This window comes from Schistocerca americana, chromosome 1 (genome assembly GCF_021461395.2).
Source record: "Schistocerca americana isolate TAMUIC-IGC-003095 chromosome 1, iqSchAmer2.1, whole genome shotgun sequence".
In the NCBI taxonomy this organism is placed as follows: domain Eukaryota; kingdom Metazoa; phylum Arthropoda; class Insecta; order Orthoptera; family Acrididae; genus Schistocerca; species Schistocerca americana.
The window spans coordinates 460,791,214-460,863,302 of NC_060119.1; the positions used below are offsets into that span (position 1 = coordinate 460,791,214).

The 72,089-nt window shown below is 39.4% G+C and overlaps 1 protein-coding gene across 2 annotated transcripts; it reads right to left on the bottom strand.

Moving 5' to 3' along the window:
* Positions 1-24,961: 24,961 nt before the first annotated feature.
* LOC124603247 (THO complex subunit 4) lies at positions 24,962-44,089 on the bottom strand. 2 transcript variants are annotated; one of them, XM_047136384.1, is made up of 6 exons: positions 43,784-44,089; positions 43,550-43,702; positions 42,641-42,788; positions 42,445-42,564; positions 42,338-42,361; positions 24,962-26,125 (listed from the first exon to the last, which is right to left on the bottom strand). In XM_047136384.1, exons 1-6 carry the CDS (start codon positions 43,973-43,975, stop codon positions 26,019-26,021), a joined length of 744 nt encoding a protein of 247 aa, XP_046992340.1. In that variant the 5' UTR covers positions 43,976-44,089; the 3' UTR covers positions 24,962-26,018. The 2 variants fall into 2 exon arrangements, with proteins under 2 accessions (XP_046992340.1, XP_046992339.1); XM_047136383.1 differs by lacking the exon at positions 42,338-42,361 and having other exon boundaries at positions 42,412-42,564; positions 43,784-44,087.
* Between the last annotated feature and the right edge of the window lie 28,000 nt (positions 44,090-72,089).

Below are 72,089 nucleotides of genomic sequence, written 5' to 3' on the forward strand. Positions count from 1 at the left end.
AATAGGGACTAGGGTAGTAGTGACGTAAATGTGAAAGCTGTAGGACCCAGCCAAGACATGTTTAAACCAAGTGAAAGTGTAGTCAGCAAAGAAACAGTTTTAACTGCTGATTCTGGCAAAATTGGGTGCAGTTACTTGTCAGTTAATGGAAACACAAACTGAGAACAATGATAAAATGGACAGGGTACAATGCCAAATAGACCAACTTAGTAATCAGGTTTCAGAACTGAAAAATGGGTTGTCAGAGGGATTAAAAAATGTGAATGGAAAAGTTGAGGCCTTAGAAAATAAATTTATTGTTTTGGAAAATGAGCTAGTTGCACAATCTGCACAACAGGAGAAGAACATCAATGATATCAGAGTTCAACAGAAGGTAGTGGAGGAAAAAATGGAACACAACTTTAGTAGTTTAGATCAAAAAATTTTAAATATTGAAAACAGTATGCTAACTAAAGTAAATGTTTTAGATCAAAAAATTTCAGTAGTTCAGAAGATTTGCTTTCACAGCAATCCATATTCAGCAATGGTTTTGCATGGTTCTACATTCCAATCAAAAGTTTTCCATCAGACAATTTACAGCCAGTGGATTTTCTGCACAATTGTAGAGATAGTTTTGTGTCGGGCATGAGTGATGACCAAAAGATTAAATTTGTTAAAGGATATCTTGAAGATGAAGCTCTTTCTTGGTAAATTTAAATTTAAGTCAGTGGGAAACATATCAAAGTTTCCAAAAAAGTTTTTTAAATAAATTTCGGTTGGAAGCTGAACAACGAAGAATTAAAAGTGAATTTTTGAATGGCCCAAACTATAGGAATAGGGATGGTACATTAGAGTTTTGTAAGAATCAACTTAAGAAATTAGCACACCTTGACAGACCATTTGACAAAATGACATTGATTGATGCATTGAAAAGGAGATTACTAGAGAGGTTGCAGTGGGATTTAGTACATGGATCTGACGACTGCCTTGAACAATTTTTACGATATGGTAATTTTTATCAGGGTCAAATGGTAATAGAGACAGAAACACTGAACGTCAGCAGAATAGGAACAATGGGGATAACTATGGGCAATTTAATAGGAAAAACAATCATAGAGGTTCCTACTAGAGAAACGGCAGTCTGCCTCTGCAGTTTTGGGAGGATGGAACACAACAAGTACAGGACCCCCAATTTACACTTACAATTAGACAATAGTAAAAGTATTAATAATGTGGCACAAATATCAGAAGTTGAACAAATGGAACATCAGATATCTCACATATGTTTTGGCCAAAAGTTTTGGAATATTATGTTTAATTATAGTGGTGTAGGTACCAATCACAAACCAGAATGTGAGAGTAATGAGAATTTTGATGTAGTATATACTAATGATTTCTTCTTTTGGTCAGAAAACAGTGTTACTGAAGTGTGTAAAACAGGTGATGACTGCATTGGATCTGAATTAGGTGGTATTTTTTATGTAGATGTGAATGAGAACTGTGAAATGACTGAAATTGGTATGTCTGAGACTGGTAGCTTATTGCAGATGAATGTAGGTGAGGTAGGTGACTTTAATGGAGATGAGACTTGTGTTGTTAATGATGTTATTGCTGAAGTAATTTTGGAAGAATATGATGGTGGTGATGATGATGATGGGGATTACAGAAGCATCCAATTCCACCCGTCTGCTTTGACCCATAACGTCACCAATATGGCAGAAATGGCCATTCTTGACGTCTCCAATATGGCGCCTATGACATCATTGCATAACTGCAACAACAAACACGAAAATACATATAAAACCAGCAAACACATCTCCCTCCAAAAATATAGTCAAACTAACGGGACCAGCATGGGAAATTGGGGGTTTTGAGTGGGAACAAACTAAATATAAGCACATATAGACACATACAATGATCCCAAACCACACAAAACAATGACATAAAAACACCACAAAATTCCCAAATTCCGCTACACTTATAATATCAACAGGAATCGGTCATTTCCCTCCACCTACATAGCTCAGCCACAATTGTTGATACCACAAAATAAAAACCAACTACTCCAAAAATTATAATCACACCTAAAACAACAAAAATTGGAATCAGACGCTTCCCTTGAACTATATAGGTCAACAGCAGCTCACGATATCAAAACGCACATAGCTACGAAGACAAATTGGAATCGGACACTTCCCTTGACCTATATAGGCCAACAGCAGCTCACATTCATTGAAACTGAAGGTGATCTTTTACATGACATGTCTAATAACAGAGATGATGATTCAGATTTTGGGTGTCCTTACATTAAGATTAAGAGGGATCATTGGGAAGGGAACTGTTTGATTGATACAGTTTATGGCATATCTGAACAATTTAGAGATGAGATCCAGTATAGTAAGAATTTTGTGGAAATGCCCATTGTAGGAGTAAAGATAATAGGAGCTACTGGTAAGCAAATAAAGTATGTAAAATGTCAAGTACTGTTAACATTTAGTATAGATGACAAGATCTTTGAACATGGATGTATAATGACACTTTTGTATATGATGTATTATATTTCAGACTAAAATGTATAAAAAGAAATTAATTTGTTACACTCTATATGTGTGGTTAAAATTCTTCTTCTTTTGGAAATGTTTGAAACTACAAAATGTGTGGGATACTTTAAATTCATATTATTAAGTGCACAACCTGATGATAATTATTAAATTTATTTCTGGACTCATTTATAAAATAATGACATAACTTGGTGATGATTCTTCTTTTGTCAAGAAAGTTTGTAAACTCTTTTGCTTTGTAAACTCTTCGGAATACTGTGAGTACCACAGAATGTAAGTAGTAGTGGGTATGCCCCTGATGGAAGTAGATGTTTTTCAAGTTTATCAACAACAATGTAATTATCGGTTTTTTTGAAAGTGGAAAATGTATAGACAGTGTGATATTTAATAATGTAACAGAGAATAAAATTCAAGAAATATACAGGCAAATCTTCATCAGTTATTTAGTCATCAGGAGCCCACAACATTAAATCAAATTTTTAGCCGCAAGAATGTAATCCTAAACACAAAAAGTGGAGCCAACAACACAAAGAGAAAATGAAAATAAGTAAAAAGTTTTTCTTTTGTATATCTTACACCTCTCAAAAATAATGAAGAGACTAAGAGAATTTTAATAGTGATGTGTGGGAGGGTAAGATTACAGGCAGTACGTAGAGGATTTTAGTATATTCCTACAGTCATCATTTAAAAGTTGTTCTTGAAACTTTGTTAATAGAGTTCTTGGGACAGTTTACATCTATCTTCAAGAATCTTTCAGTTTAGTTCCTTCAGTATCTCTGTAACTCTCCCACACATCAAACAAACCTGCCGTCATTCATGCTATCCTTCTCTGTATACATTCAATATTCCCTGTTATTTCTATTTGGAACGGGTCCCACACACTTGAGCAAAGGTCCAGAACTGGTCACGAAGTGATTTGTAAGCAGCCTCCTTTGTAGACTGATTGCACTTCTCCAGTATTCTACCAATAAACCAAAGTCTATCACCTGCTTTACCCATGACTGAACCTATATGACAATTCCATTTCATATCCCTTCAAAGAGTTGGCTGATTGCAATGATAATATCATAGGATACTATGCCTTTTTTTTTCATTTTGTGAAGTGTGTAATTTTACATTTCTGAACATTTAAAGCAAGCTGCCAATCTTTGCACCACTTTGAAACCTTATCAAGATCTGACTGATTATTTCTACAGCTTCTTTCAGATATTACTTCGTTATAGATAAATGCATCATCTGCTAAAAGTCTGAGGTCTAATATACAACATGAACATGATCCTCTAGGATCATAATCAATTTTCTTATACATGGAATCGCTAACATATCTTATCAACATATACTCTATGAGGTAATAATACTGCTGTACCACTATGTCAGGATCCTCTCACAGGTTTCATAGTGCATCAGTTTTTGTGGTTTTAAGTTATTGCTTTGAAGAGCAGCTTTCAAAAGAGCACAGCAAGTTTTTCTTCTTGTTTCTTCTGCAGCATCCATAGGGAAGGTGTCGTATGGCTTCAACACCACTCACAAAACTTATTGAAGTTGGTGTTCTAGATGTAGGTGAAAAATTGTTCTTTTTCTGCCACAGACAGCATCACATTGATCAAATTCTTCTTTGTGAAGTTGACAATGGAGTGTTGTGCAGATACCCTCTGTGGCACTGACTGCTCAAGTGATCAGACAATCAAATTTTGATGTCTGTCAAGAACTTGCATCCTTAAGAAGCCCATAAAACTTGGACGAAGTCACTCTGTCAACCCATTCCCACCATAAAGGTGAGAGATGTACTGCAACCTTCAGATGTAGGTGGACCAATTCTTCTGTAATGCCATAGACCTTTGTCTCATACAGCAAATCCTCTCTCTGACTCTATCACAACTAGCCTTCTCCATAATTGTTCATGTAGCAGTAATCTTAATAAAATGCATCAATATCGTCATGGTTGCAACATCTCAAAATATGTTCAAGGACCTCAAAAGTTTTGCTCTCATATTACAGAAGGCTGCAATTTTCTTTTTTAAAAAAAAAAAAAAAAAAAAAAAAAAAAAACCTTGTCAGTGTGGTATGACTTATATAGGCCATAATAACATGCACACCAAACATTCTCTCTGCACTTGCCTTTTGCAACCAAGCAAATCCACAATTGGCAAATATTGTATCTCCACCATATGTTCAATGGAGAATGATAATACAATAATTTTGATCACAGCAACATCACTATTGGACCCCATTATTAAAGAGTTTGTGGAAATACACAACACAAAAATCTGGTGAACCATGACAGTGACTACCAGATGGATAATGTTTGGAATCCTATCATCTCCACGATATGCTGAAATTGAAGATGACACAGCATGCCGATGGCCACAGTGAGTGACAATACAAGACAAATGAGTTCTACAGTTCCACTAGAGAGGGTGCTGCTACCGAGTAGTGTGGTCCATCTGTCAAAATGATTTTGGCACATGTGCATTACACTTACAGCATACAGCATATTGCAGAATGGAGGACACCTTAATCAGTTCTTGATCACTCACCTGAAGACGAATGGCATGTGTCCAGTCAAAATATTGTGGTGCGTAGTTGACAAAGATTGGCAAGGCTGATATTTCTTTCAACACTCAATTCACCAGAAAATTTTTAAAATTTGTATCAGATGCCTTACAGGTAGGATGGTCTCACATGTCTGGAGTTTTGAAAAGATATGTGGTAAGAGAGAAAAATTCTTGAGTGCTTTAAGCTTTTCATTGAGATTTCAGGACCATGACATAATGCCAACACTTGCCAGAGTGATACATTTCAGTAAGACTGCCACTGCATCGAAAATTACAGAGGAGGATGGTCATGTTATGGTCAAAGGTTGGATACCATGTCAGAAGAACTGTTGCACTTAAAATGAAGGTTGCAACATATCTCTTGCTTGAATCATAGGATTGAGCTGATAGAGTGACTTCAGAAAAGTTTTATTGAATGCATTAGGAAGTAAGTTCTTGGCAGATGTTAAAATTTGACTCTCTTGGCACCAGAGCAGTTGTCCAACAGCAGATAACATGCCATGCTCTTTTGAAATCTCATTATCAACACACTAGCTAAACCTCTGAGGAGGGTTGCACTATGAATTCTCCAAAAGGATGCTGACATAGTGGTGCTGAAGGCTGATAAAGATAATTCAGTGATTTTGTTACCTCTTAGCATGTATGTTGACAAGATATATAATCTGCTAAGGGATTCAATCTTTAGGAAGACTGATTACAGTTCTAACAGCACAAGTGCAATGGAAGACTTCTGCACTCCTGAATTCTACCTCATTATATTTTAAAAGAAACAGTCAAGAGGTTGCTTACTGCCAAGACTTTCTAAAATTCATAAAGAAGGTTCACATTTATGACCAATAGTGTGCTATATTGGTTCTTCCCACATATAGTTTATCCAATGTCTTGTTTCCTTGCTGAGATCATTGATGGGCAAATGCTCACATCATTTCCGAAACTCAGCTGATTTTATCAACAGACTGAGGTGTCTGCTTCTAAGTAGTTTGGTCTGTTTAGTCCGCTTTAACGTAGTATTTCTTCTTACAAAGGTTCCTCTCTCAGATTCTTTGGCACTAATTGGTAAAAAGTTTCAGGTGGACATCACTGCTTTATTTTGGCATGCTCTTTCCTCAACCCGTTTTCTGTTCAATCATGAATATTTTGAGCAGAAAACACTGTTTCCATGCTGACCTCTCTTTCTACCCAGGTAGCCAACTTTTAAGTGGAGGACTTTCAGGAGATAAAACTTGAATCAGTGACCCCTAAGCCAACTGCATTTTGGAGGTATGTGGATGATGCTTTCAGAGTGTAGTCTCGTGGAGAAGATAAATTAATGAAGTTCTTACATCACCTTAACTGCATTCAAAAGAAATCCAGTCCACTATGTAACCAGAGAAAGAAAGTTTTCTGTCTTTCTTGGATGTTTTGGTTAAATGGATGAATGACGACCCTCTGGGCCATTCATTTTAACCTAAGCCCACTGATACCAACTTGTATTTACAATCACTGGTTTGTCATCATGTGTAGTAAACTATGAGTGTGCTTAAAGTACTTGTACACAGAGCTTACAGTCTCAAATGCAGATAGTTTGCCTAAAGAGCTTGCTCATCTATAGACGGGGTTCAGTGAATATGGGTATTCTTCCTGGGAGATTAACAGGGCACTAGCAATTAAAACCAAGAGTGCATCCTTGGACAAAGAGAAGAGTACACTGGGAAAATCTCTAGCCTTTCTTCCCTTAGTTGCAATGTTTTATAATTTTCAGGTGAAAGCAGTTTTCTGCCCATCATCTAAGATTGCTGAACTGCTAGGATCAGTTAAGGACAATTTGTTATTGTGAGAGGCTGGAATTTACAAATACCTAGCCAGTGTGGTATGGCTTATAAGGGCAAGAAACCATGCACTGTGGAAGAACGCTGCACCGAACACCAATATTGCACCGAACATCAAAGCTGTACAGAACATAAATGCTGCATTCGCATTTCAAAACCAGGCAAGTCTGTTATTGCCAAACATTATATACATCCACTGGACATTCAATGGAGTATGATAAAACAATAATTTTGGTCACAGAAACGTCTTCCTGGAATTCCATTATTTAAGAATCGATGGAAATAAGAAAGCTGGAAAATCTGATTAACTGTGATGGTAGTTACCAGTTTGATGATACATTGCTATCATCTCCATGATTTGCTCAAATTGAAGAACCATGGACCTTGCCATTGGTGGGGAGGCGATACAGATAGCCATACCGTAGGTGCAACCACAACGGAGGGGTATCTATTGAGAGGCCAGACTAACATGTGGTTCCTGAAGAGGGGCAGCAACCTTATCAGTAGTTGCAGGGGCAACAGTCAGGATGATGGACTGACCTGGCCTTGTAACACTAACCAAAATGGCCTTCCTGTATTGGTACTGCGAACGGCTGAAAGCAAAGGGAAACTACAGCTGTAATATTTCCCAAGGGCATGCAGCTTTACTGTATGGTTAAATGATGATGTTGTCCTCTTGGGTAAAATATTCCGGAGGTAAAATAGTCCCCCAGTCCGATCTCCGGACGGGGACTACTCAGAAGGACATTGTTATCAGGAGAAAGAAAACTGGCGTTCTACGGATCAGAGCGTGGAATGTCAGATCCCTTAATCGGGCAGGTATGTTAGAAAATTTAAAAAGGGAAAGGGATAGGTTAAACTTAGATATAGTGGGAATTAGTGAAGTTCAGTGGCAGGAGGAACAAGACTTCTGGTCAGATGAATACAAAGTTATAAATACAAAATCAAATAGGGGTAATGCAGGAGTAGGTTTAATAATGAACAGGAAAATAGTAATGCGGGTAAGCTACTACAAACAGCATAGTGAATGCATTATTGTGGCCAAGATAGATATGAAGCCCACGCCTACCACAGTAGTGCAAGTTTATATGACAACTAGCTCTGCAGATAATGAAGAGATTGATGAAATGTATGATGAGGCAAAAGAAATTATTCAGATAGTGAAGGGAGACAAAAATTTAATAGTCAAGGGGGCCTGGAACACGACAGTAGGAAAAGGAAGAGAAGGAAACGTAGGAGGTGAATATGGAATGGTAGTAAGGAATGAAATAGGAAGCCGCCTGGTAGAATTTTGCACAGAGCATAAATTACTCATAGCTAACACTTGGTTTAAGAATCATGAAAGAAGATTGTATACATGGAAGAAGCCTGGAGATACTAGAAGGTATCAGATAGATTATGTAATGGTAAGACAGAGATACAGGAACCAGGTTTTAAATTGTAAGACATTTCCAGGGGCAGATGTGGTCTCTGACCACAATCTATTGGTTATGAACTGTATATTAAAACTGAAGAAACTGCAAAAAGGTGGGAATTTGAGGAGATGGGACCTGGATAAACTGAAAGAACCAGAGGTTGTAGAAAGTTTCAGGGAGAGCATTAGGGAACGACTGACAAGAATGGGGGAAAGAAATATAGTAGAAGAAGAATGGGTAGCTTTGAGAGACGAAATAGTGAAGGCAGCAGAGGCTCACATTGATAAAAAGACGAGGGCTAATAAAATCTTTGGGTAACAGAAGAGATATTGAAATTATTTGATGAAAGGAGAAAATACAAAAATGCAGTAAATGAGGCAGACAAAAAGGAATACAAACAACTCAAAAATGAGATCGACAGGAAGTGCAAAAATGGTTAAGCAGGGATGGCTAGAGGACAAATGTAAGGATGTAGAGGCGCATATCATTAGGGGTAAGATAGATACGGCCTACAGGAAAATTAAAAACACTGTTGTAGAAAAGAGAACCACTTGCATGAACATCAAAAGTTCAGATGGAAACCAGTTCTAAGCAAAGAAGGGAAAGCAGAAAGGTTGAAGGAGTATATAGAGGGTCTATACAAGGGCGATGTACTTGAGGACATTATGGAAATGGAAGAGAATGTAGATGAAGATGAAATGGGATATATGATACTGCGTGAAAAGTGTGACAGAGCACTTAAAGACCTAAGTCGAAACAAGGCCCCAGGAGTAGACAACATTCCATTAGAACTACTGAAAGCCTTGGGAGAGCCAGGCCTATCAAAACTGTACCACCTAGTGAGCAAGATGTATGAGACAGGCGAAATAACCTCTGACTTCAAAAGAATATAATAATTCCAATCCCAAAGAAAGCAGGTGTTGACAAATGTTAAAATTACTGAACTCTCAGTTTAATAAGCTATGGCTGCAAAATACTAACATGAATTCTCTACAGACGAATGGAAAAACTGATAGAAGCCGACCTCGTGGAAGATCAGTTTGGATTCCGTATAAATTTCGGAACACATGAGGTGATACTGACTTTAGATTATCTTAGAAAATACATTAAGGAAAGGCAAACCTACGTTTCTAGCATTTGTAGACTTAGAGAAAGCTTTGACAATGTTGACTGGAACACTCTCTTTCACATTCTGAAGGTGGCAGGGGTAAAATACAGGGATCGAAAGGCTATTTACAATTTGTACAGAAACCAGAAGGCAGTTATAAGAGTCGAGGGGCATGAAAGGGAAGCAGTGGTTGAGAAGGGAGTGAGACAGGGTTGTAGCTTCTCCCCGATGTTATTCAATCTGTATATTGAGCAAGCAGTAAAGGAAACAAAAGAAAAATTTGGAGTAGGAATTAAAATCCATGGAGAAGACATAAAAACATTGAGGTTAGCCAATGAAATTGTAATTTTGTCAGAGACAGCAAAGGACTTGGAAGAGCAATTGAACGGAATGGACCGTGTCTTTAAAGGAGGATATAAGGTGAATATCAACAAAAGCGAAACAAGGATAATGGAATATAGTCAAATTAAATCGGGTGGTGCTGCGGGAATTAGATTAGGAAATGAGACGCTTAAAGTAGTAAATGAGTTTTGCTATTTGGGGAGCGAAATAACTGATGATGGTCAAAGTAGAGAGGATATAAAATGTAGACTGGCAATGGCAAGGAAAGCGTTCCTGAAGAAGAGAAATTTGTTAACATCGAGTATAGATTAAAATGTCAGGAAGTCGTTTCTGAAAGTATTTGTATGGAGTGTAGCCATGTATTGAAGCGAAAAGTGGACGATAAATAGTTTGGACAAGAAGAGAATAGAAGCTTTCAAAATGTGGTGCTACAGAAGAATGCTGAAGATTAGATGGCTAGATTACATAACTAGTGGGGAGGTATTGAATAGAATAGGAGAGAAGAGAAATTTGTGGCACAACTTGACTAAAAGAAGGGATTGGTTGGTAGTGAATTTCTCATGCATCAGGGGATCACCAATTTGATACTGGAGGGCAGCGTGGAGGGTAAAACTCGTAGAGGGAGACCAAGAGATGAATACACTAAACTGATTCAGAAGTATGTAGGTTGCAGTAGGTACTGGGAGATGAAAAAGCTTGCACAGGATTGAGTAGCATGGAGAGCTGCATCAAACCAGTCTCTGGACTGAAGACCACAACAACTACAACAACGAAGATAATACAGTGTGTCAATGGCCATGGTGTCAGCAACATTAAGGACAGCTGAATTCTGCAGTTCCACCATGATGGTGCTGCCGCCATGTAGTATGGTCCATCAGTCAAAATGATTTTTATGCATGCACGGAGTACTCCCAGCATGCTATATATATCACAAAATAAAGACTGTCTTCAACAGTCTTCGATGGCTTGACTGAAGATGATTGGCAGGTGTCCAATCAAAATATCATGGAGTGTAGTTGACAATGACTGGCTCCAAGGCCACACAGAACAATTTAGTTTACAAGTTGAACATATACGAGACATTAATGACCATGCATTTATTAAGATTCATTTAATTTTTTACATCAGTCAGTGAATGGAAATAAGCTGGAATGGCATCTACAAGCAGAAGCTTCCAAACTAACATATACGAACAGCTTACAGTAGGAACAAAAGTAAGAGGCTTTTACTTTCTACAATAATCAAGAGAAGAAATAACCTGGCAGTTCCTTTGACATAATGTGAGGTACGACAATGACAAATAATTTATACGTAAATTAGTTTAATAGTGAAACAGAACAAATAACTGTCAACATAGTTGGCTAATAATAATCATTATTAAATTGTTCGCATACCTTGTAGTTTTTAGGAGGCCATTAATGCAATACAAGTCTCCCATGCCTTCTTTTTCCAGTTTCCCACCATCTCAAAAAGTCTCACCCTCTGTCCACAGAGGAGCATTCCCCTCAGGACTGGAGCAACTGAATTATATTCACCACCTGCATTTCGACTACCTCGTCATGCCCTGAAGTGAGACACGTCCTGCCCACTATCCTTCCCACCCCTCCCAAAGTGGTATTCCGCTGTCCACCAAACCTACACAATATATTCATTCATCCCTACACAACACCTGCTCCCAACCCCTTACCCCATGGCTCATACCCCTGTAATAGAACTAGAGGCAAGACCTGTCCAATACATCCTCCCACCACCAACTACTCCAGTCCAGTCACAAACATCACCTATCCCATCAATGGCAGGGCTACCTGTGCAACCAGTCATGTGACCTACAAGCTAAGCTGCAACCACTACGCTGCTTTCTATGTGGGCATGACAACCGACAAGCTGTCTGTCTACATGAACAGCCACCAACAAACTGTGGCCAAGAAACAAGTGGACCACCCTGTTGCTTAGCACGCAGCCAAACTTTCCCTGCTTGCCCGTAACCCTTCTGGACTCAACCTTTGTTAGTCATTGTCCTCTCCCATCCAGCCCCTTCTCTGTTCCCATTCCAGCATTACACAGCTCTCATTTCTCCACCAAACCCAGTCTTTTTACTTCTCTCCTTTTCTGCTGTCCCCACCCCCTCCCCACCTTTCTGCTTTCTCTGTCTAACCTCCTGACTGCACACAGCTGCCCTACCCTCTTTCCACCACGTTCCTCAGTGCTCCCCAACAGCATATCACTGTCCGCCACACCTGCCCTACTATCCCTCCCCCCAGCACCCCAGCCTCCTCTTCACCCCCACCCATTCGCCACTCCCATCATGCACCGGTGCTGCTGCTCACAATGTGGCCTCGTGTGTGTGTGTGTGTGTGTGTGTGTGTGTGTGTGTGTGTGTGTTTGCCATCTAATTCTGAAGGTCTTACTGGCCAAAAGCCATTATTTGTGACAGTTTTTTTGTTGTGTCTATCTGCGACTCAGCATATCCACTATATGGTGAGTAGCAATCTTCCTTTTCGTAATATTGTTATTCTGTTCACGTGTTATCAGTGAACTATCAGCATTACACTTGGCTTTCTTGTATGCTATGTACAATGTGTGTGTAGCCATTTGACCCACCCAGGTAGCCAAGCGCACTTTTGAGCCACTTCCAGGATTCGGAAAGGTGATCCTGCCCCAGCTTGAATCCATCTCATCGATTAATGACGAGGACTGGTGACCAGCCAGCTTCGGTTCTCCTGTGCCACTGACTCTAGCCGCCCGTGTGCAGCGCCCTCTTTGGCCAATACAGGCTTCTCCCTGTTCTCCGTCACCCTTGCTGCCCACTCCTCATTTCCTTCAACCACATAGTTCTTCATCCCATTTTCCTTCCTGTCTGTTGCAGGTGTTCTGTCACTGTCCTCTGGACCCTTCTCCCTTCCCTGGACATCATCTCCTCTGAGTGAGCCTCTCACTTGTCTCATGTATAGGGATTTTTCATTTCCAACCAGCAACTACATAGCATGCCATCATGCTCCTTCGTCTTGACCTGCTCCATGCTGTTCTAAGCTGGTTGTGGGTCCTGGACATCTAGGACTGTGGTCCTCTGCTATGTACTCCATGGCCTTCCTCTCTCTGTGGAGTGCCAGCCTCTTCTCTTTCAGCCCCTCCCCTACTCTCAGCCTTTCTGGTTGGACATCACCTGGGCTCCTGTCCTCTGGGCCAGTTCTCTCGGACAGCTCTGTGGTCTCCTCTGTGGGGCAGAGGGGTGACATATCTTCAGCTGTCATCTCTGCCACTGCCACTGTCTATGCAGTGAGATGGCTATGCCATCTCCTCCAAAGGGAAGAGAACTGTGGCATGCAACTGGTATCTCATGATCCAGCCACAAGCTATGCAACCGAGTGCTGAGGGTTGCTGTCCTGCCAAATGCCTGCAAGTGAGTGCTGTTCATTATTGCTTGCAACAATCACTGTGATATTGACAACACTACATATAGCTGGAACTAGCTTGCATCCACAAGCCACATGACAACAGACAGCTTCCCAGTATTCATCTGCCTGGTGACCTTTACACAACACGACCTAGCAGCTTACCGGCAAGTGCGAGTCCCAGCCTGGACATGTGTGTTCTATTTCAAAAGTACCTAAAGTGTATTCCTCCAAGTCCAATGCTTGTTATCAGAGCCTTGGACATTGGCAGCGCGGCCCACACATTAAGACACTGCTTTTACTTGTCAGTTGGTTTCTGTTGCTCACATTACTGTGGACTTCTCTGTAATAATGAAGATCTAAGGCTCTACTGTTCTTGGCTACCTGGCCACCTTTCTCTGCTTGTGCATGCATCACCCACAACAGGATACTTTAGGTGTGGTAGCTATCACTCTGGATATGGTAAACATCACCAACAAATATTACCAAACACAGATGACCGCAAGGGCGAGCAGCCGGAGAATGGATAGTGGTACAGTACAAGGAGCTTTCATTGTCTTGTGGGAACTCAAACACTAGTTTGGAACCATGGACCAACAACATGATTATTTTTTTCTGAGATCTATAAGTGATCAGTCAGTGAAAACACTGATTTTTTTTACCACAAAAGAATTATCATAGATAGAGACAAGGGAAGAAGCATACTTACATTAGTATTTACTTCAAAGAGCATCAGATAGAATCAAAGGAACTATCCCAGCATTCTCAAAACTGTAATGATCTGTCAACTTTTACACGTTTCATCAAAGTTCTATAATAATAATATTTCATAACTATGTGATATCGTTCTTGTAAACAATTTTTTTCTCTTCTCATGTTCCTCTATCAGGTACAATGCCAGATGCAAAGGAGAGTCTTACAGCTATATTTTCCTTGTTGACATTTTTATCCGTCTTTAGTACATTGACTCATAACTATATTCTTCATTTACAATGTTTTTTCCTTTTTTGTATTAGTTCATAAGCAGATTCCATTTTTTTAAGAATTTGTGTCTGCTCTAACCAACCCCTAGAGGTCTACCATATGTTTAATGCATGAGAAAGTAAGTATGCTGTGCCCATAACAGGCTAAGGCTTTAAGGGTTGGCAGCAGTGAGCGGTAGATGGACATCCACTGACCAGAGCGAGCATCGCAGGAACAGAGTAGTATGTAAACAAATGTTGTAGAGCTCAGTTGCACGAAATACGTCAGTAAGAAATCTCACCAAGCACAAGTCATGTGCTGTGATCTGCATCCTATTTGCACAAGAAATAACACCTACCAAAATTTTTTCGCAACTCAAAACAGCCACAGCAAAGCTATTGTGAACAGAATGAATGTGCTGAAGTTGTGCAGGCAGACCAAATGTTTATGATGACCAGAGGAGTGGAAGACCTTACATTTTGACCGAGGAGCTGGTGCAGAAAATCAAGGAAACTGTTCATGAATACCACCAACAGACAATGGATGAAATTTCTGTGATGTTTCCACAACTCTCCAAAACTCTTATGTGAGACATTCACAGAAATGCTGAGATACTGCAAACTGTGTGCAAGATGGGTCCCAAAACAGCTTACAGAGCAGCACAAGAAAAATCAGGTCAATAGCACCCATGAGTTTTTTGGGTGAATTAAATCAGGTGAGAATTTTATGAGCCCTATTGTGACTGGAGGTGAAATGTGGGTGGCTCATATGTCCAGGACAAAGAGACAGTTTTCACAGTGGCGTCTCCCCTATTCCCCATCAGCTGAAAACTTCAAAACCACAATTTTGGACAACAAGGCATCAGTCTGGTCAAATTTCTGCCTCAGGGGGAGACTACCAGTACACAACGATAGTGTGAGACCATAATCATACTGAAAAGGATAATTCAAAGCCAAAGTAGGAGAATGCTGATGAGAGGAGTGTGCTTGTTGCAAAACACCCATCCTCCCATTGCTTTAGCCACGTGCTCTTACTTTGTTAGAATGTTTTGTAGCATGCACCCCCCCCCCCCCCCAACTTCATATTCCCCTTATTTGACATCTTCAGATTACCATCTTTTCGCCTCGCTGAAGGCACACGAGTCAAATCAAATTTTCAACTGACAAGCAGGTGCACAGGAAGAGCTTCTGAAGTGGGGGCAAGAAGCTAGCAGAATAGTTCTTTGAGGAGGACATAAAGAAGCTTGTGACACATTTTACACTTATTTCCTGAACCTGCCTCGTAGAGTAACACTATTTAGAGATCATAGGCACAGACATTCGGATCATCAGTATTTCCCCCCCCTCCCCCCCTTCATGTAAGTGATTACTGAACATAACCTGACAAGGTATGAGGCTGCAGATTGTATAGCTAACCTACTAATACACATTGGCCATACCCCACCCACAGAGGAGTGGGGAGGGGAGGGGGAGAGAGAGGGAGGGAGGGGGGGAGGGAGAGAGAGAGAGAGAGAGAGAGAGAGAGAGAGAGAGAGAGAGAGAGAGAGAGAGAGAGAGAGAGAGAGAGAGGGAGGGAGGGGGGGGAGAGAGAGAGAGAGAGAAAATCGGGGCGGGGGGGGGCACTGGATGTTTTACACTTTTTATTTCTAAATATAAATAATTTTTCTACCACGTTATATCTCATTTTAACAACCACACGTCCTCATGTTTATAATTTTTCCATTTTTAGTTATTTGATTCACTTTTCAGAGTCTTCAGTGATAATTTTTAGTAATTTGATTTAGTAAAGCCTTTTAATATTTTTATAGACCATTGGGCTTCCAGATGACAATCCCACACCAACAAATATTTTCAAAATTTTATAAAACTGAGAAAAATGCTTTTGCGCCAGATTGCTGTCATACTATCATTCCACCTTACACAAGGTTTTAAAACTTAAGTAGCTTATCAGCACTTATAATTTAAGGCATTGTCACTGCAGCTGATCATTGTCGCAAGCACGGATACGAGGCTGCCTTCATGTGTCAGGACTGGCATGAGCAGCTAGACAGTGCCGTATCATAATGTAAATTGCCTTATGCGAGAACTGGTGGTGTTTCTATCAATTATTTATTGCAATATGGTTTGAATATTGTGAAGAACTGGACTGCATCATTGTGTAACATTACTAAATAATGTGTTTTCAAGTAAACATGTTTACTGACAGAACAACAACAGTACTAATAAACTTTAGAGTACTTGGTTGCAGAATGTATTCTGAACTTACTCATTCAATAATGAACAATCAGGAATTAGTTCTGCCCACACACTTTGATTAGCTGTTATCAAATGTAAAGTGCAATTGGTTATTTTACTTAAAGACTTTTCAGAATGTGCTTTGTTAACTATTTAGTTAACACTTTTCACATACGATCTGTTACAATGTGGACAGTGTGCAGCTGCAGCCTGTGTACTGTCACAAGGTGACTGAGTGATATAACCCACAACAAATTTTATTTCGTAATGCACACTGTATAGATATATTAAAACACTAGACCTGTAAGGCCTTCCAGTTGAAACTGCCGACTCCCGCATACAGAAAATAAAGACATACGGTGTATATTTCGGTGTATAATAACTGACACCTGTCACAGATTTTGCAGAATAATTTGTAATCTAAACTTTTGTGTCATCAGACTTTATACAAATTGAACATGTTCACAGTTGCCTGAAAATTCATTTTTCTAGGTAACATTTCCGAGGAACTCCTTGAACAAATTATTTATAAAACACTAATTTCACTGAGTATCACAGGAGAAAAGTGTTGTGTTTATATTAACACAGCAAGAGGAAAGTGTTGTCTTCACAATGGAGTTCAAAACAGTAATCAAGATACAAATGGCAAGTGATGTGCTCACAATTGTTCCCCCTCCCCCGAGTGGAGTTGTGCATTTTGAAAGGTTTCTCAATAAAATTTATACGAAATACCAACACTGTGGAAACAACTCTGAGCCAGAGTGAATTTCAAAACCACTGATAACTATGGAAAATCTGTCATGGGCACTAAAGGACATTCCAAAATCAAGTTAACAGGACTTCTCAGCAGAGCAAACACTGATAACTACAGCAGGAAGTACTATGGCGAATATGTGAGTGAAACTTTTGTAAGTTGATTAAAATAACACAATTTTTTTTCAATACAGGCATCATAAATATTGCTACCCTTTTTACATTTTCGACCTTTTACTTACAACAAGACTTCTGGTCAGGTGAATACAGGATTATGAATACAAAATCAAATATGGGTAATGCAGGAGTAGGTTTAATAATGAACAGGAAAATAGTAATGTGGGTAAGCTACTACAAACAGCATAGCAAACACATTAGTGTGGCCAAGACACACAAGAAGACCACACCACCACAGTAGTACAAGCTTGTATGCCAACTAGCTCCGCAGATGACAAAGAGATTAATGAAATGTGTGATGAGATACAAGAAATTATTCAGATAGTGAAGGAAGACGAAAATTTAATGGACATGGGTGACTGGAATTCGATAGTAGGAAAACGAAGAGAAGGAAATGTAAACGTAGCAGGTGAATATGAAATGAGGGTAAGAAATGAAAAGAGGAAGCCGCCTGGTAGAATTTTGCACAGAGCATAACTTAATCACAGCTAAAACTTGGTTCAAGAATCACGAAAGAAGGTTGTATACATGGAAGAGGCCTGGAGATACCGGAAGGTTTCATATAAGATTATATAATGATAAGAAAGAGATTTAGGAATCAGGGTTTAAATTTCCAGGGGCGGATGTGGACTGACCACAATCTATTGGTTATGAACTGTATATTAAAACTGAAGAAACTGCAAAAGGTGGGAATTTGAGGAGATGGGACCTGGATAAACTGAAAGAACCAGAGGTTGTAGAAAGTTTCAGGGAGAGCATTAGGGAACGACTGACAAGAATGGGGGAAAGAAATATAGTAGAAGAAGAATGGGTAGCTTTGAGAGACGAAATAGTGAAGGCAGCAGAGGCTCACATTGATAAAAAGACGAGGGCTAATAGAAATCTTTGGGTAACAGAAGAGATATTGAATTTAATTGATGAAAGGAGAAAATATAAAAATGCAGTAAATGAGGCAGACAAAAAGGAATACAAACAACTCAAAAATGAGATCGACAGGAAGTGCAAAAATGGTTAAGCAGGGATGGCTAGAGGGCAAATGTAAGGATGTAGAGGCGCATATCACTAGGGGTAAGATAGATACGGCCTACAGGAAAATTAAAAACACCTTTGGAGAAAAGAGAACCACTTGCATGAATATCAAAAGCTCAAATGGAAACCCAGTTCTAAGCAAAGAAGGGAAAGCAGAAAGGTTGAAGGAGTATATAGAGGGTCTATACAAGGGCAGTATACTTGAGGACATTATGAAAGTGGAAGAGGATGTAGATGAAATGGGAGACATGATACTGCGTGAAGAGTTTGACAGGGCACTGAAAGACCTAAGTCGAAACAAGGCTCCGGGAGTAGACAACATTCCATTAGAACTACTGACAGCCTTGTCCACCCCTGGTAGCTGAATGGTCAGCGCGACGGAATGTCATACCTAATGGCCCGGGTTCGATTCCCGACTGGGTCGGAGATTTTCTCCGCTCAGCGACTGGGTGTTGTGTTGTCCGTAACATCATCCTTTCATCCCCATCGACACGCAAGTCGCCAAAGTGGCACCAACTCGAAAGACTGGCCCCAGGCAAATGGTCTACCCGATGGGAGGCCCTAGCCACACATTTCCATTACTGACAGACTTGGGAGAGCCAGCCCTGACAAAACTCTACCACCTGGTGAGCAAGAAGTATGAGACAGGTGAAATTCAAGAATATAATAATACCAATCCCAAAGAAGGCAGGTGTTGACAGATGTGAAAACTGCCGAACTATCAGTTAATAAGCCACAGCTGCAAAATACTAACGTGAATTCTTTACAGACTAATGGAAAAACTGGTAGAAGCAGACCTTGGGAAAGATCAGTTTGCATTCCCTAGAAACATTGGAACATGTGAGGCAATACTGACCCTATGACTGATCGTAAAAGATAGATTAAGGAAAGGCAAACCTAAGTTCCATGCATTTGTAGACAGAGAGAAAGCTTTTGACAATGCTGACTAGAATACTATTTCAAATTCTGGAGGTGGTGGGGGTAATATACAGGGAGCAAAAGGATATTTACGATTTGTACAGAAACCAGATGGCAGTTATAATAGTCAAGGGGCATGAAAGGGAAGCAGTGGTTGGGAAGGGAGAGACAGGGTTGTAGCCTATCCCCAACTTTTTTTTTCTGGGCTATATCAAGGACAGAGTCTTCTTCACACCAGTTGCTAATATCAACAAATTGAAGGCTAGGAAACAAGCTGCTGTGGGTACCATGACAGAACCCGTGTAAACACCTGGCTGGAACTGGAATACCGCCTCTACATTCTCCAAGCTACCAAGGGAGCACACGTTGAGTTTTACTAACGAAAGTGGTCTTAAAAAACTAGTAACACTAATCTCTGCAATGGCATCAAATGTAACTTATTATGTCAAACAGTTATTCTGTTATAAATTTTTATAATCAGGGCAAGACTTTGTACTCACCTTGCAGTTGACTTCATAATGTGGTGCTACAGAAGAAAGCTGAAGATTAGATGGGTAGATTACACAACTAATGAGGAGGTATTGAATAGAATTGGGGAGAAGAGAAATTTGTGGCACAACTTGACTAGAAGATGGGCCTGGTTGGTAGGACACATTCTGAGGCATCAAGGGATCACCAATTTAGTATCTGAGGGCAGCGTGGAGGATAAAAATTGTAGAGGGAGACTCAAGAGATGAATACTCTTAAGCAGATTCAAAAGGATGTAGGTTGCAGTAGGTACTGGGAGATAAGCTTGCAAAGGATAGAGTAGCATGGAGATGCATCAAACCAGTCTCTGGACTTAAGACCGCAACAACTTATGATAAACAAATACCACCATTTTCTAACATGTACTGTCTAATAATTTGATTTTACTTATTATTGTAACAATATGTGCACCCCCCCCCCCCCCCCATTAACCATGGACTTGCCATTGGTGGGGTAGGCTGGCATGCCTCAGCAATACAGATAGCCATACTGTACATGCAATCACAATGAAGAGGTACCTGTGAGAGGTGTGGTTCCTGAAGAGGGACAGCAGCCTTTTCAGTAGTTGCTGGGTCAAAAGTCTGGACGATTGACTGATCTGGCCTTGTAACATCAAACAGAACAGCCTTGCTGTGCTGGTACTGAGAACAGCTAAAAGCAAGGGGAAACTACAGCCGTAACTTTTCCCAAGGGCATGCAGCTCTCCCGTATGGTTTGACAATATTGGCATCCTCTTGGATAAAATAGCCCCCATTCAGATCTTCAAGTGGGACTACTCAGGACGACGTCATTATTATGAGAAACAAAACTGGTGTTCTAAGGATCAGAGCGTGGAATGTCATATCCCTTGATCGCGTAGATACGTTATAAAATTTAAAAAAGGAAATGGATAGGTTAAAGTTACATATAGTGGGGATTCGTGAAGTTCAGTGGCGGGAGGAACAAGACTTCTGGTCAGGTGAATAAAGGGTTATAAATACAAAATCAAATTGGGAGGGGGGTGGGGTGGGATAGGAATGAGGATAACCTACGAACAGCATAGTGAACACATTACTGTAGCCAAGATAGGCACGTAGCCCACATCCAAAACAGTAGTACAAGTTTATACGTCAACTAGTTTCACAATTGAGGAGGAGATTGGAGAAATGTATGACGAGATAAAAGAAATTATACAGATAATTAAGGGAGCCAAAAATTTAATAGTCATGGGGGACGAATACAACAGGAAAAGGGAAAGTAGTAGGGGAATATGGAGTAGGGGAAAGGAATGAAAGATAAAGCCACCTGGTAGAATTTTGCACAGAGCATAACTTAATCGTGAGGTTAATGTCTTAAATTTTAAGATATTTCCAGGACAGATGTGGACTCTGACCACGATGTAATGGTTATGAACTGCAGATTGAAACTGCAAAAAGGCATGAATTTAAGGAGTTGGGACCCAGATAAATTGAAAGAACCAAAGGGTGTAGAGGATTTCAGAGGGGGTATTAGGGAATGATTGACAACAGGGGAAAGGAATACAGTAGAAGAAAAATGGGTAGCTTTCAGAGATGGAATACTGATAGCAGCAGAGGATCAAGTAGGTAAGAAGATAAGGTCTAGCACTGAAAGACCTAAGTTGAAACAAGGCTCTCGGAGTAGACAACATTCCATTAGAGCTACAGATAACTTTGAGAGAGCCAGCCATGACAAAACTCTCCCACCTGATGAGCAAGATGTATTGGACAGGTAAAATACCATCTGATTTCAAGAAGACTATAATAATCCCAATTCCAAAGAAAGCAGGTGCTGATAGTTGTGAAAATTACCGAACCATAAGTTTAACAAGTCACGGCTGCAGAATACTAACATGGATCTTTTACAGAAGACTGGAAAAACTGGTAGAAGCCGACCTTGGGGAAGATCAGTTTGAATTCCAGAGAAATGTAGGAACACATGGGGCGTTAATTACCCTACAACTTCTCATAGAAGATAGGTTAAGGCGAGACAAACCTACATTTACAGCATTTGTAGACTTACAGAAATCTTTTAACAATGTTGACTGGAATACTCTCTTTTAAATTCTACAGGTGGCAGGGATAAAATACAGGGAGCAAAAGGCTATTTACAATTTGTAGAGAAACCAAACGGCAGTTATAAAATTTGAGCGACACGAATGAGAAGCAGTGGTTGTGAAGGGAGATAGACAAAACTGTAGCCTATCCCCGATGTTATTCAATATGTATATAGAGCAAGCAGCAAAGGAAACAAATGAAAAATTTGGAGTAATAAACGTAGTCCAGAGAAAAGAAATAAAATCTGTTAGGTTTGCCAATGACTGTAATTCTATCAGAGACAGCAAAGGACTTGCAAGAACAGTTGAACAGAATGGACAGTATCTTGAAAGGATGATAGAAGTTGAACATCAACAATAGCAAAACGAAGATAGTGGAATGTAGTCAAATTAAATCAGGTGATGCTGAGGGAATTGTATTAGGAAATGGGCAAATGAGTTTTGCTATTTGGGAAGCAAAATAACTGACAATTGTCGAAGTAGGGAGGATATAAGATGTAGACTTAATGGCAAGAAAATCATTTTTGAAGAAGACAAATTTGTTAACATCAAGTATAGATCTAAGTGTCAGGAATCTTTTCTGAGAGTATTTGTAGAGAGTGCACCCATGTATGCGAATGAAACATGGACAATAAAACAGTTTAGACAGGAAGAAGAGGCTTTTGAAGTGTGGTGCTATAGATGAATGATGAAGATTAGATGGGTAGATCAAGTAGCTAGTGAGGAGGTACTGAACAGGATTGGAGAGAAGAGAAATTTGTGGTACAACCTGACTAAAAGAAAGGGTCGCTTGGTACGACACATTCTGAGGCACAAAGGGATCACCAATTTAGTACTGGACGTAAGCATGCGAGGAGGGGGGTGGGGAGGGGGGTGGGGGTTGTGTAAAAATCTTAAGAGGGAGACCAAGGGATGAATACAGAAGCAAAATCAAGAGGATGTACATTGCAATAGTTACTCCGCGATGATGAGGCTTGTACAGGGTAGAGTAGCATGGAGAGCTGTCTTTGGACTGAAGACATCATCATCATCATCATCATCATCATCATCATCAAGTCTATTTGTATGGAACAATATTAAGGGAAGGATAATTATATAAAAATAATTCAGAATGGCTCAAAAAATTGTTTTATCTCAGTAGTTTTAAAAGTTAATCTGCACCTTCTTTTTGCTTTTGAAAGCTGCAAAAACAGTTTTGACTTACTTGCACATCACGATGGACTGCTACACTCTTCTTGTTTCATTAGGTTTTAAGCAACACAATGAATATTTCCATTTATGTCGCACATTTTTCATCCACCCAATTGTAACTTACTCCAATCACCTACAAATTACTAATTCTTAATTAGGTTCCTATCTTTCAATAGCACTGTTCCAAGCTTTCAATATTCTTTCCATTCCACTTCAAGAAATATTTAACTTATATGCCATTCTCTCAAACCCTTACATTCTCCTTCCTTTATACAATGATCAATAACTATCTCATAACTCAGTCAAAAAATGGAGCAGATTAAAAAGGAAATCTGCATTTATAGCCTCCAGAAGTAAATATCCACTCTCTTCTAAATCTAGTATAGTAGAAGACCATTTCATTATCTTACTGTAAATAAGACTGACTTCTCATTGTGTTGATATATTTTATTTTTCCAACAGCATACACAATTTATTTGCTTGATAAAAGTGTGCATGGTGTAACAGAACTGACTCTCATATTTCTCCCACAACAAATTTTCAACGCTGTTTATTTAGTATATGCAAAAATTATATCATTTATCGATTTTCACACACACACACACACACACACACACACACACACACACACACACACACACACACAGAGAGAGAGAGAGAGAGAGAGAGAGAATTTACAACTGTTGCTTCTCTCTCTCTCTCTCTCTCTCTCTCTCTCTCTCTCTCTCTCTCTCTCTCTCTCTCTCTCTCTCTCTCTCTCCCCCTCCCAACTCCCCACCCAACCAGAAATACCAACAGTTTGACATCACATGCAGAAGTTATTAGTACAGCTGTCTGCAATTTTGAAGACATAATTTGTCGTATTTTCCAGTAACTTCCATTGTAACAGAACTCCATACTCACAAACTACTCACACTCACACTCTCATAAAGAGAGAAAACCGGCCACTTACTAGCATTTATTTTATTTACTTCCCTTTCAGAGAACAATTATGTTCTCATCCACTTCACAATTCCCTAGCTTTTTAAACGAGTATCCCAGCATTTTGTCCAGTCACATTTGCATTAAAAAGGTAAGGACTAATATTTTAGTATCAACAATGCCATACATGCTGAACGCTGACTCATACCCGACAAACACCAGAATTTAAAGTTTGGGTATGCAAGGTACTCCATTCCTTGCTGGTATGACTTCAGACGGTATGTAAGATGACCTCTTGAGCACACTATATTATTACCCATTACTCTACAATAAGAAAACAGTCAAAAACTGATTTATCGCGCCTCCTGTCTACGTGGCACAGAATAAGGGTTCAGAATATGCAATTCATATGTTGTGTGTCATCTCAAAAGCTAACTGGGTGCATCCCATGGCCAGTACTAATACTGTTACTCCATGCACAATACGCACTTGCTGAACTTTCAATTGTAATGAGCTGCACAAGGAAACAGATCCTAAAATGCAAAATTGAATGAAGGACTTAACACTTTTATAAAAATCCATAAACTTAAAATCATCTGAGTTAATTACATACTTATAAAATACGACTGCAATTTTCAGTTTTATAGCATACACTTTTGACATAAGGACAAGATACACTTAAATACAATGGTATTCAGGAGAAAAGTGGGCAATTCTTGCAAACATATTTGCAACAACTGAATGTTGGACATGTGCAACAGCTTTTTAAAAATATAATGCAATGATTTTTTAAATATACTCAACTCCTTTATGTAGTTCAGGCAAGGTTCAGCTTTTCATGCAGCAGCAAACTGCAGTGTCCTAGATAAAATTCTGCATAATAGAAGCCTTTCTTTTAAATAAGTCTTTGTAATATTCTGTGACTATTTACATCTTTCTGTCACATTTCAGTTATAAATTTAAACATATTACATTTATTTTATGGGTTCAATATTCTGGTATTTCAGTAACTGGTTAAAACAAAAACTATGTGCAACAGTTTCACACAACAGATTTATTTAATATCAAACTGATGAAATCCCTTGTTCTATATTTATATACGTTTAGTATAAAACATTACAATTTGAGGACTGTATTTTACAAAACAAGGTACTGAAAACCTTGTCAACAGTTGCACTCAAAGCTATTTATCATGCATAGCCACATATTGGTAATATGTTGTTTCAGTTTTCCACTGTGGCTGCCTGATGGCAAAAGCACGCCACACACTGTAAGGACTGAAGGTGAGGCTGTATGATCACCTTAAAATCTACAAAAGAATCTAGCAAAGAGCAAGTCTGTATTTCAGAAATTACGATCCACTGTGTCAACTTACTCCATAATTTTATACAGGACCACAAAAATCACCATTCACTCATGTTAGCACATCATATAAAAGAACACACACCATGTAATATTAATTCACTACAAACTGAAACACTTTCATTGTTGTTTTGTCACCAGTATTTAGGAGTTGTAAAAATGTATCAATTTTCAATATTTTTTTAATATAGTGTGGTGACAAATATCAGGAGCTAAAGCAATGTAAGTGCTATAAATAAATAAAAAATCCATGTAATAAAATATTTGGTGCTTTGTATCGCAGGGTATATGATTTATGAAAGCAATGTATGTTGGAAAGTTCAGATGTACAAAATAGCTATGCAGGCAGTTCAGCTGTAAAACTAAACCAGAGTTAGAATATTCCACTTGCTTAATACATGGCAGTAATTTTAACAATGAGAAAATATTTTATTTAACAGTGTTGAAATTCAGTATAATTCGCTTCACAGTATGTCCTGAAATCTTACAACAGGTATTCAAGGAGATCAAAACCCAGACATTATCCATGTAAAATTATCTACCAGCAAATCCTCCTGCATCACGCAGAAACTCTTGTTACAACTCTATTGTAAAGTCTTCAATCCAATGTGTACATTAACTGCACGCAAAATTGAACAGTCAGTCAAACGCTAAACTGCGAAAGGCAGGTATGTCAGATTCACACATTCACTCTATATCTTTTCCACAATGGCACAAGGTTTCCATCTGTTACTTAATTTTGTTTACATAGGCATCTAATTCAGCATCCAGCTCCTCAGCTGTAGGAAGTGATCTTGACTGGTTTCTTGGACCACCTCTTCCACCACGGCGTAGGCCTAAACACAAAAAAGAACAATTTTTGCCATCTCAAGTGTTTGCGGTAAGGGTGTATTCAATATAAAGCTTAAAACAAATTTTATATTTTCTGTGAGGAACTGTATGTTATATGAAATTAAATGCCAGCAATGGCTATGTGACATACACCCCTTAACATACTTTTTATTTTGCCTTTTCTTAGGATAGCTACTCACAAGAACATGCTGATAGCAGTTATTCATCTCCCAATACGTGCTGAGACAATTTATTAACAACATAGGAAAAGGTAGAATGCTATATACTGCAAAGATGACATGTTCAGTTGCAGACAGTCACAATTCACAGTCTTCATTAGAAAAAGAAACACTCGATTCACTCACGCACGCGCACACACACGACCAACTCTGGCAGCTCAGATCAGATTGCAACCATCACGTGAGATAGAAGCAGCGATATTCAGGAGGTGGGGAAGGGATAGCAGTGACTTAAGTTTTTTTTTGTTTTTTTTTTGTTTTTTTTTTTTTTTGGGGGTGGGTGGTTGTTGCTGTCTAACAGTGTGCATAGTGACTAGACTGCCAACAGGTGCAGTGTCAGGATGATGCGAGGCAGGGAGGTGTGGAAAACTGGGAACATGAGCAGAGGGTGGCACGCAAAGACAGTGAGAGACGAGAATGGGGAGGAGGTGACAGGACAGAAGAGATTGAAACTGTTGGGTGGAAGGTGTAGGAACAGTAGGTTACTGTAGGTTCAGGCTGGGATAATTACAGGAGCAGAAAAAGATGGGGGTGGAGGGCAAGATCCAGATGGCTTGGGTAGTGAGGCACCCACTAAAATCAAGCAAATTATGTTATGCCACAGGGTAGTCTATTTTTTCTCTTAGCCACAAAAGAAGTCCAACACAACCTGCAATTCTGGCTTAAAGCCTTAGGCCCTTCCTAGAACCTCTCCTTTAATACATTTTCCTCCTCTTCCCCATGACACCCCACACACTGACCTCCTACATGCTCCCCAAAAACCATAAACCCAATAATACTGGATGTCCCATTGTGGCTGGTTCTCGTGTCCCCACTGAAAGAATTTCAACCCTCATTGACCAAATGCCCACAATCTGTCCTCCCGTATCACATATAACAACCACTTCCTTTAACAACACTCTACCAACCCCCATTGTATGGCACATGTGGTAGTGTTCACTGATAGCTCCAAACCAGGAACTTCTGTTGGCTGTTCAATAGTTCTCTCTCCAACTGTGCTCTCAGGATACTGTACCAAATGTGAATACACAGTGTCTGACGTGCTGCAGCCGATGAAATCAACTGTAATGAAAAAACTGACTTCTCCTTTGCTTTGCAGAGTATTTAGCAGCTGTAAGCAGACAAACCTGTGCACAGAATCCTGAAGTCCCCCCCCCCCCCCCCACACCCTATCTATCTCTCTCCCTCCATCTATCTATCTCTGACAGTGGGAAAGGTGAGATATTTTCTGCTCCCACTTTGTTGTCCTAAAACCCATGTAAAAGATGTCATGCAAGCGGGCAACAAGTTGTAGTCTGTCAAATCAACAACAGGCATAAAGAATAGTTGTCCTTTCCTGCCAGAAAAAAAGTCGTTAAGTATCCCTTGTCAGACTTCAAATTTGTTAGCATGACTATTGACGACTCATCACGCAATATTCCAGTTTGTTTTTCTGCTATAACCAAACAGAATCAAAGTAGCTATAAACTTCACAATCTACCCGTGCATTACTAAGGCAGTGGAGGTCATAGCAGTAAAGCTGTTGCGTAACAGCTGCAGCACTCTTCGTATAAACAGCCCAAAGGTTTTACACCATTGTTACAGTGCATTAATTCATAGCAGCCTTCCTGATATTTTTTGGAATGGTTCATGTTACAGAGAATTATTATTATGTAATTTTATTTTGTAATGCTATAGATGTGCTAGTTTAATTCTTGTCTAAAGTATAGGGTACTTTGTGTTAATAAGTTAAATCGAGGTTCTTCGCAGAATGCCACTGCTGCCGAGTTCAATGTTGGACGAGCAGCTATTTATGACATCAAAAAGGAAGATGTTATTCCACAGTACTCAACACAAACGGATAGTGAGTTGGGAAAACGGAAGGTTATGTGGAAGAGTGAGAATGAAGAACTGGACATAGCTGTTTATAGATGCTCCATACAACAACACAGTACAGGAAATCCAGTCAATGGCCAGATTATAGCGGAAAAAGCAGCTGCATTTGACAAACTAATCGATGGTAGTAACTTGTTTGCAGTGAGCGAAGGTTGACTATCAAACATGAAAAAACGACATGACATTCGGCAGCTGACAGTCACCAGGGAAAGTAGCTCAGCTAACAATACAGATGGTGATGAGTTTGTAAGCAAGGTATGGAAGATGATAAAGGAAGAAGATTTAACTGCTGATGCCTTGTTTCATGCTGTTGAAACAGGACTCTTTTTACAAGATGCTTTCTTCAAAAACATTAGCTGCCAAGAACGAGAAGGCAGCTCGTGGTTACAACCAACAGAAACAGCGTGTAACATTAATGGCATGTTGTAATGCAAATGGAAGTCATAAACTACTGCTTACGATGATTGGAGAATCCCAACATCTACACTGTTTTCAACACACTGACAAATACTCTACCAGTGCAGTATTGCACTTAGTAGAAAGTGTGGATGGACAGACAAATATTCTCTAGGTGGTTCCATGAAACATTTGTACCAGCAGTGAGAAAAGAACTATCCTTATAATAGACAATGTTCCCAGTCATCCTTCAGATGTTTCTCTAAAGTCTGATGGTATACATGTACAAGCAAACTTTCTCCCACCCAATGTGACAGCCCTAATTCAGCCCATGGACCAGGGAATTTTGGAATCAATTAAACGTCATTATCGACATTCACTTCTCTTCTCCTTGCTGAATGAAAGTGAAAACAACTTCATTGAAACTATGCTGCAGGTGCAGAAAGCAATTAACATATGTGATAGTACCTAAGCAGCCGAAGCATGGGATAAAGTGGAGAGCGCTACCATAATGAAGAAGTGGAGAAAATTGTGGCCATCCATTGATGCTAAGTTGGATCTAGTAGTGAGTGACAGCGATGAGCCAGTCAAAATTCGGAATTATCAATTACTTTGTACAATGGCATGTTCTACAACCTCCCAGGAGGAGGAGAAATTGATAATGAAGATTTTACTAAGTGGCTGAATGAGGAAAAACGTGATACGGACCAAACTTTAACAGATGAAGAGATAATCAAAAGCGTGCAAGAAAGTAATGATGAAAGTGATGAAAAAGAGGACACAGGAGGAGAGAGCATGAAGATTTCTCACACTGCTGATGGTGAAGCTTCCGAGGTCTTCCTCGAGTACATTATGCAACGACCAGATACATGCAGTACCGATGCAATGCTTGTAAAGTGACTGCATACTAAAGCATGCCACCTTCGCATATCATCATTGTGACAGTTAAAAATTAGGGACATGTTTCATAGTGAGTGATATGACTGTAACTATGTACAGTACACATTCAAGGACTAAGTTTTCTTTGAAAATTAATGTATTTTTGGATTTAATAAAGTCTACCCTCTATGTTTTAAAATGGTATCCTTTGACTTAATAAAGTACAGTACACTAAATACCCTATGTTTTCAAAATAAATGAAAAACAAAACAAATGACTAAAATAAATTTCAGACACTCCACAATCCAGCACTTCCCCTAATCCGGCAGCCACATGTGCCAGGAATGGCCAGATTAGAGAGTCTAGTGTAAGTGTTGCTGTGATCTGTGATTGGTCAACCACTGCTGTTCGTTTTAAAGTGAGAAAACCAGCATCCCCACTATCATAGGGGGTCACACCAGATAGCCGAGCAATAGCAGCAAAGGGGGTGTTTCTTTACCACAATTTCCTAAACCTGATAAGGCTTTTTTCACACAGGATCCCAAACCTGATAATTCATGTCTGTACGTGTCTGAGATCAAAACTAGAAGATATCAGTCTCAGGATCCTGTGCTTATGTTTACTTCAAGCTACTTGAATTTTTACAGGTTTCATTAATCTTCTGTAGAATGTCTTGAGGAAGACTATACAGCCACCCATATGATGTCACTGACAGGATTGTTTGGGTTGAATTTGGTAAGAGAGCACCCAAAAATATGCCATGCAGCACTCTAGAATTAAATGAGAATTAAATCAAGAACCTATGCTGCCGACAGGTGTTGATATACATCAACGGGGACAGTTGAAAATGTGTGTCCGGACCAGTACTCGAACCCAGGATCTCCTGCTCACATAGCAGACACGATCCATCTGAGCCACTAAGATTATTTTTTTTTTTAATTTAAATACATTTTGAATTTTAATTTTCTAAAAAGCCATACTTTTAAAATTTTGAAATGTCTCAAAATTTCCTTGCACTACACTCTTACGCCTCTGAAAGTTTCATTATGGGATTAGGTTGTACAAGGTGTAAGTTTACTAAATTAATGCATGCCTGAATCACATCAGTTGAGACAGATGACACTATACGGCAAATTGCACTACTGCACCATAAAATTTGTGCCATCCTGTGTGAACAGTAGCTCACAGTCTCATTGCAGAATTTCGCTAGTTGTTTATGGGTCATCTATTTGCCTTTTTTTTAAATACGTGTAACATTTCAAAGTATATGGGACAAATTTGACATAAATGGACTTCTTTTAATTCTACATTCTTCCTTTTTGATTTTCGTACCTTTCGACATCTGTTAAAGAAGTCCATCATCACGAAAAAGCGATAAGGACTGAGATAATGAATGCTGCTACAGACATGCTCTCTTCATTCCGTGCTGAGTGCTGCTTTTGTTATACAGCTCGCTTGTGCTGAAAGAGCACGTGAACTGACAGCGAAAAAATTAGATTTTTTAACATCTTATCATTTGATATCTTCGCTCAATACAAGATTAAATTTCTTTTTGTTGCTTCTCAGAGTTACTGTGCAGTATAAAACTGAGTAAAGCATTGGACAAAATTATGAAGAGTCAAATGGTAGCATGCAAAGACATACCTATGTTGTACAATACAAAACCCAAAAATTTTTATTCAGCTAGATATGAAAGTACGTTGACCACCAAATCCCAAGAAACACTGTCACTGACGTAAGAATGGGTACATGACTATAGAGTATAATAACAAGTGGTAGCTTGCATACATTTTTGGGAAAGATGAAGAAGAACTGAAGGTGACATTTCTTCATCTATGAGATCCACAACCTTCTTTCGCATACCCGGAGAAGCCAGATGTTATGTGGATTCAACTGGTGGATGTTCTATGTAAGGAGACTTCAACAGGCCGAATGTACCCCTTGCCTGAAAATGACATGGTCAAAACCAACATAGCCTTTACAGTTAATTCCAATTTAAAAGAAATTGTGATACACACAACTGTTCATAAATGTCAATAGTAAGTAACCTTTTTAATTAGTTTGGTTATTTCTTAATGTAGAACCTCTGGGTCATTCCACATCACTCGACCATCTGAGATTCTGTTAAAAATTTGTGGTTGTATACATATGTACGTTTTATGCCGCTGTGTAAAATTCTAGCTCAATTCTCTCAGTGGATCCACAGCTAGGGGCATCTTTGTGGATCCATAGCAAATCGTAAAGTGCAGAGGGTGAATAATTTGACCAATTTGTGTATAGCTTTATGCATCTGTTGTGACATTTATCACCTTGAATTTTTGTACACTAGCGAACTTTTTGTGCTGAATGCGGCTATAGAACTCAAATTGCTCAGAAATTAATATCCCTTATGCTACTTGGTTTGAAAGTACCTTGTAAAATTTATTGCTAAACATTTAAGCCATACATTAAGTATCTTTTACTATAAGGGAAAAGCAGCTATGACCTTTATTTTTGAGCTGCTAGCCAACAACCATGTCTCACTATACTATACCAGCATTAGCATTTATGAGTATATAGTTCTGATTTTATTGACCCTTGCTTCAAGTGTCAAATCAAAAACTGAACATTTACAGCATTTTTCAGCACCAGTTTTTTTAAAATATGGCTACCATATCTAACCTCCTTTTAACTGACACTTTTTGCTACAAGGAACATTAAAAATTAGAATGGTAATTTTCCAATAAGGCTTTTAAGCTGGCTTCAAATATACCTTAGCTTTTGCACATACTGCGTGCTTGACAGAATAGCTTTAATGAATGGCATACAAAAATGAGCAAACAACATTGTTGTGAACATAACAAAGCAATAAGTTCACAAAATGAACCAAACATCATAAATTTGTTGCCAGAGCTCATGAAATCATTTTCATGGCTCTAAAATTCTCTTCAATGCTAAGTGTACCTACAACCTATGGAATTGGCAATTGGAGGTGGCAAAATGTCGATTGGGATCTAGCAAGTGTACTTCCTTAGGGGCCAATGGAATGAATTAGTTGGAGAGTAGATGCACGACACCAACGAAGGCATCTCGTTCTTCCAATGATGTGTCACAGATGTTTCCAATCCAACATTTGCTGTCATAAATGCAGGCTACATATTGCCCAGATTGAATGCTGTCAATTGGAACACTCGAGAAGTATACTGATTGATCAACACTTGCAATAAATGACACTATGTCATTGGAAACTCTTCTAATTTGTAACAGCTTTTCATTGATTGGTCTGAAGCAGTGGTTTTCTCTGGTCCCTGCAACCGTGCAACCATTTTCAAGTCTCCTTTCTTGTAAAGATCTTGCAGCATCAATTTCTTCCTTTGTGATAATGAGGAATTTGATTCCGTGAACTTGTTCGCCACAAAATCTGAACGGATCACTTGGTACAGACTTGCTCTTCCTGCTAATCGCTTTGTTGTGCCCGCAACACCATCAGATGGAGACTTCCATGGTTTGTAACTAAGAAGTTCCATTCTGCACTGATACTAAAGTCATTTTACTACTGACAGATTCATGAAGTTTGTAAGGGGCAGCTGATCCATTGCTGAAATAGCTGATGTGCTTCAGCACTGGAAAGTGGATTCACAGGTGATCAATTAGCTTGGAACAGAAAACAAACTGTGACTGTATCATGTCGCAAGCAATCACTGATGATGCAGAAGCTAAGAGACTATCTTTCCAGCCCAAGCTTCGTAATAAATAATGAAGAGATGTAATGTGGCCTGAGTATTTTCCCAAAGGAAGCCTTGTACAGTGTCCTGCACAACAAATGAATAATTTTCTGCAAAATCCATCAGAACAACCAGCTTTCCACATTCTAGATTTTCTTTCGTTTCTTTTAGGTACGTGCTTTGATGCTTTGCCATGTAATGATGGGGTGGGAGATTCACAATTTTAGTCACAATGTTTTGGATTAATTCAATTGTTGACTGCTTTGTCTCCAGGGTATCTCGGTCAGTGTGTATCCATTCCTTGTATTGAACTGCTTCATCAATGTCGTTCCCTTCAAATGCAGCTTCTACAAATGTTGCCAAGACTTCTGATCCAGTGCATTGGTCACATCGTCAGAGCATGCAATCTTTTGAATCCATATTGCAAACTGTTTTGGCTAACAAACTCTTATAGTCATTCTTAATTGGAGTTGCTGCTAGCTAGCATCAACTTGACATTCTGATGAGCTGTACAAACACAAACTGAATGTGTATCCTGCTGAACCAACTGTGATGCACCACTTTGGCAGGAGCTCACAAAATTTAGAAAAGCCAAATTTGGTAAATTTTGTCTGCAATAGTGTTGATATGCTTCTTTCAAGTTACAAAGCAGCAGACATTTCTGCAAATGAACTTTTGGGCCAGCTGGTGTCCTTATGGCAATAAAGTTCTTTTTTCCAGGGCAGATTCGTCTGACTTCATCACCATCACAGAATTTTGCTACACTTTCCTTAATATCTTCTTGCAAAGCCTTTCCTCGCTTTGGATCTGGTTTCACTAATATGCCTTTCTCTTCCTTCAGCCTTCTGGCAGTTTTCACCATTCACTCAGATATGTTGGATTCTTCAATCTTTTTTTTTTATGTTCCAACTGATAGGGGCCAAAATTAAAATCTGAATTTTCTCAGAAGCTGAGGACACCTTCAGCTTTACTTTCAATTTATTGACGAAAACTTTGTACGAAGAGCAATCGTGGCATTTTTGACCTGGTTGCGGTCCTGTGACATCATCTACTTTAAGCCCGCCAATTTCACCAATTTTGGAAGCCACAACCATTTGAACTTGCCTTATCTTTCATTTTGCATATCCACTAGAATCCCAGTTCGAAACACGCTGAAATTTTAGTGGTGACGCACCAATTGCTGCCATGCTAGATTTCAAGCTGTCTGAAGCAACTGTAACATCATCTTCATCAGACTGATGATGGCAATGGCTTGGCCCTTTTTTGCATTGATGTCAACTCTACAAGAAGGGCAAAGCTTCTGTCCAGGCTTAAAATCAACTGCTGTAAGTTGTTTCAAAAAGTTGGCAGTTGCAGCATCAATAGGATGCAGACCTTTGTTGATTCTTCTTTTGAAATGGATTGCAGCATGATTTCTGCAGATACTGAAACCTGGTTAACAGTTCTGGTGGTTGTTGTTGTGGTCTTCAGTCCTGAGACTGGTTTGATGCAGCTCTCCATGCTACTCTATCCTGTGCAAGCTTCTTCATCTCCCTGTACCTACTGCAGCCTACATCCTTCTGAATCTGCTTAGTGTATTCATCTCTTGGTCTCCCTCTACGATTTTTACCCTCCACACTGCCCTCCAATACTAAATTGGTAATCCCTCGATGTCTAAGAACATGTCCTACCAACCGATCCATTCTTCTAGTCAAGTTGTGCCACAAGCTCCTCTTCTCCCCAATTCTATTCAATACCTCCTCATTAGTTATGTGATCTATCTATCTAATATTCAGCATTCTTCTGTAGCACCACATTTCGAAAGCTTCTATTCTCTTCTTGTCTAAAGTATTTATCGTCCACGTTTCACTTCCATACATGGCTACACTCCATACAAATACTTCCAGAAATGACTTCCTGACATTTAAATCTATACACGATGTTAACCAATTTTTCTTCTTCAGAAACGCTTTCCTTGCCATTGCCAGTCTACATTTTATATCCTCTCTACTTCGACCATCAACAGTTATTTTGCTCCCCAAATAGCAAAACTCCTTTACTACTTTAAGTGTCTCATTTCCTCATCTAATTCCCTCAGCATCACCCGACTTAATTCAACTACATTCCATTATCCTCGTTTTGCTTTTGTTGATATTCATCTTATACCCTCCTTTTCAAGACACTGTCCATTCCATTCAGCTGCTCTTCCAAGTCCTTTGCTGTCTCTGACAGAATTACAATGTCATCGGCGAACCTCAATGTTTTTATTTCTTCTCCATGGATTTTAATACCTACTCCGAACTTTTCTTTTGTTTCCTTTATTGCTAGCTCAATATACAGATCGAATAACATTGGGGATAGGCTACAACCCTGTCTCACTCCCTTCCCAACCACTGCTTCCCTTCCATACCCCTCGACTACTGTAACTGCCATCTGCTTTCTGTACAAATTGTAAATAGCCTTTTGATCCCTGTATTTTACCCCTGCCACCTTCAGAATTTGAAAGAGAGTATTCCAATCAACATTGTCAAAAGCTTTCTCGAAGTCTACAAATGCTAGAAACGTACGTTTGCCTTTCCTTAATCTTTCTTCTAAGATAAGTCGTAGGGTCAGTATTGCCTCACGTGTTCCAACATTTCTACTGAATCCAAACTGATCTTCCCCGAGGTCGGCTTCTACCAGTTTTTCCATTCGTCTGTAAAGAATTCGCGTTAGTATTTTGCAGCTGTGGCTGATTAAACTGATTGTTCGGTAATTTTCACATCTGTCAACACCTGCTTTCTTTGGGATTGGAATTATTATATTCTTCTTGAAGTCTGAGGGTATTTCGCCTGTCTCATACATCTTGCTCACCAGATGGTAGAGTTTTGTCAGGACTGGCTCTCCCAAGGCTTTCAGTAGTTCAAATGGAATGTTGTCTACTCCTGGGGCCTTGATTCGACTTACGTCTTTCAGTGCTCTGTCAAACTCTTTACGCAGTATCATATCTCCATCTTCATTTACATCCTCTTCCATTTCCATAATATTGTCCTCAAGTATGTCGCCCTTGTATAGACCATCTATATACTCCTTCCAGCTTTCTGCTTTCCCTTATTTGCTTAGAACCGGGTTTCCATCAAAGCTCTTGATATTCAAGCAAGTGGTTCTCCTTTCTCCAAAGGTCTCTTTAATTTTCCTGTAAGCAGTATCTATTTTACCCCTAGTGAGATAAGCCTCTACATCCTTACATTTGTCCTCTAGCCATGCCTGCTTAGCCATTTTGCACTTCCTTTCGATCTCATTTTTGAGACGTTTGTATTCCTTTTTGCCTACGGCATTTTTATATTTTCTCCTTTCATCAATTAAATTCAATATTTCTTCTTTTACCCAAGGGTTTCTACTAGCCCTCGTCTTTCTACCTATTTGGTCCTCTGCTGCCTTCACTATTTCATCCCTCAATGCTACCCATTCTTCTTCTACTGTATTTCTTTCCCCCATTGCTGTCAATTGTTCCCTTATGTTCTCCCTGAAACTCTGTACAACCTCTGGTTCTTTCAGTTTACCCAGGTCCCATCTCCTTAAATTCCCACCTTTTTGCAGTTTCTTCAGTTTTAATCTACAGTTCATGTTCCCTTTTCCTACTGACGAATTCCAGTCACCCTTGACTATTAAATTTTCGTCTCCCTTCACTACCTGAATAATTGCTTTTATCTCATCATTGTGGTCAGAGTCCACATCTGCCCCTGGAAATGTCTTACAATTTAAAACCTGGTTCCTAAATCTGTGTCTTACCATTATATAATCTATCTGATACCGTTTAGTATCTCCAGGGTTCTTCCATGTATACAACCTTCTTTCATGATTCTTGAACCAAGTGTTAGCTATGATTAAGTTATGCTCTGTGCAAAATTCTACCAGACGGCTTCCTCCATTTCTTAGCCCCAATCCATATTCACCTACTATGTTTCCTTCTCTCCCTTTTCCTACTGACGAATTCCAGTCACCCACGACTATTAAATTTTCGTCTCCCTTCACTACCTGAATAATTGCTTTTATCTCATCATACATTTCATCAATTTCTTCATCACCTGCAGAGCTAGTAGGCCATTTTGGTTAGTGTTACAAGGCCAGATCAGTCCATCATCCAGACTGTTGCCCCTGCAACTACTGAAAAGGCTGCTGCCCCTCTTCAGTTCTGGTTCATGATGTAAAAATACTATGGCATCACAATCAAACTGAAAGCCAACTCGTCGAACCTGCAATTTCCGATTCTCCTCAGAGAGGTTACTAATTGACTTCAGAAGGCATTTGTCCTTGGTGAACTTAGTTACATGACACACAGAATTGTTTAGTTGTCCAATGGTGCACTGCCCTATGTCCATATTTCCACTGTTTGAAGTCATAACAGGTTGTAACTTCTGCAAAGATTCTACAATAGATTGAAGGAATCAACCAAGCTGCAAGGTAAACATTCAGAGGTAATAACCACAAATGATTCAATGATTGACAATTTGCATACAAACACTGATGATACCCAAATCAAATTACATCTTATATAGTGTGAATGTATGAAAAGGGAATACTGGAGAACATTACAGAAAATTCCAGAAGTTTCTAGTGTCTTGTTATAAAATTGTTGTACCTGCATATCAAATATCCAGAAAATTCCAGATCCCACACCCTGTTATAAAATAGTCATACCAGCACACCACGTTTCCAGAAATTCCTGGAACCCATGCCCTGTGCTATGAAACAGTCACACCTGCATGTCTAATTTCCAGAAGTTTCTGGAACCCATATACGAAACAGTTGTACCCGCACATCATCTGACGAACATGCTGCAAATAATTTGTACTAACAAATCACATCAAAAGTGCCTTGACATTCTCCAGCGCAACAGCTGCCAACACGGTAATACACGCGGTAAGCATAACAGCGTAGGTTTCTTTTAATCTATTTTAATGACTTATATGGAAAATTACCATTCATCTTTTTCAAGTCCCCTGTAGCAAAAAATGTTCCCTTTTCAGTGGTGTTCATAAAAAGAAGATCAGAGTTTATAGCAATATAGGAAACTGATCCTGAAATGTGCAAAAATTTTCAGTTTGACACTTTAAACAAGGGTCAATAAAATCAGAATTGTTTACTCATACATGCTAATACTGGTTTAGTATGGTGAGCACCTGGTCGTTGGTTAGCAACCCAAAATCGAGGATCCAGCTGCCTTTCCCTTATAGTAAAGGATGATTAAAGTAGGGACTGAATCTTTCACGATAAATTTTACAAGGCACTTTCAGACCAAGTAGCATAATGGACAGTCATTGCTAAGGAATTTGAATGCTTTAGTAGCATTCAGCAACATAAGTCGTACGAGGGTACAAATATTCACAGTAATAGATATCACGGAATTTTTGCACATAGACCTAACACACACATATCTATACAAAAACAAGTTTTGAAGCAAATCTGGATGGTCGAGTGGGGCCTATTTTTTATTCTAGGACACTCGACATGGAATGACCCCTCCTTGAAAGTCATTTTTCACACAACACATGAAACTTGAAAATTTTGTAGTGTGTGATCCCATTATCATCCCAAAATGAAACTATCAGAGTTGCAAGAATATTGTGCAAGGAAATTTTTAGTATTTTTCAAAATTTTAAAAATGGCTTCTTTAAAAAAATCAAAATTTAAAATATATTTAATTTTTTCAAACTCCATCATGTTTCATACCAAAACTTTTTAAAAGTTTTAAATGACATTTTACACATCTGTATCTCTTCTGGTTCTGGAGAACATGGCAATATACAATTCCAGGGTGTGGCAATTTTTAATGAAAATTTGAAAATTCAAGACTTTATGATTAAATCATGAAAAAATTGTTTTTCATTAGTAACTATGTAGGGATCTGAGAGCATCAAACTTAATCTGCACGGAATGACCCTGAAGTATGATGGTCTAAAGGGTTAGAGCATAACTCACAAATATGCAGAATCATCTGAAAGTTTTACTTTGCTCCTTTCAAGGAGACTGTGGACCAGTTCACAAAAATATTAACGATCTTCTACAAGGAATGAGTATCCTTGGTGAGGCTAATTTTTTGTGCAATTGACAGTTCTCCCTAGAGATTTTGGCAAGCATCTCCTGCCATTGCTTGCATTTTTGATAAGTTGTCCCAGCTTAGTCTTTATCATAATAAAATCTGGTGTTTTGGGTGCCTTTATTGGCATATAACAAGACAATCATTGTTAAACAGTAATTCTATAGTTTGTTTACTATAGAAAAATTTATTTCATTTTGAATTTCTATATTTATTTAAAGCTTTGATGCACAATTTCTTTATGTTAAGGTCATATTACACAATTTTTTGCGAGACTATGCAACACAACTCTTGTGGAACTAAGTCTCTCCATTTGGCTTTTGGTTTGTACATTAGTACAAATGTAAAATATATGAAAGTGAAGTACCTAAACAACAGAGGTAAATGTTAATTACAGAAACTAATGTTTACAAAACTTTGTTTTGTTCCAAAAAGCCGCGAAAATATGAAAAACAGCAAGGAGAAAAAGAATATCATGACTATTGTAAGATGACTTAAGTATCTAGCAGCAAGCAGCAAACTTTTATGAGATACCACAGATAACACTAAATTAAAGAACTGGATTCATGACAGCTCACATACCCAGTTTTCACAGAAGATAGGCTGTTGGGACTTTGCAGATCATTAAATATGTTTATCTGTGAATGGGTGAGAAACCTTAATCAGAAAGTAAAATGGACCAAGTAATTTTTTCTCAATGGTTCCACAATAAATGCAAGCATACAACTGACTCATAGACCAATTAATGAACAAATTTTTAGGAATATGCTGAGAACATGCCTTTAGTTATGGAAAGTGTTCCACAGTCCCACACCTTCCATTACTATGAGTCTAACTTAAAGGACAAGCTGGTTAAGAAACAATGTGGAATCAAAAAATCTGAAATAGTACGTAACAATGGTAAAACATGCATACTGACAATGATAATGGCTGTACTACAGGGAAACTTTTAGTTTAATGAGCTTCAATGCCATGGGATACATGGATGGAAAATAGCTAAACAGGAGCACATCATTGTGAAAGCCTTCTGGATGGATTGATTTTCTAATCTTCACTAATTGCTCTCAATGGCTACACTTTCCTAATTTCAAGAAGGTAGGAAGGGCTTCATTGGCGATAATTTGTCATCATATTTCTCTTGAAGTTTTGGAAACATGTGAACAAAGTACAGATTGTGAGTGCTTGCCAGCTGAGAGAACTATGCAGCTGCTTGACCTGATACTATTCGGGCCATTGAAAAAAGTGGTGGCTGCAGTGGAAAGAAACTGATTGTTCAATGAATCTGAAATCACAGTGGAAAGAAACTGATTGTTCAATGAATCTGAAATTCCAAAACAAATTGTTATGCATCTTTTAAAACATCTAATGAATGCACTAGAGCCTTATTAAAAACTTCGTTACTTCAGAAGTCTGCACGAACTTTTGAAAAACTACCAAAAATTAACAATAAACACTGACAATATGGACTAGAACAAAGATACAGTCCTCAAAGCACTGAAAGAAAAGAAAAATTTGGAAACAATAGAAAAGGAAGAAGAAGAAGAAGAAGAAGAAACAGTAACAGTGGCTGCTAGTAGAAGCATTAGAGTCAACCACCAAGTGTGCAGAGCAATCGAAGTAGCCATTTCTTGTAGTCTGAAAATAATACAAAAATCAAATGATCACCATCAGAAACAGAAAGCTGTAGGTAATGGATTTTGAAGTGATGAGTATTTAACCATAAGCTTGAACTAAAAGGTAAAGAAATTTAAGTTAATGTTAAGAAATTTTAATTTCCATCTGGGAAGGCAGAAAAAACTTAAATAGCCTTTTCAGGCTACAAGGCGTTGCCAGGTGTGTTGTGCTTAAACATGAAGAGCTTTTCCAGAAAAAGTATTAGGAGTCTGCAACAGACAAGTAAATATAAGCTTCTGCAGAAGTCACTGTGATCATGGATTCCAGATGACGATTACTGATCAGATGATCTGGATAAGATGAATTGTTCTAAGAAAATAATTCAAAGGTGTTTCACGAATTTCCTGAAGTGACAGTGTTTGGTCTTAATTTGGCAACTGTACCAATAAAAAAGGTAATTTTATTAGTCTAAAGGTTTGTTTATTCCAAGTTCAAGACATTTATTCAAAATGTTTGCAAGCTTACTGAATGGGAAATACATTTGCTTTGTCTGCACGTAAAATATTTGATTCAGTAATTGCCTAACAATGTTTCTACAATGCACAATTTCTATGACAAGGTTTAGATTCCAATTTCAATTTTTCTGCAGGACAAAGTAGGCATACTGCAATCCCACTGGTAGACTTCGCGCAAGATTATATAGACAGTTATTTGTTGAAGTTGAAAAGGTTTTTAAACTAACACAAGCATGTGCATATGCTAATAAACTCACTCCTCACTCTTACCATACAAAATTAAGTAGAAAACTTATTGCCATCTACTCTCAACAAAAGAAACTGCTTTTATGTTATCTCTTATGAAAAACATCATGGAATTTAATCGAAATTGCTGGAGTAACTTAATACCAAGCTTCTTTGCCTGAAGGGTATTGACTAACAGATTGTGCTGTAACACAGACCTATAGAAACAAAATGTTAAAGGCAATCTGACGAAAGTAAAAAACCAGAATCCACTTCGTACGAACATAAATTCTACTAAACACTACACAGATTGCTATTTCAAAAGATACCAGAGAAGACCTCATCTAACAAAACAAAAGAGTCACAAGATTATAAAAATTCTAATTTTCATCAATAACAAGGAAGCTCATCTTTAGATAGGACTTACAAAGGAACTCTATAGACAATAAACCATAGTAATGAGTTCCCAGATTAACTGAACCAAGTATCAACAGTGAAGAAAAACATTACTGGAGGTTTTAGCATTGCAACGATTCAAGATATAAAGGCTAGGATTTGATGTCCTTCACAGCACACTAGAAATGAAGTACAAGGCCAGAAGAAAATCTTAAGTCAGAACAACTGACCATGGATTTAAAGTGTAGTAACACACACACAACTAACAATTGCTAGGTGTATACTAAAGCTAAATGAAAAGTAAAATTCAACTCACCACCTCGACCTCTTCCCCTTCCTCCACTTGCTAGGTGTATACTAAAGCTAAATGAAAAGTAAAATTCAACTCACCACCTCGACCTCTTCCCCTTCCTCCACTTCCACCACCACTGCCGCCACTCAATCGGGACCTTTGGCTTTGCACGTATCCACCACCTCCCACACGAACACCACGCAATACAGAGGGTATTTCTGATGTTGCCATTTGAATCTGCATTGCTCTGCCTAAAAGAATAAGCAAATAATATAGCTTGCAGGACTATTAATCCACTTTTAACACTAATGATATAAATGTAATTACCATCCAAGGGAACACCATTGTACTGTTTCATTGCTTTTATTGCATCAGCTTTTCTTTCAAATATAACATCCGCTGTACCCAGTGACCTACCAGAACGGTCATAATGTACCGCAGCGGACTTCAGAGGCCCAAATTCTGAGAAAAGCTCCTGAAAGAAAATATCACTATTACTTGCATTGTTAACTACATACTAACTTAACATTATACTGTTATTGGTTAAGAACGAAAGCCGACAAATTAACGAAATGTTAAAGTAAGATGCACTGCTCCGTCCTACAAAACATCCACTTATAAACCATACTAAAAAATGGTTCAAATGGCTCTGAGCACTATGGGACTCAACTGCTGAGGCCATCAGTCCCCTAGAACTTAGAACTAGTTAAACCTAACTAACCTAAGGACATCACACACATCCATGCCCGAGGCAGGATTCGAACCTGCGACCGTAGCGGTCTCGCGGTTCCAGACTGCAGCGCCAGAACCGCGCGGCCACTTCGGCCGGCTATAAACCATATTACCTGTAAACAGTATCTACAACATTCATAAATATTTCATTGACAGAGAAAGTGCTTACTTATAAGGGAATTTTGTCACAAACACCTTTACAACACATCTATTTGTAAGTAAACAAAGCCTTGCTCTAAGCAGACAATTTATTACTAGACGTCCGATAAACGTGATCTCCCAAAGAACACACAGAAAGGCTCATCAGCCCCCTAAAGGAGCACCAATCTTTGAGAAGATCAAAACGAAGTCTGATGAAACTGCTTCAGCCAGATCCAAATAAACTAAAGGCTGGGTACATAATGAACACTGGCAACCTCTTGGAAGGCCCAGTCACGAATTTGGAAAGTTGTGACGATAACTAGAAATACCTAGTTCATGAGGTCATTGTACACTAAAACTGACCTGTATATCCGAATCCGATACACCAAAATCGAGATTGGCAACTAACAACTTCGCAGGACCACCAGTGGGTAGCGATCCCCCGAAACTCATTCTCGCCTTCTTGCTTCCGGATCCATCAAACATATCATGCTGCCATTTGCTGTTAATGTCTCCCTGCAAAACTATGAGTTGATAACTTGATACTAACGACATTCATTCTCCAAATAAACAATAGTTATACGTATAAATGAATACCCTTGAATAAGGCGCTGATCGCACCATTCCGCGGCGACTTCTTCCGGCTCCAATTCCCCTCGTCGGCCCACCTCTACCTCGTCTTGGTATACTGGAACCTCTTTGTCCTCCTCGACCTCGTCTTCCGCTGCCTCTAATCATTTTGGAGGACTTAATGATATCATCCAAACTCATTTCTATCTTGTCGACCATTGTTAAATGAAAACACAAATACCACACACGCACACACACTAAACAATCAACCACAGCCCACAACTCTTTCCTCTCAACCCAGTAATGGCGACCCCGCGTTTAGCTTCGTCAACGATAATACCCATACCAAAGAACTTCACTACAGCCACAAGAAAACAAAAACAAATTTAAGTAGATGTCTATGGGAACCAATAGGGAAACAGCGCAACATGTATTTCCCGGGTAAGAAAATTCAGGTAACTACTGCTTGCATGCGTAGAGCTAATACATTTCTCGTCTCTACCCTAGTTCTTTAAAGGCGATTCAAATTAGTCCTCAACAGAACGGAGCAGACCATCCGGCGACGTTACCGTGAAGTGGTTGAGAATTTACAGTAGCATAGCCCACGAAGATCAGAACAACACAGTTCGCGAGAAACCCGCTATACCAACCCGGAATAACGTCTAACCAGAGTATAAACTCGCTGGATTAGCGAGTTTATTTGGAGATAAATGTATACGATGGCAGGAATAGTTATAGAATAAGGTACTAATGCCTACATTTTGCCACAATTGTTTCTTAGGATAAAAAAAGCAGGGCCAAATGAAAGATGATTCTGAATTTATGTCGTCTGTCGAAGGAAACTATACTTTGCATTTGAGATCTCGTAAGTGCGAAATTGGAGCATATGACTGATAGGTGAAACTATTTCTGTGCTCCTTAACATATTTGGTACAGTTTATTCGAGATATTATGCATTTGATACCTGTACTTCGTGACTGATATACTGTCGTTTTATTTATATAGTCTAGGCGCATAAAAATATTAATTTTTGCCAAAATATTCTCATTTATCTAGAGTGTGCTGCAGTGTTAGAAAGAACTACTTCGTTTTATTTTGCAGCCAGTGCCAAAATAGAACTAATCAAATAGAAAAAAAAACACGCTAATCATGGATGCTATTATATTACCACCCTTTTCATAACCACACGAAAACACTATGATTTTTCATACAAGAAAAAGTCTGATAGTACACTAATGTTCCAAGTTCATTCGGCCATGTTACATTTACAGCAGAAAATATTGTTCACCTTTATCTTCCATTGGGCTAATAACTTCAACCTTTTAGTGAAAATGGTAGGACCACAGGACCATTATTGCTTCAGAGTAAAAAAATTATCTCCCACATAGTATTATTCCTCCAACTATGTAAATTATTTGTCCTTACTCAAGCAGTACCATTAACAGTAAGCCGGCCGAAGTGGCTGTGCGGTTAAAGGCGCTGCAGTCTGGAACCGCAAGACCGCTCCGGTCGCAGGTTCGAATCCTGCCTCGGGCATGGATGTTTGTGATGTCCTTAGGTTAGTTAGGTTTAACTAGTTATAAGTTCTAGGGGACTAATGACCTCAGCAGTTGAGTCCCATAGTGCTCAGAACCAACCAACCATTAACAGTAAAGTCAGTACATTGTGTATTTTTTTTTAATAAAGGAAAGTGATGGAGTTTCCTTACCTATAGAATACAGCTGTTGTGTTTGTCAGTTATTAGTTTTATCCACGTCGGAGGAAGGCAATGACAAACCACCTCCACAAGGACCTTGCCTAGTATGGTGGTACGGGTCTCCCGCATCGTCCCCTACAATCCTCGGAGTATGGGACCTCATCATCATTACAGGAATCTTAAGTTTTGAATTTGCTTACCCATAACATGTGGAAGGAGTGGCTGGCAACTTTTGCTTTTAAATTTGTTTTGAAGTGTATCACAGATTATCGCAGGTAATTATTTTCTTTCTTTCTGATGATTCCATTCCATCAGCGAACCAGCTACTACTGACACTCAGGTACTTTCTCTCTGGTGATTTCCTTCTGTCCACTGGATACTTCATTGACAAGGGAACAGTCAGCAGGATTATTAAAAGGGTGTGTATGAAAATGGATAACTCGCACAATATGCAGTTATGTTAATTGTTTAAGTTCTTTGTTGTAATTAAATGAAAATAAAATAGCAGATGCACATAAATTAATATATTTTATACTGAAATTATTTGTTTAAATTTTTCTTTTTAATCCTAATTTTGAGCTTTATGCTCTCTTTTTTACCCAAAACAGTTCTTCCTCACTTCTCTGCCTCTTTCCATGCAACCTTTAAGGCAGCACCATTTGAAACTCTGCTAATACTTTCTCATTCGAGAATAGGTATTTTTACTTTAAAAAAATTGATAATTATAACTGATAGTAGAAAACAAGGCATAACACAGTGAAGGTGTAATGTCCCCAGTTATCTCTCCCACCATCCCATACTATATACAGCCGCTAGAGATGACTGCAAAAGCCGAAATTATATATGAAATAATTACTGTTCTTCAAACATTTAGGTGAGATGCAATAACAACAGATTTTAGTATGCATACATGTCATAGCAATATTTTTACTTCAGCAATATAAAGGTTGATTGGTTGGTTGATTTTGGGAGAGGGGACCAAACAGGCAATTTGTCAGTCCCATCAGATTAGGAAAGGATTGAGAAAGAAGCTGGCCATGCCCTTTCAAAGGAACCATCTCAGCATTTGCCTGGAGCAATTTAGGGAAATCATAGGAAACACAAATCAGGACGGCTGGACACGGATTTGAGCCACTGTCCTCCCGATTGCAAGTACAGTGTGCTAACCACTGCGCCATCTCGCTCAATAGCAATTTAAAAAAAGATTTGGTAGTTCACTGTAAATTTGGCATCTTATTCTTCATATATGTCCAAATATAATTATTAATAACCATCACTTCATAGGAACAGGATTTGTATATGCTTATTAAGTTCAAAAGTGGCTGCACAAATAGTGTTAAATGAGTCAGGAAAAGTGGATTCGGTAGAATACCCACTGCTGCTGAATGACTTAATGATTCTAATATGTAAATACAACAGCAAGGTAGTCACTCAAATCAATCGCCATGACATCTGTATGGTGACAATATGCTGGAGACTCTGAAAAGACCAATTATTTCACAGAAATAACAGCATTTCAAGTTACCCCTGTTACTTCAAATAAAGTTCATCATCTACCGTACATCTAATTTTGATTCATCATCATATTGCCTAGAAATGACGTTCTGGTGACGACGTGTGTGAATGTCACCATTTGAATTACAGAGGAGAATCTTTTGACATGATGGATGTGACAGTGACGTTCTGGCAATTGTGAATCCACCTTTAAAAGTTTGGGAGGCTGGTTACATACTTCTGCATAGTGCTGTCATCTGTTCACTGCCCTTCTATACTTGGAAAAGAAATCGAGGCACTGGGGTTCTCATTGTGTAGAAGGCTGTGACTGTTTAAATGGGCTGCCGCGTGAGTTTTCGCGCCATAACCATTTTTACTTGTGTGTCGAAACGGTTTTCGCCGTTTTCTTGCTCTAAAAATGTCCGAAGTAAGCATTATTGCTTTTTCATGTTTCTTAGATCTTTACAAACATAAACGACATTTTCTAAAAATCATTTTACTTCTAAAATTTTTTTCAGTGTATTTGCAATTAGTGGGACACATGTGTTCTGGTGATCCTTGTGTCACCTTACAATGCTTTCATGTTGCGATATTGCAGTACTCATATTTTAAATAAATACAGTTTTTCTTTAAATTTTTGTGATAATAAAAGCACAGCATGTGGTTTACAAAAATTACTTATAATCTTCATTACAGAAGCTGCGAACTGCGAAATCCAGGATTTTTTATTTTCACTGCCAGATAACCCATAGGACTCAGAAATCGAAGCCGATGACGATTATGTGTGTGAAGACATCGTATTTTGTGATAATTTGTCTATGCCAAGCACCTCACAAGAAACTTGGACAGACAATTTTATAGAGAAGATTGGTACCAAGGATGTATTACAGCTGGCCAAAGTGGCCGTGCGGTTATAGGCGCTACAGTCTGGAACCGCGAGACCGCTATGGTCGCAGGTTCGAATCCAGCCTCGGGGATGGATGTGTGTGATGTCCTTAGGTTAGTTAGGTTTAACTAGTTCTAAGTTCTAGGGGACTAATGACCTCAGAAGTTGAGTCCTATAGTGCTCAGAGCCATTTTTGATGTATTACATACTGATTCGTTGATAGATGAAAACATCAGTGTTGCTAGTGAAACTGAAGTGAATTATGAACAAAATGATGAAACTGCTGAATCTGCAGATTCTGACTGCGATAATGATGTAACATTTTGAAGGAAAAAATTACCTTCAGTGCTTGGACCAAAACCAGTAACAAACATCTCTTTGATACGCAATGAATTTGTGCATTTCGACAAATTATTTGAGGATTCTAGAATGCACCAGATCTGCTTTCAAACAAGTCTGTTTGCCAAACAAAATGATAGTGCACAGTGCAAAGAGCTCACAGTTCAGGAACTAAAAGCTTTTCTGGGTGTGACAATAATAATAGTTATCTATCAGTTACCTAAAGCAGCCAGTTACTGGAGCTCATACCAATACCTAAATGTAAATGCAATATCCAATGTTATGCCACTTTGTCGCTATAGGAAAATAATAGAGAACCTCACTGCTAGGATAATTTGTTTCAACCAGCAAAAAGTGATTCAAGTTATGACAGTTGTATAAAATCAGATCAGTTATATCGGCACTAAACGAAAACTGCTTAAAAGTTTATCACTGTTCTACTTCACTGGCTGTTGTTGAGTCAATGGTAACATTCAGAGGCTGAACAAGTCTTAAACACAACATGCCCACGAAGCCTATCAAAATAGGTTACAAAATTTGGTGCCTAGTTGATTCAGACACAGGTCTCATTTCAATTTTTAAAGTTTACACAGGTAAATCTGATGCCAGCGAGGAGGAATTCAAAGATATGCCAAATGTACGAAAAAGCTGTGTTGAAATTGTGTAAACCTTTTTTCAATTGCAAGAGAACTGTTGCTTTTGATAATTTCTTTACAACATTTAGATAAATGAAAGCACAGAGAAAAAAGGGCTTTATAACTGTAATACTATCAGAGGATACAGAAAAGGACTACCTGAAATATTATTGAGTAAATTACCTCGTATAAGTTGTGGAGAATTCACATTTGCTGTCAAATCTTGTGTTTCTGCAGTTAAGTGGCAAGACAGCAAACCAATCTATCTCCTTTTCACTGCACACAATCCAAAAGATGTTGTATTAATCAAAAGAAAACTAAAGGATGGATCAACCATTAGAATTTCATGCCCTGAAGTAGTACATGTTTACAATAGTACTATGGGTAGAGTAGATCGTTTTGAGCTGCTAAGACAAAGATACGTGACTGGCAGGTGATCTGTGAAATGGTGGCACCGACTGTTTTATTCATTTATTTATTTTTGTTTTTAACTTAGCCATTGTCAACTCTTGATATTATTTAAAAGAACATACCAGTTGTTATTTCGAATGATATTGGCAACACAGTTGTTAAATGGATTTTCATCCAGAGTAAAGAGGGATCCATTGCATACTTTCTGTTCCAGTTGAAGAGGTGGCACCTCCGTGCCAGAGGGAGTCAGGCTTGTAAATGTGGGTTCTCATATTCCAGGGGAACTAAAGACCAGGAGGTGGCGTAGGTTTTGCAGTTCAAAAGAAATTGAAAAATGGACAAAATATGTTTGTTCTCCCTGTAATGTGCCATTCTGTATTTCACCTTGCTTTCACAAATTTCATGTAAAGTAAACAATGTTCACTAATTGCACCTGTAATGTGTCACTCTGTATTTCACCTTGGTTTCACAGATTTTATTTAAAGTAACTAATGTTCACTAACCTACAAAATGTATTTTTATTGGATTCAGCATGTATATGTAATGGCAAAAATGACAGATTCATTACCCCTTTTGATAATGTTAAATACTGGTGCAAGTAACCCTTGCTCGTAAATGTTGTATGAACTTGTAGTGATTTCATTCTGAGGAAACTCTGTCTCAGAAATGATCAATGGGACATATGCACCCCACATTTTTTTGGAAAAATGGTATGTGACATATTTGTAATCCTGACCAAACTCAAACTCTGTAACAGCTGAGGAAACTTAAGAAATTATAAAAAATGATAAAAACTACGAAAGGGATAGTATAACCGCTGATGCAGGGGCAACCGTGTTCTTTCGATTATGGATTGCCCATTTTGACGTGGCTCGTTGTGTCACCATAGATCAAGGCCGCAAATTCGAGTCGTACATGTTTAAAGCACTTGCCGCTCCGTTAGGCACGAAGCTTATCCACATTACAGCTTACCGTTATCGTTCTGCAGCTAACAAGCTTGAGAAACAATTGCACCAATAACTGAATGCAGCATTAAGACATCATAGCTTGCCTCATTGGAGGGAATCGTTATCCATTTAGCTACTTGGTCTCCATACATACATTAAGGAAGACCTCAAAATTACTTTCGCTGATAAATTAAAAACTGACAATGCTTTATTTAAAGCTTCCTATAAAGAGGCTGATTTACTATTTTTGCGAACTTTCATATTGCCTATTATCTGGGTACTATATGTTACTAGTGTATACCTACAGCCATGCAATTTTGCTGTTTACTGATGTTTATAAGTTTGCCATTTTCTTACCGGATGGCACTATTAATCCTCGTGTCCATCTCATGGAAGTGTCAGCTTACAAGCCATTTAGTCTGAGGCGTTTTGTGCTGTGTATGTGCTGGTCTTAGCCATTACAGCTGTTAACTTGTGCTGCCACTTGCAACCATGGTTTTATCATTCTGTGATAGCTGTCTGTCTTTTTTATTGTGATTTTTGTTCTTAACTTATGGAACACAAACATGTCATTTGATGAGAGCACAGATGCTGACATTTAAAGTTGTTATGTGATTTCTTGTAAGTACAGTTTTCTGGCTTTGGTTGAGAATTTTCACATATGTATCTATTTTATGTTTATTATTTATACCTTTTATATTTTTCTGGGTAACTTTTACCATTCTAATGAAATTAGGCTTAGACTTATCGAAACCATGTTAATTTGTTTTTTAAAAAAATTGTGTGCAACCAGTTGGCTGACTATTACATTTTTATAATTTACTATCAGTGATCTGCTATTAAGAGAAAATGACATTGTACAGTCAGTATCGGTACATTACAAGATAACAGCGAATAAAATGTCTTCTAATGTACCATTTCATTCTTCCCAGGGTCCTTAGGGAACTAAAGAAAGACAACTTTGGTGTCATTTTTTAGCTTTTGTCGATTTTTGTGGCACTACATACGTTCTCTATTGTTAAAGCTGTGTTAAAAATCAATGCAAACGCCAATCCACATTGGCTGTCATGTTATGTCACATCAAAAGAGTCCACAATGCATTTCAAAAGACGGTCTTCACACTCGCTATCAATGGACCGCCACGTGATGTCAAGGTTTCTCGTGAAGAAACTTTTGACGGCGGCCTTGTCTGCCAATATCGGAAGTTAACCAATTTTCGCCATGCTCATTCATGTTATGGTAGCGGATTTTGTTATTTTGTCTCTTAGAAATCTTTATTTTATTACTGTGCTTTGTTTCTACGCCAAACTGCACTTGTTCCAGTGCGGCTTGGATATTTCTCCATTGACTGACTGGGATCAGATACTTGAAAGTGAAAACTGTTTAGGTTTTACAATAACAGGTCAGAGCTGACGCCCTCACTGTACATAAATGAGAGCATTAGTTTCTGAAGCAATTTTTATTATCTAACATTTTAAATCGAAAAGTTAGCTCAGATGATGGACAAAAATTCAGTTTTTTATGACATGCAAGGGGAAAAAAGCAAGAGTTAATAAGATAAATAGTTTCTGTTTATTCCATTTTGAACATTGTCTGATGGGTCTGTATGTATATATTCCGATAGCAAAAGTATGTCACCACACTATATTAGTCAAGAACATACTGTACATTATGAAACGTGCTTTGGACATTAATGAACTTTATCACTGTTAATTAATCAGTTCCAGTACTATACTCCAACTTTTTGTGCCATTAATAGTAATTCATAACCACAATTTCACCATTTGGTGTCAGCTAAGAAAACTGTGGTGATGTGATGGACAATGTGAATCTACCAAGATACGATGTTTCTGTGATGTGACAGCCAGTGTGAAATGACATCGATTGGCACTCATTGAATATCATATTCAGAAGTGTAGCTTGCTGGCCACTTTGCACGCTGCTATCGCCGTAGGTAATTAAAAAGCTACATGGAATATCACTACTGTTATCTTTGGATGTGGTACAACTTGAAGTGCATGTCATATGACCCTATTTTTTTGGCAGGTTAATCATTCATGGAATAGTGTTCTCATTCAATTAGGTTTAAACAATACTAGACCACGCTGGACATTTTGATGCATATCTTTCATATTTATTTAGTTATCGTCTGCAGAAATAGTGTGTTTACCATGAACGATAAGGATTTGTGATCTTAAAACTATTTGCTTGAGGGTACTTCAAGGCTGTAAATGAGTTCAACAATATAGTAGAAAAAATGAAAACTGAGGCAGTCTCATGGAATGAAAATACTAGTGCAAAACAAGGCAGGTTGTACAATCTTGGGATAAATCCAGGAATATCTAGGTGAGGGATGGGCTAACCACAGATAGCTAACTTGGAGTGTATGTTATGTGACTCCATTTTATTCCCTAGTTAATTATATCTGAAATAGCTTCCCATCCACTTAAGCTGGCAACAACAATAGAGCAAACTGAGTATGATATTTCATATTCAGTCACCATCTGCAAAACTGGCGTGTTTAATATGAGATATGAGCTTTCTGATCATAGAACTATTCACTTGAGGATGCTTTGAGGCTGGACAATTCTGTAAATGAGTTCAAAAGCACAGCACAAAACAAAAAAATTGATGCAGTCATATGCAATGGTAAGATTAGTGCAAAACACGTAACTAAACTTGTAAGGTACTTGCATGTGCAGCGTAATGACCTATTTTGAAATCAGTTAAAGAATAAGGTATTTATTGTTTGACCAGTAAGAGACCTTTCTCAGTTTCCGAACAAAGCATGGGGAAAAGAAGCAAGTTTCAGTTCGCAAACAGCTTCATGTAAATTGACATATCATCGTAAAGAAAAAACAGATAAATATTATGCCCAGAAAAGGCAGAGGCTACAGTCTGATTTTGGCTCATACGTGAAATGCAAGTTCCGAGTTGTTTACAATAAAATACACAATTTGATAAAGTTGTCAGTTTAAGGACACCATAGGCAATTCGATTCAAATGGAAAATTTCTAGGCAATATGATGTAGCATCAAATTTAGGTGTATGGTAGATTATGAACTTTAAATAGACATCTAATACAGGAGTAACTTGAAATGCTGTCTACTTTGTGAAATAGTTGGTCTTTTCAGAGTCTCCAGCATATTGTCACCATACAGATATCATGGCGATTGGTTTGAGTGACTACCTTGCTGTTGTATTTACATATTAGAATAATTAAGTCATTCAGCAGCAATGGGTATTCTACCGAATCTACTTTTACTGACTCATTTATCACTATTTGTGCAGCCACTTTTGAACTTAATAAGCATATACAAATCCTGTTCCTATGAAGTGATGGTTATTAATAATTATATTTGGGCATATATGAAGAATAAGATACCAAATTTACAATGAACTACCAAATCTTTTTTTAAATTGCTATTGAGCGAGATGGCGCAGTGGTTAGCACACTTTACTCGCATTTGGGAGGACAGTTGCTCAAATCTGTGTCCAGCCATCCTGATTTATGTTTTCTATGAGTTCCCTAAATTGCTCCAGGCAAATGCTGAGATGGTTCCTTTGAAAGGGCATGGCCAGCTTCTTTCTCAATCCTTTCCTAATCTGATGGGACTGACAACCTGGCTGTTTGGTCCCCTCTCCCAAAATCTACCAACCAATCAACCTTTATATTGCTGAAGTAAAAATATTGCTATGACATGCATGCATACTAAAGTCTGTTGTTATTGCATCTCACCTAAATGTTTGAAGAATAGTAATTATTTCGTATATAATTTTGGTTTTTGCAGTCATCTCTAGCGGCTGTATATAGTATGGGATGGTGGGAGAGGTAACTGGGGACGTTACACCTTCGCTGTGTTATTCCTTGTTTTCTACTTTCAAAATGGTTCAAATGGCTCTGAGCACTATGGGACTTAACTTCTGAGGTCATCAGTCCCCTATAACTTAGAACTACTTAAACTTAACTAACCTAAGGACATCACACACATCCATCCCCAAGGCATGATTCGAACCTGCGACTTTAGCGGTCGCGCTGTTCGAGATTGTAGCGCCTATAACTGCTCAACCACCTCGGCCAGCTTTTTTCTACTATCATCTCAGTTATAATTATCAATTTTTTTCAAAGGAAAAATACCTATTCTTGAATGAGAAAGTATTAGCAGAGTTTCAAATGGTGCTGCTTTAAAGGTTTCTCTTTCCAGTTAATAACCACCAGTGGTGGAGGTGGTAATCTTTTCCCATGCTCGGACCTCACGTATACCTCCATGTCGGTTGTAGCTGCATGAGCATTGTCATTTAGGTTAGAAAAGCGGTTGTCTGTTTCCATTTGTTGCGTTGTCGCACTAAGTGTAACTGCCCTCGCGGTATGTTTGCGGTTAGCCTGACAAAACCGTCTTCATTAGGCATTTCCCGCGCTTGCCGTGGTGCTTTTCCTGGACGTATTGCTACGTGTTTTTGCTCTCGGCCTCGCTGCAGCAGAGCGTTTAGTCAGCTTGGAAATCTCACTCACGTCAGCACGGCGCCTCCGTGAATTTTTTTCCATGTCTACATCGCTGAGCCTGTTATAGGGAGTGATTCCCATTGCAACGGCCAGATTTGCCTCTATGATCTGCGTGTTGTCAGTTCTCGCGTTTGCAGTGCTCACAGATTGTGTATTTGCGCTGTTGTGAGCAACGGCTGGTGGAGCAAGCTCAATGTCAGACCATTATACAGGTGCAGGAGAGTGCGAGACCTTGGTCCCGTCCGCTGCACCATCTTCTTGTTTGGGTCGAGCTGTCTGCCGGCCCCCAACGTCCAGTGTTCTAGCGACTGTATACGATGACATAGCCATGAATACAGGCTGCTTTTGAACTGCCTTGCGTGCGTACGAGCCCTTGGACCCATCCGCAGTTGGAGCATCTGCTTGAGTGACAGCACGCTGTGGAAAGTCGCTGGATACGTCACAGGTCCTACTGTCACCTCTTGCAGAGGTTGTTGCAGCGTCTGAAGCTGTCAATCGAGGGGATGCACACTCTGGAAAGCCATCAGGCACATCAAAGGTGCCACCGTCACCTCTTTGCAAGTGCATAGCCGCAACCACATTCGAAGAGTGAGCTGATGCGTGCGTAGCTTACGCACCATCCTCGACGCCATACTCACTCGCTTGTAGTCAGCAAGTAGCATATCTAGGATTGCCTGCTTTTATAGTTCCCTTCTTCAGTTAGTCTCATTAGGTTGGCTGGGATGTGCACATGCTGTGTGCGGATGCAGGAGGAGCTGGCTGCAGTTCGTAAACAGCTGAATGTGCTTTTGGCTATGGTCAGTCACATTCAGGCTACTGCCTCGGGTTGCAGTGGTGGTGGAGAATATGTCACATCGCATGGGACGGCTCAGGTGTCACTTGTTTTGCCCACAGGCTCTTCTTTCAAGGCACCTCCTAGTGCACCCAGTGGTGGATCCACCCTCACAGTGGGATGATTGTTGGGTGGTAAAGCATTCGCTTCACTTGAGGTGGAGTGCTTTCTGGAGACCAGTCGCCTGGCCTCATCCATTCACACTGTGAGTGGACAGGTGGCTCCTCCTTCAGCAGGGTCTGAGCAGGCACATGGGGGGAGGGGTTTACTAGTTATTGGGAGCTCCAGTGTTGGGCGTGTTGTGGAGCCCATAGGGAGATGCCATTCAGGACTGCTAGGAAAGCCAATGTGCACTCGGTATGTCTGTCAGGGGGCCTCATCCGAGATGTGGTGTCAGTCTTACCTGTGGCTATCGAGTGTGCAGGATGCGGTTGTCGGTATGTTGTGGCTCATGTTGGCACCAAAGACGCCTGTTGCATGGGTTCTGAGGAGATCCTCAGTTCGTACAGGTGGCCGACGGAGGTGGTGAAGACTGCTGGCCTCGAACACGGGGGGCAAGCAGAGCACGTAATTTTCAGCATCATTCCCAGAGTTGATAGGGGTTCTTTGGTTTGTGACTGAGTGGATGGTCTCAAGCAAAGGCTTCGTCAACTCTGTAGCGGTCTTCTCTGCAAGTTTCTAGACCTGTGTTATCGTTTGGAGATTTGTACATCTCCCCTTGATAGGTCAGGGGTGCACACACAAAGGAAGCAGCAACTTGGTTAGTAGAGTACTTGTGGAGTACACATGAGGTTTTTTTAGGTTAGGCAGTAGTTTGAGATGCTCTGATGAACACTCGTCCGTCGATATGCAGCAAAGGAAGTCAAACAGCATTCAGAATAAAGACACTTCGACTGTCAAAATTTTATCAGTAAACTGCCCAAGTATTTGTAATAAAGTTTCCGGATTTACTGCCCTCCAGCAAAGTTCTTGTGCCCAAATTATTCTTGGGACCGAAAGCTCTGAGATATTTAATGAGTCTTGGAACGTAAATTGAGAAGATAAATTAGAGGCCCCAGGAGGAGGAGTGTTCATAGCAGTTGACAAAAATATAGACTCTACTGAGGTCCACGTTGAGTGTGACAGTGAAGTTGGTTCAAATGGTTCAAATGGCTCTGAGCACTATGGGACTCAACTTCCGAGGTCATTAGTCCCCTAGAACTTAGAGCTAGTTAAACCTAACTAACCTAAGGACATCACAAACATCCATGCCCGAGGCAGGATTCGAACCTGCGACCGTAGCGGTCTTGCGGTTCCAGACTGCAGCGCCTTTAACCGCATGGCCACTTCGGCCGGCGACAGTGAAGTCATCTGTTCACGTATAACAGGTATAGATGAAAACAAGTTAATTGTTGGAAGGCCTTTACCGGTCACCCAATTCTGCTGTGACAGTTCTAGAGCCTTTCAAAGAAAGTGTATAGTCAATAGCTCGTAAATACCAAGCTCATGCAATACTGGTTGGAAGCGATTTTGACTTGCTGGGCATAGACTGGGATGTGTATGGATTCACTGTGGGTGGCACAGGCAGACAGTCATGCGAAGTACTTTTGAACACAGCAGGCCACACAAACTGGAAATCTCTTACACCTTGTAGCTGCAAATAGGCCACACCTTATCGACAATGTCAGTGTAGAAACGGGGATTAGCGATCATAATGTCATTATAGCAACTATGATTACGAAAGTTAGACAGTGAATTGGCATCACTTAGTTCCAGTTAGATGGATGTAGAGGAATTATGGGCAACGTTTAAGCAGATTGTAAATCGTGGTCTGGAGATTTATGTGCCCAGTAAGTGGATAAAAGATGGAAAAGACCCACCATGGTTTAATAACGAAATTTGGTGGATGCTGTGGAAGCAGAGGCTGTTGTATTCTTGGTTCAGAAGGCAACGCATAAATGACGACAAGCGAAGGTTAGTAGAGATTCGTGCGTCTGTGAAAAGATCTATGCGCAAAACGTACAACAACTACCATCGTCATAGTTTAGCAGCCGCGCGGGATTAGCCGAGCGGTCTCAGGCGCTGCAGTCATGGACTGTGCGGCTGGTCCCGGTGGAGGTTCGAGTCCTCCCGCGGGCATGGGTTTGTGTGTTTGTCCTTAGGATAATTTACGTTAAGTAGTGTGTAAGCTTAGGGACTGATGAACTTAGCAGTTAAGTCCCATAAGATTTCACACACATTTGAACATTTTTGAACACCTTAGCAAAACATCAGGCAGAGAACCTAAGAAAATTCTGATCGTATGAAAAATCACTAAGCGGGTCTGAGGGTTTCCATTCAGTCCCTTGTTGACCAATGTGGTGTGGCAGTTGAAGATAAATTTCACGTTCAAGAAATCGTTCACACAGGAGAATCGTAAAAACGTAACGTCATTTGACCATCGGACAGACTCCCATATACATGACATAGTAATAAGTAAGCCTGGCGTAGAGAAGCAAATAAAATATTTGAAAGCAAATAAATCACGAGGTCTGGATGGAATTCCAGTTAGATTTTACAAAAAGTACTCTACGACACTAGCCTCTTACCTAGATTGGATTTATTGTGAATCTCTCGCCCAGCGACTGGAAACAAGCGGAGGTGACTCCAGTGTATACGAAAGGTAAATGAACGGACCCCCAAAATTACATACCATTATTCCTAACTTCTGTTTGCTGCAGAGTCCTTGAATATATTCTCCGTTCAAATACATTAAACCTTCTTGAGACTCAGAAGCTTATGTGCACGAATCAGCATGGTTTTAGAAAACATCACTCATGCGAAACTCAGCTTGCTTTTTTCTCATGTGATATACTGAAGGGCAACAGACAGATTCCATATTTCTAGATTTCCGGAACACATTCGATACGGTGCCCCATTGCAGGCTGTTAGCGGAGGTACAAGCATATGGAATAAGTGATTCTTGAGTTTCTCCCGGCGTATTTGATAATCAAAATATCCACGGGTATGGTGCCGGTCTATAGTGTCCAACGGGCACAATATTTCGGCGATCAAACATGTCGCCATCATCAGGTGAACTGACGGACTGAGCTCCTGTGAACGTGCCGGCACGGAGATCCGTACGCTATGGCTGCTCAGAGGGAACTGGGTTCGATCGCGGCGGCGGCCGATTTAAATACCCTCCGCCCGCGGCGCGCTCCCTCCGCCGTCTGCGCCCAGCGCCACGATCGTGCGGTGGAACAGATTGCGACGGCGTCTGAGATGACGTCGGTGTGATGGCTCTGTCCGCCGTGGTCGTTACAACTATACGTCTGCTCGAGTTACTCTTGATTAACCCGATCGCTGGTTCCCAAGCCTTGCTAAGATTATAGCCACAGTCGCGGTTTATGAGGTCGTCATTGGTGCGTATGCTAACCTTTGACTAAACAGAACCTAATTTGAATTGATATGTAACTGGTCTGAATACAGCCTGTCTTTATATTAAATGTGCAACTGAAGTAAAACAATTATCTGCCCTACTCATAATTTCCACTTACCTCGCATCTTGACAACATTACTGCAGATTTCTCAAAACCACAACAGCAAATAGCAAGCAGGCTTGGCTAAGCTAGATTTCTATTTTTAAATGAAGTTATCAAACAATATTCAAACTGGGTTGGCTTGTTTGGGGAAGGAGACCAGACAGCGAGGCCATCAGTCTCATCGGATTAGGGAAGGATGGGGAAGGAAGTTGGCCATGCCCTTTCAAAAGAACCATCCCAGCATTTGCCTGGAGCGATTTAGGGAAATCACGGAAAACCTAAATCAGGATGGCCGGACGCAGGATTGAACCATCATCCTTCCGAATTCAAACTGTTGCATAATAAATGGTGCAATGTGGTAATGGGTAATGATAAAGCTTCTTAAAACAGAGGGATGGGGAGGGTAACTGTTCCTATGAAATGGAATTCCAAGACAGCGATTTTAGACTGAATTGTGTATTCAAAAAGAATGAGTAAAACTTCACGTTACCTTCACACATAACATTGGTCTGAACAATATTATCCTTAAAGAAGTGAACAATGTTTAATATATTTTGTATGGGATCTTAAATTTAAAAATCTCTCTCACACCGGCCTGATTTAGCTTCACTGATCAGGATAGAAAAAACATGCGTATATTAAGGGAATTTTCATTGACAAAGCAGGCTTATCACATTCACACAGTTCAATACTGTTCTATCCTGATTAAATTAAGCTTAACTTAAATTTCATAAGGCAGTGAAGCAATTTCGAAGTCTCGGTGCGACGAAAATTGTCAGTCGATCTCCTGGAAACATTTGTAATAATTGTTAACTTTCGGTGATCACATGGGGAAGACCGGAGATCTGCTGGTAAGACCGTGTTAGCCTATTTATTTGAAGTAACTGGATATCTTGAGCATACAAAACGGCAGGTTCGTCCAGTGTAAATCAGACGTTCCCCACTGATCCCATGCAACACAGCATAGTAAGCAGACACTGTCAATAATAATAATCCGTTAAATAATACGCGAACACACTTACTTTAGTTTAGTTCATGTATTAAATTCCTTCTCATACAGAATCTCATCAAGATGGCGACTAGCTCAACAATACATACATATACAACCTTCTTTCACGACTAATCGGCAAGAAGTCCCCTATTCTTTTCATAAGAGAAAACATAGATAGCAGAGAAGCTATTCCATGGAGTAAATGGACGCTCCAAGGAATAATTGGGCTTGAAACTACTTTGCATTGATAATCGGTAAGATAAGAAGAGATATTTCGAGATATGTACTGAGTTATATAATTTATAAAATTTCTGTAAATATCGCGGAGAGACCGCTGCAAGAGACATTACATCGCCCCTCGCAGCGAACAAATTTGATGTGTATCCACTTTGCGAGCTAACTATTGGCTTAGCTAACTCGTTAGAATTTGTGGAACATACGTTCCTATAAATTTTAAGAAGTTAGTAAGAATTTTTTTTTGATTACAAGAATTGAAAGAGATTTGGTATCTTCGTTACCTAGATACCTAGTTGTTGCTTTCACGTGTACTGGGGCATACCCGCATCCCACGTACACAACCAGGGAAGATGGACTTATATAGTTGTTCATCAGGTCTACCTATTCAGGAACTGGCCTTCACAGGGAAACCCCGGAAAACCTGGAGGCTTAGACCCCAACTAGGTATCACAGATGATAGGAAAGACAGAATAATTTAGAAATTTGAGAGTTATCTAGAATTCATAGGAAAGATAAAATCTGCCTCACAGCCAAAAAAAAACTTTACACATGCAAAATTTTCTTTTACAATCTTCTGAAAAATTTTCTTCGTCGATGTCTTGCTGATCTGCGGTGAAACTGATCGAACAGGAACATGGGACATGGCACGGAGGACAGGCGTCGCATTGGCGTACCGGACAGGAGACGTAACGGATTTGAGAGACCAGAAGGAACCTCAGGAACAGGTACTCAGGATTGTGGCATGAAACAATCGAAATTCGTCTAAGGAATGGTCAACTATTAAAGATTCCTGGAAGAGAATGGTTAGTCGAAATTTTCCAGATTCATTTTGAACTCAAATATGGACCTGATCCATCCAATCTTCCATCTGAGGAATGGGAAAATCCATTCGTCTTATACTTTCCACACTTAGGTGTCTTAATCGATACTGTAGTTGCATAATATCACAACTCCAGATCTGAAAACAATTTTGAAAACATGGATAATTTCATCCATCTTCTTGAGTAAGCCGATAGGTTCTAATCCTGGTTTTAATTATTTATTTATTTAATTTTTGTTTTTCGTTGGCTTTTCCAGGTGGAAGTAGATCTGAATCTTTCCTAATTTGGTTTCAAGTACGAATGTGGATAGCATGTCAGAATGTTAAAAACTTTGTTATTGGAGACAATTTCCAAAAAAAATTATATCTTACTCAAACATGATTAAAATGAAATTTTGCTGAAAGAGGACGTTTGATTAAGTCTTGCTGCATGACCTCTCCAGCTGAAATTAATTTTTCTCTTTTATACTCCAAATGCCGCATTTTCTCATGAACATATATGAATGCAATATAACAATAAACAAATCCAACTGGAAAATGACACATTATAAATTCAATGAAGAACTTTCTTATTAACTCTAATTTTATAAACACACACTAAGCTGGTTAATTAAATTAATTAAATTCGCTTGAATAGAATTTAGCTCGCGCCAAAAAAAACCAGCGAGTCTTTATATCTGTGGACAGAAGCAATCGATTCTAATTTCCTAATGCGGTTCATTTGTTCTCCTGTGAACTGTCAGTTTACAAACACTAACTTCACACGCAAGCGCCGTATTCGACCATATAGTTTCAGTAAACTTATTCTCACTGGAGATTAACACTCCCTGAATGTATATTATTTCACACGCACAAGCTTCTTTGGTGATCATCGTGTAGACAGATAAACCGAAAGTCTTCACAGCAGCAATAGCTACAGTTCCACTTACTTTTCTAAATATTCCTATACTATCACAGAAGCAATCGCTTACTGTTCATTGAACTATCACAGATGCTTGGCATGCTGTCATTTAACCTATCACAGTAGCTGAGGCATACTGTCCTTCGCACTTTATTTTTGACACCCAAATACTTCATACTGACTTTTCATTTGATTTGAAACACTTTTCTTAAAAGTACCTCTTTAGGTCTACGTGGGGAAATAATACTTTTATTCTTTCAGAATCCGGACATGCCAATAAATACGCACCAGGATTCGGTATATCAACTATTATATATGGACCTGTATAAATTAGATTCCATTTTCTGATGGTCTTCTTCAACCTTGATGACTTGATGTGTCTTCTTAAAAGAATTTTTTGTCCAATATTGAAAGTCTGAATCCGTTTGATGATTCTGTCATGGATTTCCTTTCGCTGTCTTGCTTTCTTCGTAATATTAATGAGAGCATTGCAAATTTTTTCTTCCCATGACATTTTGGTGTCCTCGAGTTTAGGCAAGTTATCTACCCAAAAGTTTCTTTCGTTATCTCCAAACATCAGTTCATTCAGGGTAAAGTTTGTAGAACTATGAGGTAAATTATTATAAATCTGCTCAACCTCGGTCAAATAGTTTATCCAGGTAGTTTGTTTATCATGACAGTACGTTCTCATGAATCTGTTTAGTTCTCGAAAAACCCGTTCAATTAAATTCCCTTGTGGATGATAGCAAGATGTAAATATCTGTTTTATTCCTAGTTGTGATACTAATTTTCTCCATAAATATCCAGTAAATATCTTCACATTGTCGGAGATTATAGATTTTGGAATCCCTGCATGAGGAATGTAGTCATTTACAAACTTTACTGCGGCAGCTCTTGCAGTTGCTGATTTTATAGGATATAGTTTAACATATTTTGTTAACACATCACAGAATCCAATAATGTACTTAACACGACCTCTGGCTCTAGGAAGTGGTCCACAAATGTCACATGATATAAGTGATCTTGGTGCTTCAGGTATTATTGAGTGAAGCGCAATTTTATTTCCCTTGTTGTCCGGCTTAGCCTTTTGACAGAGAATACATTTCTGGATGACTTTGTGCACTTTTCGCCTTATATTTGGGAAGTAACAATAATATCTAATCTTATTAGCACACTTTACAACACCAACATGACCCCAGGTCAAATGTGTAAACCAAATTAATCGTTCTTCATATTCTTCGGGTATGCAGACACACCACTTTGGATTCTCAGCCTTCCCGGATTAAAAAATAAAATATTATTCACAAGCCGGTAGTATTCCAAATTGACTATAGGATTTTGTTGATTGAATTGTCGTATTATAGCATTCCATCGTCGATCCTTCTTCTGAAGCTGAGCCATTGTCTTACATAAATGAATATAATATAACTTGTAATTATTTTCTTGAAGAAGAAGCACTGGAAAGCACTGGAAATTCTGCCTTATTATTTACATCCAGTTCAGGTGTTATTCCTTCTGGAGATTTTGACAACGCGTCAGCTATAATATTTTCTTTTCCGGCTACATGAATAATTTGAAACTGATATTCTTGCAATGCCAGCGTCCACCTTGACAAGCGAGGATGCAGCAACTTACAAGTTTGTAAAAAGGCTAGTGATTGGTGGTCACAATAAACGGCTATCCTTGAGCCATATACATAATAATTAAACCTTTTCAAAGACCAAATAACTGCTAAAGCTTCTAATTCCGTAATGGTATATGCTCTTTCATAGGTGTATAAAACTCTGCTAGCAAATGCAATTGGACAAAAGGTTTTTACACCATCGATGTACCTAATTTGAAATAAACAAGATCCTAATCCGACATCTGATGAATCAGTGGCTAAACAGAATCCAACATTCATATCAGGGTGGTATAATAACGGAGAATTTATCAGTTGATCCTTAATTTCACAAAAAGCCTTTTCACAATCATTAGACCATTGCCATGGTACATCTTTCCTCAGGAGCCGATTTAGTGCTTCAGAGTTCATTGCTTGAGTTTTAATAAATCGACGAAAAAATGAAGCCAAGCCTATAAAGCCTTTCAGTTGTCTTCTGTTTCTTGGAGTTGGAAAATTTTTTATCGCACTAATCTTCGCTTCTGTTGGAAGAATTCCTTCTGCATTAATCATATGTCCTAAGAATTTAATTCTCTGTAGAGAAAATTGGGATTTTTTTAGATTTGCGGTTATACCAGTTTGTTTGAACACAGCAAAAATCGTCCTAAAAGTTGTACATGTTCCTCCCAAGTTTTAGAGGCAATTAATAGATCGTCCACAAAAATTGTTATTTGACTACGTAGTTCTGGTCCTAGGGCATTGTCCAACGCAGAAATAAAAACTCCAGAGCTGATATTGAGACCAAACGGAACGACCTTGAACTGATAGCTTCTCCCTCCATATATAAAAGCAGTATATTTTCTTGAGTCCTTGCCTAACTGGACTTGCCAGAACGAACTTCTCAAATCAATACTGGTTAAATAGGATACATCTTGAAATTTCTGTATTAACTCATCAATGTTCTCCGGATGTGTGCGCACAGGTACTATAATTTTGTTAATTTCCCTTGCATCTAATACCAATCGAACTTTTCCTCCTCGCTTTGGTACAACAAGCAACGGAGAACAATAAGGGCTGTTCGACGGTTCAATAAGATTCCAGTTTAACATTTTTTGTATCTCTTCCTGAACTGGTTGTTTTAATCGCCAGGGAATGGGATAGTGTGTGAGGCAAAATGTCTTATGGGGCTTAATCTGTATTGTACAAACATATCCTCTAATAATTCCGGGCTTTTCATCGAAAACTGACTGATATTCTGTTAATATATTGAATAATTGTTCCCTCTGACTATCCGTTAGGCAATCTGACTCAGCAATCTTCTGTTCGTCTGTTTGTCTGAAATCCTCTTCCTGAATTGACTTGATCGGTAGTCGACACATATTATTATTTTCAGCACAAATCAACTGCACAGCAGCACCACGGAAATATCGCTCATACACTGCCTCCTATCTCAGTAAGATCAGTGTAACAAATTGATCTTCGATTTTAAAATGCACCTTTCCTTCTACCAAGTCCAACTTGCAATTACAGGCTTGCAAAGTTCCAATGCCAAGAATACAATCTACTAACAACTTTTCCACTACAAGGAATGTGCTTTGTTTAGCTACATTTCCCACTTTTATCTCTGTAAGCGTTTGTATCTTGACGTTCCTGGATTTTGCTCCCACTGCACCTATAACTCGGCAATTTTGTACTGGAAGGACAGGGATTTTCTTAATTTTACTAATTCTGCGAAACAAAGTTCCGGATACTACGTGTGTAGATGAAGCTGTGTCCAATACAACATTGGTTAAAATTCCTCCCACTTCTGTGATGATCTCAGACACAGGAACCCTTTTATCTTCGACTACACAGGCCTCTAAGTCTCTTGTCAATTCATCTGGCATTAATTCGCCTTCATTATATCTCAACATTGCCATGGAATTAATTTCGTTTAAAACAGGTTTGCCCCTTTTGTATTCCCCGGCCGACTTTATGGAGCATAAAGCGGCCCTCTTCAGTTTAAATGTCGATTATTATTTCCTCTTGAATCATCTATTACTTCTGTTATGACTGGTTGTTGTTGATGACTGGTTGTGTTATTTGCTTCAAATCGAGTGTCAGAATTTCTGTACGCATTATTATTATTTGAAAACTGCTGGTCCTGATAATCTCTTGCATTTCCAAACATTGGGTTGTATCTGCGACCTGTTCGATTGTCTCTGAAACTGCCCCTCGCAGCACTGTTATTGAAATTTCCATTTCAGTTGCAATTGTTTCCGTTGAATCTCTGACTATTCCTAGTATAATAATTATTAAATCCGTTTCCATTCCGGTTTGCATTTGGCACCTCAATCGCTCTCCTCTGCATAACCAGTTGCCTTGGCCGATGTTCATCTTCCTCGATCATATCTATAGTGTCAAGCGTAGTCATGAAAGAGTCAAGGTCATGCTCATTAATATACAGCATTCTATTTCTGATGCTGGCCAGAAGTCGAGATTTTAATATGCCAATCACGTCTTGTAGAGGCAATACCGCGATTTGTTTATATATTTCTCAAAGTATTTCTTTAAAGACCCACGTGAAAAAGAAAAAGGTTCCGGGTATAATACCTCCTGCCTTAAACGTTCTTGTACTTCTTCGGACCAGTATTTGGATAAAAATGCTCGTTCAAAATCTTCATATGTGCCCCAAGTTGATATCATATCAGATGCCCATATAGCTCCTGACCCCTGAATATAACCGGTCACGAAACTAACCTTTTGCCACTCACTCCAAATTTTTGGCAATACTCCACTAAAACTTCTTATAAACACTACGGGATGAACATTTTTCTTGTCTGGGTTGTAGATCTGGAATTGACGTTGTTTCACCATTTTCTCCTCAGTATTGCTTTTACAATTACAGGCATTATGACTACCCTCATAGTGTTGTGATTGATGTTGATTGCAAAAACGAACGTGTGCATTAATGTCCCTGTCTGTACTTGATCAGGTAAATAATGTAGCTTCATTGATGGATCTTATCATGGGTTCATTTCTTCGCCTAGTTGTTCTTTGGCTTCTCGAAAACTTTTATTAAATAAATTTTCTTCAGGACTCTCGGTCATAGATTGTATAGCTGCTCTGACCGTATGTTCAATATTGTCTGAAGAAATGCTTTTCCTTTCTAAACTTAACTGCGAGAATTTTCCCGCGAGAATGTTTACCTTATGATCAACCACGTTTTGTCTCTCCTTTATGTTATTTATGGATTTATCCAAATTTTGGATGTCCTTCAGGATCTTGTCTTGTGATTGTCTCAAATCCTGCATATCTGCTGACATCTCGTTTACTTGTCGCTTTAACTCATCTTGAACTTCAACTAATACCGGAATTACTGTGATAGAACATTGCATCTGTTCTTGTGCTTGAACTATCTGTGGGATTGACTCGACCTGCTCTTTAATAGTATCAAGCTTAGTAGCAACATACTCAGTTAGCTCTAGGTGTAACTTCTTCGCATTTTCATTACACTGCTGAGTGACTTGCTCAATTTGAGCAGCTAATTTTAATTCTGTCTTTTCATTCTGAATTTTCAATTCTTCCGCAGTTTTATTTAATTTATCATCAAGTTTCTGGAAACTCTCTACTAATTTATTATTTAATTCCACTTTATTGGCTGCTAATTGTTCATTTATTTCCCTTTTAGTCTCTATTTACGCTTTAGTCAATTCCCTTTTAGTCTCTACTTGCGCTTTAGTTAAGTCTGTTACATTTTTGGCTAACAGTGTTAACTGCTGCATGATTACAGTCAATGGGTTTATTTCGTCCTGCTCAGATGACATCAAAACACTTAAGCTTTGTTGTGGGGCCTGACTAATGCTGCCGCGAGGCACTACTTCAGTTAAGCTAGCGTCTAATGTTTCACTAACCTCAGAAACAGCTGAGGGCTGTTGTGATTCGCTCTGCTGTTGCATTGCCATTTTATAAGCCACCCTAGTAAGAACCATTAATACACAGAACAACAAACATACACTCCTGGAAATGGAAAAAAGAACACATCGACACCGGTGTGTCAGACCCACCACACTTGCTCCGGACACTGCGAGAGGGCTGTACAAGCAATGATCACACGCTCGGCACAGAGGACACACCAGGAACCGCGGTGTTGGCCGTCGAATGGCGCTAGCTGCGCAGCATTTGTGCACCGCCGCCGTCAGTGTCAGCCAGTTTGCCGTGGCATACGGAGCTCCATCGCAGTCTTTAACACTGGTAGCATGCCGCGACAGCGTGGACGTGAACCGTATGTGCAGTTGACGGACTTTGAGCGAGGGCGTATAGTGGGCATGCGGGAGGCCGGGTGGACGTACCGCCGAATTGCTCAACACGTGGGGCGTGAGGTCTCCACAGTACATCGATGTTGTCGCCAGTGGTCGGCGGAAGGTGCACGTGCCCGTCGACCTGGGACCGGACCGCAGCGACGCACGGATGCACGCCAAGACGGTAGGATCCTACGCAGTGCCGTAGGGGACCGCACCGCCACTTCCCAGCAAATTAGGGACACTGTTGCTCCTGGGGTATCGGCGAGGACTATTCGCAACCGTCTCCATGAAGCTGGGCTACGGTCCCGCACACCGTTAGGCCGTCTTCCGCTCACGCCCCAACATCGTGCAGCCCGCCTCCAGTGGTGTCGCAACAGGCGTGAATGGAGGGACGAATGGAGACGTGTCGTCTTCAGCGATGAGAGTCGCTTCTGCCTTGGTGCCAATGATGGTCGTATGCGTGTTTGGCGCCGTGCAGATGAGCGCCACAATCAGGACTGCATACGACCGAGGCACACAGGGCCAACACCCAGCATCATGGTGTGGGGAGCGATCTCCTACACTGGCCGTACACCACTGGTGATCGTCGAGGGGACACTGAATAGTGCACGGTACATCCAAACCGTCATCGAACCCATCGTTCTACCATTCCTAGACCGGCAAGGGAACTTGCTGTTCCAACAGGACAATGCACGTCCGCATGTATCCCGTGCCACCCAACGTGCTCTAGAAGGTGTAAGTCAACTACCCTGGCCAGCAAGATCTCCGGATCTGTCCCCCATTGAGCATGTTTGGGACTGGATGAAGCGTCGTCTCACGCGGTCTGCACGTCCAGCACGAACGCTGGTCCAACTGAGGCGCCAGGTGGAAATGGCATGGCAAGCCGTTCCACAGGACTACATCCAGCATCTCTACGATCGTCTCCATGGGAGAATAGCAGCCTGCATTGCTCCGAAAGGTGGATATACACTGTACTAGTGCCGACATTGTGCATGCTCTGTTGCCTGTGTCTGTGTGCCTGTGGTTCTGTCAGTGTGATCATGTGATGTATCTGACCCCAGGAATGTGTCAATAAAGTTTCCCCTTCCTGGGACAATGAATTCACGGTGTTCTTATTTCAATTTCCAGGAGTGTATAAAGTCACTCGTATCTGAGTTAATAATGTCACTGACCTAAACTTTGCATAATACTCACTTCTAATAAACACTTCGTATCTAAAGGTCAACCCAATCAATCTGATTCAGATTGATAGACATTTAAATAGTTATTATAAATTTCTATCTACAAAAATTTAATTGTATATTGTCTGGCCTGAACTACGTTCTCGTAGGTTGTGGCGAAATTGTGACTTCTGGAACAGGCCTCGTCTTCTTTTGTCTCGTGCACATGCAACATAAAATTCACACAATATTTAAGTAATGCTCAAAAATGTGTCCTGTCACGGTCGCCAAATTTAATATATTTTGTATGGGATCTAAAATTTAAAAACCTCTCTCACACCGGCCTGATTTAGCTTCACTGATCAGGATAGAAAAAACATGTGTATATTAAGGGAATTTTCATTGACAAAGCAGGCTTATCACATTCACACAGTTCAATACTGTTCTATCCTGATTAAATTAAGCTTAACTTAAATTTCATAAGGCAGTGAAGCAATTTCGAAGTCTCGGTGCGACGAAAATTGTCAGTCGATCTCCTGGAAACATTTGTAATAATTATTAACTTTCGGTGATCACATGGGGAAGACCGGAGATCTGCTGGTAAGACCGTGTTAGCCTATTTATTTGAAGTAACTGGATATCTTGAGCATACAAAATGGCAGGTTCGTCCAGTGTAAATCAGACGTTCCCCACTGATCCCATGCAACACAGCGTAGTAAGCAGACACTGTCAATAATAATAATCCGTTAAATAATACGCGAACACATTTACTTTAGTTTAGTTCATGTATTAAATTCCTTCTCATACAGAATCTCATCAAGATGGCGACTAGCTCAACAATACATACATATACAACCTTCTTTCACGACTAATCAGCAAGAAGTCCCCTATTCTTTTCATAAGAGAAAACATAGATAGCAGAGAAGCTATTCCATGGAGTAAATGGACGCTCCAAGGAATAATTGGGCTTGAAACTACTTTGCATTGATAATCGGTAAGATAAGAAGAGATATTTCGAGATATGTACTGAGTTATATAATTTATAAAATTTCTGTAAATATCGCGGAGAGACCACTGCAAGAGACATTACAAATGATTTAAAAAGGGCATAATGTTAACAGAGAATTTCTATAAAAACCAAAGATCTTAATCAGTTGGTACGATCATGCATGGCTCAGGCAAGTGAGGTGGCCTTTCTCTCAGCTCTGAGAAGTGAATGAAGTTAACTAACTGGCAATAATCAGTCCAACAAACAAACTACACAGTGCTGCAGTCTTATCTCAGACTTCTTCTCTTAAAAAAATAACATTATTCAAAATTTACATTCCTTTCACATTTCAATATATTCATCAATTCATCCTTGTTGTCCTTTACAATAAGTCTTCCTTCATTCAACAAATACTATCACAAGGTAACAAAGAACTACAGAATACGTCCATCACCTACCACCACACTTCAACTAAGAGTGTATCAGACTGTGCAGAAGCAAAGACTGTGCCACAACAAGACCAAAGACTCTTTAACAGTAACATAACCTGCTCTCTCTCTCTGACGTGCACATCGATGACTTACGAAAATCAAAACGACGTTCCCACCTTACATACGTTGTGCAAGGTGTTTGTATACATATTCCACACAATTTTTAATACCGCACTAGATCTCTGCTCACTCAGTTGTTTTCTTGTCAAAGCATAGTGTATGTGGATATGTTATATTAAAATGTACTGCTTTAAATATTTCCAAATAATTATGAAAGATAGTGTTCCTCCATCTTCAACATAAACTGATGGAAAAAAGGTGGAACATAAAGAAGGAGTTGTCGATGTAAACTAAACTAGGGAGGGATGTTTCTATATCTGAAAGCTGATTTCTATTCAGATTCCATACCACTCAGATAAGAGTGATGGTAGTAGCCCCAATATGAGGATGTAAATCAGGTTTGCTTTAAATTCACGAACGAGAGCTCATTAGAGTGCAGGGTGGAAGTCCGTTTGTTTTCTGATGGAAGTTAGTCCTGCTTCGGTTCCAGGCCGGCCGCTGTGGCCGAGCGGTTCTAGGCGCTACAGTCTGGAACCGCGCGACCGCTACGGTCGCAGGTTCGAATCCTGCCTCGGGCTTGGATGTGTGTGATGTACTTAGGTTGGTTAGATTTAAGTAGTTCTAAGTTCTAAGGGACTGATGGCCTCAGATATTAAGTCCCATAGTGCTCAGAGCCATTTGAACACCGAATCTACACCTGGTTTTTGGTCTGGTCTGCGATTTTGTATGAGTGCTGGAGCACTCTCGTGGTTATTCCATGCACTCTGACTACAATACTCATTCCAGCAGGTGTTTTCCAACAGGTTAATACTCGTCCACATACTATTGTTACTACCCAACATACTCTATAGAGTGTCGACAGCATTTGGAGCATTAACCGTCCGTGTATTGATCGACCAATCGCAATAGGCATGGAGCTCCATCCCATAAATTGACATCCAGCAGCTGTACAACACAATGCATACACGTCTGCATACTTGCATTCTACATTCTGGTAGTTACACCAGTTATTAATGTACCAGCATTTCACAATTTCAATGGCTTATTTTGCTCTTACATTAACCTGCGATCTTGCAAAATGAATCACTTAGATATGTTACCTAGACAACTGTATTCCCGAAATTTCATTATATTACATTAATTATTTTTTGGTGCTGCGACTTTTTCCGTCAATGCAGTTTTGCGGTTTTGTAATTTCGTGGTTTTATCAAGTGCTCCAGAGTATCTTTTCTCTGCCTGTATTGTATCGCATTTTTAGCTTGCTGCCACGCGTGATTAGCCGAGCGGTTTAAGGCGCTGCAGTCATGGACTGTGCGGCTGGTCCCAGCGGAGGTTCGAGTCGTCCCTCGGGCATGGGTGTGTGTGTTTGTCCTTAGGATAATTTTGGTTCAGTAGTGTGTAAGCGTAGAGACTGATGACCTTAGCAGTTAAGTCCCATAAGATTTCACACACATTTGAACCATTTTACTCGCCAGGGAGGAAGATCGCGAAATTGTCATTTTATTACAGTTTCCACTCAGCGCACCATGTACCTGTAACCACCTGTCCTAAACACGGA

What these genes read in the sequence shown, in the direction of transcription:
- LOC124603247 (XM_047136383.1), bottom strand. Translation starts at nt 43,975, where the DNA reads ATGGTCGACAAGATAGAAATGAGTTTGGATGATATCATTAAGTCCTCC. An exon ending in CAATGGTGTTCCCTTGGATG is followed by an intron (nt 42,565 to 42,640) that starts GTAATTACATTT and finishes TTATTCTTTTAG; the next exon opens with GCAGAGCAATGCAGATTCAA. An exon ending in AAGGGGAAGAGGTCGAGGTG is followed by an intron (nt 26,126 to 42,411) that starts GTGAGTTGAATT and finishes TTTTGTGTTTAG; the next exon opens with GCCTACGCCGTGGTGGAAGA.